Source organism: Anas acuta, chromosome 14 (assembly GCF_963932015.1).
Source record: "Anas acuta chromosome 14, bAnaAcu1.1, whole genome shotgun sequence".
NCBI classification, from domain to species: domain Eukaryota; kingdom Metazoa; phylum Chordata; class Aves; order Anseriformes; family Anatidae; genus Anas; species Anas acuta.
The window spans coordinates 20,137,473-20,195,067 of record NC_088992.1 but is presented as its reverse complement, the minus strand read 5'-3'; the positions used below and the strand labels follow the sequence as shown (position 1 = coordinate 20,195,067).

Sequence of the window (57,595 nt, the reverse complement as noted above, 5' to 3'; positions counted from 1 at the left end):
GCACTCCTTCATTAGCATTCCTCCACCTGGGGCCTGCACAGCCTGTTCCCAAGGCCGGGATGTTAACTGAATTACTTCCCCCAGCACTTCCGCAGCTCTGGGGACTCCAACACCTCCATGTGCCACCGGGCAGCCTCCGCAGAGCCTGCTCTCACCTTCGGGCAGGAGCCAGCTGCGGCCAAGAAAAATACATCCAGGCAAAGGGAAATCCAGGCTGGAGAGAGGGTGCAGCAGCGAGTCACTGCAGGGATTCAGGAATCAGAGCAAATCAAGCCAAAGTGGAAACCAGAAGCCCAATGGGGCTGAGGGAGCAGGGGGTGCCCCTGCCCGAAGGGGGTGATCTGTGGGGTTTGTGCCCCGTGGGCTGCTCCTGACCATGGGTACAGGCTGCAGACACAAATCCCTTCTGTGTGCTCAGCTGGCATCCTGGCCAGCATTTACCTAAAACACACCCTGGGGAGGAAAGGATGGGCGGGGGATGGGGAGGGGGAGGAAGGCTGCCTGCTGATTGTTTTTACTAATGAAGCCCCATAATCAAATCATTTCAATATTAATTGTAAAGCCAGCAGGCAGATTTCTGTCTCCAGATGGGACGTGACAGGAATAGTTCAAGGTTGGCCATGTTATGCCACTCCACTCAGTGAGTGCCCGGAGCAGCCCCAGGCAGGGATTCCCACCTGGCCTCTGGTCCCGGGGGTGCAGAGACCATACAAGCCCCCCGGGCATCATTCCCTGCAGTAAAAATAAAGCCTTAAGGAAAAAATAAAATTAAAAAAAAATAAATAAATAAAGAGAGAAGCCCCAGGTTGGAGCAGTGGAGGCAGGAGCCGTTTCCCCTGCTTCTATCTCCCAGCTTGTTCAGGGTACATGGGATTTATTTGTGGCTTGCACCTAGCACATTGTATGCTTGGATTTGGGGAAAGGAGAAAAAAAAAAAAAGGAGGGGGGGGTGCTTTTTTTTTTTTTTTTTAACTAGCTGCAATGTTAGTCCTCCAGCTGCAGAGAGCTCCGCTCAGGAACTTGGAAGCAAATGACTGAGGAGAGGAAAAAGCTGCCCCATACCTAATAAAACATGTGTCTTGCCCAGCCTCTTGTTTGGGCTCCCTAGGGCTGCTGTGCTGCCCATGTGGCTCACATGGAGCACAAACACCCTGTGCCCTTCCCAGGGTGATGGCACAGACATACCAGGGCTGAGCCGAGCACTTACCAGCGCCTGCTGCTTCTGATTGTGCCTCCCTGAGCTGCTGCCCTCTCCTTGCTCATGCAGCTGGCAGCATTTCTGAAATCCCCTGGGAGGGCTCTGGGCCCGGGGGGTTCCTGGTGCTGAGCAGCCACCAGCATCCCTCCAGCCAGGCCTCTGCGCTCTTATCTGCTTGCAGTTCTCATGCCTGAGTCATCAGGGGCAGGAGCATCAGATCAGAAATCAAGCCATTAACTCACTGAGCAGCACTGGCAAAGGACCTCAAATACAGGCAATGGAGCCCCTGCGTCTGGGGCTCCGGGATGGGGGCAGGATGTGTCCCTCTGGGCCCCCTGCAGCACCTTGTGTGCCACCACCTTAGCACAGTGCCCCTGGGCTGGGCACATTCCACTCCTGCTTCCCACATGGCCTGTGCATGCCCATCCCGGCTGGGCTGTGAGGGTATGTGCTTCTGTGCCTTCACTCCTCCTCCTCTTTTCCTCCTCTTTTTTTTTTTTTCTTTTCTCTTTTTTTTTTTTTTTTTATTTTTTAAACATGCACAAGTGGGAATTAAATCGAGGCCACTAAACTCGTTCGCAGCAGCAGCCCTGCTGGGCTCACAGGCAACGTGTCCCCACCAGTCCCGTGCCACAGCTACCTGTCCCTGGCTGGGACAGCACCGCCTGCTGGCACCCTGTTGTGGATGGGGACCTTGGTGCGACCAAAGGGACAAACCCACCCAAACCACGCCACCTGCGAGCCATTCCTCTTCCACGTTGGGATCTGAAAATGCAGCACTTAGCGGCTGCTCAGGTCCCCTGGCTGCTGGTGGCCCAAAGCCCCATGGCATCAGGCTTGGGGCTGGGGCTGTGCTGTCAGAGCAGGAGGTGCAGTGCTGGGGGCTGGCTTGCGGCCACCCCCGCAGCACGGCTCAGCCCTGGGGGATGAGGCCAGATGATGAGGAAGGAATAAGTCTGGGAATGCACCAGCAGCCCCTGACCCGATCTCATGTTCACAGCAGGGAGCAGGAGGGATGCTGCTCGCAGGTGAGCTTCCCTGAAGATGCGTCTTGTCTGCTGCCCAGGGACAAACCCAGAGCAGCGAGGGGATGGGATGGCTGCTGGGAATTTCAATGCCCGCCTGTGAATGCTGGTGTTGTTCTGTCCCAGACATGGCCATGCTCTGCCCAGGAGAAGCAGCATTCAAATGCAGCCGATCATAGGATTCTCGCCTGCAAATAAAGCTGGTCCAGAAAATCCAGGGAGAAATGGAGCTTGAAAGGAGCCCTGGAGTGGCACCCTGTCCCTGCAGGGCCCTGCCAAGAGTGGCAGCCCTGCTGCAGGGAGCAGCGAGTAGGCCTCATGGGGGCGGGGGGGGGGCATGCTCAGCGCCACAGGGACATTATGGGGACGTGGGGATGTGGGGAGGGGGGGATGTGGGGATGTGGGAGCCAGACTGGGCTCTCCAAAGAGCCTCCCACTCCTCTGCACCCCCCGGTGTGCTGTCATCATGGGGCTGGGCCTGGGGAGCTGGTGCTGTGCACATGGCCAGCAGGGGTGAGCCAGAGAGAGGAGACATCCAGGGACAACCTTGAGTTAAAGATCTCAGCTTGGTCATCAGCCTGGGATAGGAAACTCTGTCCTGTGACCGACCACGGCTCTAGGCAAATGGAGATGCCACCAATTGCCACAATTTGTGTATTGACTCCACGCACGCTGTCAAAGCCATGCCTCAAAGAGCTAGATTTGTATGGATAACAACATTTCTTATCACTGTTGCTAATGTGATACCAGTCCATTCCAATCTAGGTATTTCCATAATTTATTTTAATGAAGTTTAACAAACTAGTTTACTTTTCAACATTTGTATGTCCTGTTTGCTCATTTATGCGTGCAACAAATGACATTAAAGCTACTAAATATTTAGAAAATAACAAGTGTATGTAAGAAGTGCACTTGTCATAAAAAAAAAATAATAATAATAATAATAAATCAGGTTTTGTCTTCTCTGGCACGCGGAGCCTTGCCCAACACTGGATATTCCCCCCCTTCCCATGCCACCATCGGGCTGGAGTGGGAGCCCAACCTGGCCGCTGCCAGGCCCCATTCCCAGGGAATGCTGAGGGTTGTGACCCCTGCTGCTTTTTTATTTTTATCACCCTGACAACACTGCTGCTTAGCTTGGATTTTATTAAAAGTAAGTTGTGCTGTTAAAGGACAGCCCCACGCTGGTCAGGCCCTGTGGGAGGTGCCCCCAGCCTCCCTGCCCTGCACTCCCTGCCCCTGCTCCCATGCCTGCAGCCCCATCCCCCCAAGCCCAGCGGGCGGGACACTGTTTGTCTTCGGGGGATTTGCAGGCTCCAAGTGAAGCTGAGTGAACCTCCAGCACCCTGGGAAAGCTGCTGAAGGCTGTGCGAGGCAGCAACCCAGGTGGGCTTCTTAGGTGGGTACGGTGCGTACATCCTGGCACAGACAAGTTTTGGGGAACGAAGCGGTGGTGCAATGACAGAGCTGCACCTGCTCATGGCCAAGGGGACTGTGCTGCCCTGCTGCCCTGCTGTGACAGCCCCAGTTGCTGAAAGCCCTGCAGGGAGTGCTGTTTGCAGCTGGAGGGATGCAGCCCTTTGCCTGGAGCCCAGCCAAGAACCGCTCAACGTCTGAGCCTTCCGCCGCTTCCTGCTTGCAGAGAAGAGAAGGAAGAGTAATGAGTGAAGTCTTGGGCAAACATTTTGGAAATCAAAAGATCTCACTCTCCAAGCGCCGCTGAGCTTAGTGGCTTTACGGGGGGCAGCGTGCAGTCAGCATGAGGGTCGTGAGAGAGACGTGGCCCCTCAGAGCTCCCAGTTCCCTGCTTTGGCAAGGAGGAGAAATTGCACTGCTGCACTCTGCCTTGCTCCATTTATTCCGTTGCCCCCCCCCCCCCCCCCCCCCCGCTTTGCCAGCTAGGCCATTCCCAAACACAGCTTCACCCCAGCTCTGATGCTTCCTTCTTATATGTATCAGCACAGCTAATAATAACAGCCCCAAATTCTCCCCGCCTGTCGCTTAGTTCACAGAAATGGTGCTGTGCAGTCACGATGCCTCCATTCGGTTTGTGTGCATGCCTTTCACTACATAAAACGTGTGGGAATGCCGCTCTCCCCTACCCCAGTTGTGCAACTGGGGGATTTGGATGCAATACCCAAACTCCCAGCTCTTTGCTCCTGGGAATATTGTGCCTGTCCCCATGGCAGGCAAATTAGCTACGTGGCTGTATTCCTTACCTTCCTAATGAGCCGAGAGCACGCAGGAGAGATCAAAATAGCCCCAGCTGACACAGATACCTGTGCAAAGCAGTAGGGGCCTGCACTCACCTTTGTAATCGCATGCTGCATGGCGATGAGTCACCCACAGCCCTGCTCGGGCGGGCAGCACACCGGCTGCCTGCCTCCCGCTGCAGGATGCGGGCAGCCTTTGCCACGCTGAATTTGTCACCGTCTGAGAAAGAGCTGTTCCCCTCCGGAAAGGGGGGTCCAAAGCACAGACAACGAGTGGTGAAAGCAGCAGGGAAAAGGATGGGAACGAGAGCATCTTGCGGCTTTTGAAGCTCTCCAGGCACTTCCAAGCGTCAGGGAGATGGCGCGAGCTGTGATTTTGCTGCATTATTTCTGTTGCTAGCGGGCTTTGCGCAGTGAGCTGCTGTGTGCATGGGAACTGCTTGAAACGAGCAGCTCGCAGCCCGGTTGGGGGGCTGAGCATCACCTGCATGGGAGCAGGCAGTGCCCTGGGACCAGCCCGCACCCTGGCCGGGGTGGGGATGCGGAGCCCCAGGACTGGCCCCTTATCCTGGCATGGCCGCAGGTGAAGCAGCCGGAGAAGGGAGCCATGTGTCAGCTCACACCGAGCTCCCTCGGCCACAGAAAGCCCCAAGCTCCCCACCCTCCTCCCTGCGGCGCAGGGCTTGGGGCTCCCTCACTGCCAATGATGGCACTGGCAGGAGGAGATGAATAAATCATTAGCCGGCAAACTTCCACCAGGGAGCTGTGCTGCTGCTTCTCCAGCAGCATGAGCGAAAACCAGGGGAGAGCAGCTATCTCCGGGAGGGGGGTGGCATATTCCCCGCCAGCCTGACTACTCACAGCTCCTCTGCAGCTGACTCCATGTATCAAAGAGACCAGGGGAGGGAGGAGGAGGAGGAATCGGTAAAATCAATGAAAGCTTATTTGGTGGGATAAAAGAGCCTGATTTTATTTATAGAGCTGGCTGGAGCTAGTGCTGAGGTGCTGGGAGGGCCAGTCATGCAGGCCCCCAGGCCCACATCAGTACCTGCTGCCTCCACACCTGGCTCTTGAGCCCCTGACCACCACCCTCCAAGGGCCCCTGGGGAGGAAGGCAGGGGGGAGGAAGGCAGAGGGCTAGAAGGTGGGGCGAGGAAGGCAGGGGTGCAGGTGCTCAGCAGGGCTGGTGGCACGGCGATGGGGACCTGCCAGGCAGCAGCCGGGCAAAGAGCACCACTGGGGCCATTGGCAGCCCGGCAGGCAGAGCTGAGGCAGGGACAGGGGGTGACATTGATGGGACATGACAGACACTGAACGCAGTGCGAGAGCTGGAGTTTGGCAGGATTGAGACAATAAGCACGAGGGACACGCACCATACAGCATGGCTCCTGTTGGCACTGGTAAGCAAATATTCCCAGTGTCACTGCTCCACGAGCTGCTGCAGGGGACACACATGGCAAGCTGCAGCCCAAAAGGCAAGGGGAAGGCCTGGCTCCTTGCATTGGGATGCAATGAGGGCAACCTCCCTGGGGCAGCGGGGTGAGTGGCATGCCCTGAGCCCTATTTAGCTGCCGTCCCATCCCCAGTGCACGGTGCTGAGGGCTCTGGAGCAGGACTCAGCCCCAGCTGCACGTGCTGCTTCCCGCAGCACTGTGAGTCACCGGCACCGCCACGAGGAGGCCATGAGCATTGTGGTGTCCTCGCGCAGCCCACGCAGCTGGCGGGCAGCATGAGCCACCACACAGGAGCCTTCCCTGCCCTGCTCGGCTCTGCATCTCGCCCCAGGAAATTCCCATCTGTTTCAGCAGCTAATCCTCAAGCCCTTCTTGTTCCTCTGCCACAACGTTTCTCTCTCTGCAGGTTTCCTCTGCAGTAACAGCCTGACTTCAGCTCCATGTGCAAGGATGAAGGTTTGGAGAAGAGCAGGATGCAAAAGTAGGCTGACTGGAGCCAGGCTCTGACAAACGCAGAGCAGCTCCATTCCTTTCTCTGCTGCAGGGAAAGAGCTGCAGCACGCAGAGACATGGGGCAGGAGGGACATCAGCCCCTTGTGTGCCTGCGTGAGGACTTTGACGGTGCTCCATGCTGCTGCTGCTGGGGGCTTGCAGGCAGTAAGGGGCCCCATCGCAGCCATGCAGACCATCCCCTGCATTTCTGCAGCAGTGAATCCTTGCTGGCCGTGAAGCTGTGCAAATGCAAGGTGAACACAGCTGCTCAGGAGCCACTGGACACAGAAAGCTCTGAGGAAAAGTGATGCTGGGTCCCTGAGCTTGGTGCCTCCTGCTGAAGTGCAGCACTAAGCCGAGAGCCCGGCAGGGCTTAGGAGGAAAAGCAGCAGAGCTCGTGGAAAGGATCCCAGTGAAGAAACCCAGTTCAAAGTGGGGGCACGGCATCGTCAGCCGCTGCCCGCCCCAGGGGGACCAGTGCTGGCCGCTCACAGCCCGTGTGGATGGAGCTGGCTGCGTGGCAGGGCAGCAGGAGAACCCGGGGAACACTCTCCCACTTGCTGCCCCCAGCTTACCCTACTGCCCTACTGTAGAGCCCCTTCCCCAATGCCCACCAGGACGGCCACCCAGCCCTGCCCCCCAGCTGGGAGCCCTTAGGCTAGTCCTCTTGGGGCCACGTTGAATTTTGGTGACAAGGAGAGCGTGTCACCAGGCGGGGGGCTGGTGAGGTCCCCCGGGGCCACGTGCCCTCACCTGGAGGAGCCCCATTTGCTACTGCCCCTCACCCCGCACAGCACAGGTCCCACAACATTTCCAGATCCACAAACAGAGGCGGCTGAAACCCGAGCCCGCAGGCGGGCGCTGGCGCAGCACGGGGTGTCTCCGTGCCAGGCTCTGCTCATTGGCTCTGCTCCGGGTCCCACACTTGGCCTTTGGCAGGTGCAGGGCACGCTCAGCCCTTGTCCCCTCCTGACCGCAGGCCCCATGACATGGCTCCCTCTGTGCTGCTCTGGAAGGGCATTTGCAGATTTTTGCCTTGTTATATTTTACCTAAGGAATATTGTCCCCAGGCTCAGTGCAGGGGACAACCCCGGGCTGACGCCGGCACAAGGGGACAACTGGGGGGGGGGGGGTGCAGCGGCAGGGTCAGCATGCCCAGCACTGCCAGAAGGCTGTGAGGCTCGTCCTCTTGCAAATGGGATTGTGCCCCTTTCTTTGGGGTAAATCAGGAAATCTCTGCTGCCTTTGATTATCAGAGGTGCGAGGACCAAAAATGCCTTTCCCAGCTAAGAGCACCCTTGGATCTCCCTTCCTGGGTGCTGCTGGTGCTCCTCTGACCATGTCACGGGGTGGAAAATCTCATTTCTCAGGGTTGCTCAGCTCTGTCAGGGGAACTGGCTTGGGCTGCAGGATGCAGCAGTCAGTGGAAGGCCAATCTGCTCTGGCAGAGGGCTGATTTCTGCACATCTTTTTGCTCATAAGACACAGCAGGACCCTGAGCTCTGTCAGCTCTTCTGCTTGCAAAACTCAGGTTTTGATTGAGAAGGAAACTCATGAGCAATTAATAGTGAAACTGCACAGGTGCTCTGTGTGCAGCAAGAGAAGTGTGCCCGTGTATGGCAAACATAACATCCCACTCACCCCACTGCACTGAAGTACTGTGGACAGGACATGCTCAACACCACCACGGCATTTCTGCACCCACCACATGACTGACCTAAGGAGGTGGGAACAATACTAGCAGTAACATCTTGTCCTCCTTTGCCTCTCTCCTGCAGCTTTTGAAGCCCTTTATGAACTTTATTCAGCCACCCCCCCAGCGGCCCTGGGACATGGGGAAGTGCTGTGATCTCTGTTCTGTAGGTGAAAAATACCAACTGGCACAGGAAAGCGCTTGGACTCTGCAAAAGTCCAGAGCAGTCAAGAGCAGAAGCAGGAGCGTGTGAACACTGCCTTGTAGCCACGTGAGCTACTGTACTTCATCCTCCAGGATCCCATCAAAAGCCCGGGACAGATCCAGCAGCAGGTCCACCTCCCCAAGGTGCCCCCATCTCACCCCCTCTGGGCTGTCCTCTGGTCCCCCCTTGGCACAAGGGCAGCCTGTCCCTATCCAGTTTCATCAGCCTGCCTGAAAGAAGCCCAGGCCAGAGGAGAAATCGCCGAGCACAGGCTGGGCTTTGCTTTGCTAATGCTCCCTGGTGCTGTGGGAAGAACTGTGCTTGCCTGCACAACCAGGATAGAAAAGGTGTTTCTAAAACACAAGGCTATGGTGGCCTGATTTCAAACAACCTTTTACAAGCAATTCCCACAAATAGTTACTTCCCATTTGAGTACAGCTCGTTTAAAAGAAATCACAACATACTTGAACAAGAACCTCACTTTTTGTTCACCAAATTCCTCCTGAAAGACTACTTTTATTGCAAAGCCTTCCTGTCCTCCTCCCCCCCCCCCCCCCGGATGGGGCAAATTCCCCCATTTTCAGCTCCCTGCAGCATTCAGCACATGTATCATTTGCAGCAGGGGCTGGGGGGAACAAACCCCAGGTCACCACCAGCAGCATCAATGGGGAATCCGAGTCCTGGTCTGCAAGGCACTGCACGTGCCCACAGCAGCTTCTTGCCCCAGGCCCTTTGGCTGCTCCATGCCACGCCAGGTGCCTGGAGCAGTGCTGGAAGCAGCATTATGGGGCCCCGAGCTCCCCAGGGAAAGTCAAGTTTCACCCCTGCTGAGCAGCTTGAAGAGCCCCTTGGGGCACTGTTGCACTGCTTGGTGGCAGTAATTAGGGATGAGGCAGGGCAGCCTGAGGAAGAGCTGTGGGCAGCTTCTCCTTGCTTTCTCACCCCCCAGCAGCCAAGCCGCCCCTGCCTCATCTCTCCCCAGCAACACGCATGGTCTGCTGACATCTTTTGGCACAGGGCTCGGAGTCATTGGGAATACCCAGTGTTTATGCATCACACAGTGCTGACGGCAAGTCCTGAAGCAGAGGGAGACTGCAGGGTTTGGAAACGGCCTCTGAAACAAGAACAAGGCGAGAAAGCTGATGGGCAGCAAGGCTTTTGTGCTGGAGGAAAACCCCCTTCTGTTCAGCCATCAGAGCCCAACGCATCCCTCTCCATCTAGGGCGCTCCTCATGGCTTTGTTTCCTCAGCTGTTTGGGCATATCAGGATCCTGCAGGCCTGCCTGAGCCGCCTGGAGGGCTGTGAGGGGGTGGGCTGTGAGGGTACGGGCCCATCAGGCTGCAGGTGTACACTCGGCTGGCCGCACACCAGCTAAGCTAGGCAGTGCTGCCAAGCCCTGCTCTCTCCCTGTAATTGCTTCGGTTAAGCACACAGAGCATCCACAAGATTTGGGGCCCACCATCAATATTTCTGAGAGGGCTTTTAGCATCTGCACGCCTCCAAACCTGAGACAGCAAACGCTGCACGTGACATGAGCTGCTGGCTGGAGCGGGCTGGGGGGGGAGGGGGGCTGAGACAACAGAGGGGACCCGAAGCCCCCCCCGTGCTACTCCTCACTCCCTGCTTACCCCCAGCCCACCCCGACCACCTCGGGGCACCTCTCAGAGCCGGCCCCCTGCGGTCCCCCTCCCCGCACTCCTCTCCCCCCCCCGGCCCGATGCCTGCCGTCGGGCCCCCCTCGTCGCAGGCAGCGGCGCTGCGGCTGCTCCCCCCTCACCCCTGCCGTTCGGGGGCCGCTCGGCGACCTGGCCCCCTCTTCCCCCGTCCCCCCCGCGAGCCCCCGGACTCCCCCGGTTCCCTCCCCGGCTCCTGCGGGCGGGGGCTGCGAACGGCTCCGCCCCGGCGGCCGCCCGGCTCCTGCCGCACGCTCGGAGCCGCCTCAGCCCCTGCCGGCTGTGGAAGATGGCGGAGCCGGGGCCGGACTGCGGCGCCCTGCTCGACGAGGCGCTCTCCTCCTTCGTCTTCAACTACCTCGCCGACAGCCAGGTGGGAGGGAGGGGGCACGGGGGGGGGGGGGGGGGGGGCAGAGCGGGCCGGGGGTCCCGCCGGGGCGCTGCGGGGATGGGGAGGGGAAGGGGGATAAGTGGGAAGGGCGCCGAGGTGGTCCCGCAGCGGGACGCCGTCGGGTTTGCTGGGGAGGGGGCTCGCGGAGCGACCCCCCTGCGCCCCGCTCCCAGCCCCGGCCCCTCGCGAGCCCCTGCGGCGCGGGGCCGGCCCCGAGCCGGGGATGGGGGACCCCGGAGCGGCTCCCCCCGGCCCTGCTGCAGCCCCCGGTGCGGGGGGGGGGGGTGCGGGGGAGGCGGGAGCCGGGCCGGGGGCTGAGTCATGGGCAGCGGCACCCGCACGCCCACGGGCTGCGGGCTGGGGGGGCCGGGGGTGCTTCGTGCCGCACCGCGGCCACGCCGGGCTCCGGCTGCCTTTTGGACGGAGCCGGGCGTGCAAATCGGCTTAAGGCGCCTTGGCAGCTCCCGCACCATCACGAGAGCGAGCCGGGCCGGCTATAGGGCTCGCATGCTTTTCCATTTTGGGGGGTGAAGGCACCGCACAACGAGCCGGGCGGCAGCCGGAGCCGCGGCTGGTGCCGAGCTCCCCAACGGGTGTTTCGCAGGCAGATTGCCGGGGCTGGTGCAAGCGGGAAGAGTTTTGTGTAGTTATATATCATCCCTCCAGCCCTTCACTTTCATAACCCCCGATTACCAAATAGCTCTGATTGTGCAGCTAGCACGTTCATCCCAACCCTTGCTCTCTCACCAGTCCGACTTGGGGATTGCACACAGCGGGGGTATGCGTGTGTGCGAGGAGGGACAGCCGGCTCTAATCCTGCTGTTTGAGTGCAAAACAACATCTCCAGGCTTAGTCAATCAGATTTGCCCCTGGTGCATGTGCCAGCCAGAACCAGGAAGGTCTTGCCACCAGCTGGACTGGTGGAGTCCCGGCGCCGCTCCTGGTGTGCGCCAGCGCTCCAGCCTGGCACAGGACGCAGGCAGTTGGTGGGGGCAGAGCGGTGGGGAGGGCCGCGGGCAGCTAATGAAGAACCGATGACAGGCTGATTACAGAAGAAGGGTCAGGAAGGGTGAGAAGTGGGCCAAGAAGGTTTTGTAAGTGGTTTGTGCCTTCTGATTCGGAGGGATTTATTATTGCTGGGGGGAATGCCAGCTGGAGAAAGGAGGCTGGTTTCGCGAGGTGTCATCCCCGCAAAGTGTTTCAGAAAGGCTGAGCTCCCCCCATCCCAATTACTCTCTAGGCAGGTGAAAGTTCCTGGCTCTGCTTCCCAGCAATAACCTGCCAGTTGTCTGCATCTGTAACGTGAAGTGGAAAGCTCGTGTGACTGCAGCACCTATCTGAAGGGTGGCATTGCTTTGCTTTTTTGTCAGCATTTGACGTTTCAGTCTAGGAATCTTATTCCAAAAGGGGACTGGTAAGGCTGGAAAAGCAATCTTGAGAAGTATCATCCTTCTCTGGTGCAAAACCACCATGTTGTGAATACCCTGCAGAATTTGGGACTGTGAAATGGCTTGCGATGAAATAAGACCATTTTTATGGTACCTCGTGAATAAGACTGGCTGTGTTTGTCGCCTCGGTTCCTCTCCCTCTCCTGTACCTGCACTATGTTGGAGGAGGCACTGTCCATATGCGCATAGGGTCAATGCTGCTCTGATGCCTGCTGGTGTGTAATCTTAGGAGCAGCAAACAGAGCTGGGAAGGCTGCTGCGGGTTCCCTCAGAAGTGCCATGCAGCCTGGGGTTGTTGTACAGTTGTTGTACGGCGCAGTGGCCACTTTAGATAATTGCATTTCCTCCCTGTCCCCCCTGTGCCCACAAGGGTTAAAGGCTGGTGTGAAAAGGGAGGAAAAGAGAGGGGAAAAAAAACAAACCAAACAAACAAACAAAAAGTGTGATTTGCATGCATTTGCTTTAGAAAGGGCTGAAGTTGTAAGTGTGCATGGTGCTTGTACCTTAACCTCTGATGAAACTGCAGTGGTGGCTCCAGCCCTGGCGCTGTCACATGCTTTCTTCAGAACTATAAACGAGAGGGAGGCGGGTCCCACGCTCCCTCTGACGTCTCTCCCGATTACTACTGCACTAGCCTCTTCTTACAACTGCCTTGCTAACTTCTCAATGAAGCCCCAAAGCTGCTCCCGCACGGTCCCCACTGTTCCAGCACGGGATCAGATTATCCTAAGAGGCTGCAGTGTCAGGAGGCCACAAGATTGTGAATATTACCCGGTTCCCCTGTGGAAATGTTGAGGCAGTCTGCTTCTTCCCCCAGTGCCTCTCCTGCTGGCTCTCCGCGCTCCTCCCCGCTGCCTCCTTTTGCAGCAGGGTTAATGCAAGGCACAGCACGACGCGTGCGGGTGCCTGGTGGTCCCTTCCCCTTGGGAGGGCTCTCATGGAGACGCATGGAGGTTTAACGTGGGCATTTGCATCAGGCCCTTAATTATCTGGGCTTGTGCTGAGGATGCCTGCTAACCTCTATTTACATATCGAGGGCAGCGATGATTCACGTGGTGCATTGCTACAGAGGGAAAATCAGGGTTCTGCACTCAATGCCTGCCTTTTTCCTGCCACCCTCTTTTCCATTTTAACAGCAACTGGAAGGGATTTTAGTTTGCAGCAGCTTGAAACGTGTCATTTCTGGGTCCGTAAATCCATTTTGTGCAATACCACAGCCCAGAGGCACACAGCTGCCTGGGGCTGCTTTGCCCGGTGGCACCGGGCGCTGGAAGGGGCTGCAGCCGCTCCACGGAGGGGCCACCAGCCCCGTGTCCTGCAAGAGGCATCAGCATTAGACTCATGGCTTCAATTTGTTTTAAACCCCTAAACAAAGTGCAGCAGGGAAAAAAACAAAACAAAACAAAAAAAAACAACCAACAAATAACAATAGGCTGCTTCTCAGAGAGATGCTTGAAGATCACATGAACTGAAATACTACATTCCCTCTCTAAGTTCCGAGACTCCTGCTAACAGCTTGATCCGTCGATGAGTGCAGAAAGCATGCCAAAGCCTTCGGTTGCGCAGAGGTGCATCAGGCGTCATGGTATTGTTAGTAATGATGTGGGTACATGTCCCTAATTTCCAATAGTCCTCACTGAGCAGACTGATATTCTGCTTTTTTTGCATGTGGTGGGATCTGGACGATGGAGGCAGCCCAAGGGCCTGGGCAAAGGCTGCAGTGTGGGTCACAGGGCCCCATGCCACAGAGGCTGGTGCTGCTGTCTCCTCTCTGGGGGCAGCAGGTGGGCTGCAGCATGGTGGTGGGCACAGAGAGGGGCTGCTGGTGCTGTTTTGTTTGCAAAGCAGGACCCCCGCAGCCGTGCACTCTGCAGCTTTGGGTACAGGAGACGGAGAGTGTGGTGTGCTGCTGAGAGCCATGGGAACTGGAGAAGCAGAGGAAGGAGGGCTGGCCTCAGACCCAGCCCCTTGGCAGAGCCTGGGTGCAGACCTGCTGCTTCCAGCCTTGGATCTGAGCGGGTCCTTCTCACCCTGGCAGGACCCCACGCTGTCCCTTGCCTCCGCCCTGCCTGCACATCCCCTCCCTGGTCCCATGCCGTAATGGAAAGGCACCTCTCCAACAGGTGAATAATTAAGGTCTTAACCTCGTGCCTTAAGCAAAGGGAGCTTTGTGAAAGGCACAGATTTCTCTCCCACATTAACCTTTCCAATGTCAAAAGCCTATTTGTAGTTAGAAACTCTTCTTGCTCCGTCACTTAAGTGCTGTCGGTTGAAAATGAAAAATGTCCCTAGGGCTGCAGGACCTTCTTCGCTTTGAGGAGCAGGGCTCTGTGGCCCCTGGAGCAGGGCTGGGGACACGGACACCTGTGGGGCTCTGACAGCACGACAGCACATGCTGTGTTGGTGGGGTTGGGACCGGGCTCATGGGAGAGCCCATGGTGACTGTGCCAGCAGGCAGCATGCTGGCAAAAGCGTGCTGACAAGGATGTGCTTGCCCTAGGGCAGCACCCCTGGGAGCCTGGGAACATCACCCACCGGGGCAGGTCAGAGGTGATGTGAGGGGACTTCCTGTGCTTCTGGGACAACTCCACTGCAGCCACCACTCCTCCTGCCTGTCTGTGAATCTGGGGACACAGCTTCACTGAGACAAGGGGCATTTCCTGGGCCTGCACGCCCTAGGAGAGCACTGCTGGGCTCTCCATCACCCCAGGGAAGGGCTGTCCCCAAAGATAAGGCCCTGCTGAGCAAGGGGCAAGAGGAGCCTGCATTTCTCAGAGGAACCCCCTCAGGCCCCTGCTCCGTGGCTGAGCCGTGCTCCATGGCAACCCCGCACAGGCTTATATTTCTCATGACGCTTTGGCAGAGCGAAAGCAGTTGAGCAGAGGGGGAACTCTGCATGCTGCCTGCATGGGGAGGGCCTTGGGGGCATCCCCAAGAGCAGATCTGGTGGGCACCTGCTGTATGGGTGCAGGTGAGCAGGCGCCCTGCTGCCTGCGCCACGTGCTGGGGATGCAAGTGCCCATCATCGCCGACCAGAGCTGTAACGAGCTAAAGACTAAAGGTTAAAGTTAATGGCGCGGACAGGGAGGTGAGGTACAGGTACGCTGACCTACTTCCAGAATCAGCCACGCTGCTGTGCCGTTGGCACCCAGGTAAAGGCTCAGCCAATGCACTCCCTTCCACTTATCGCTCACCTCTTTTGCTTTTCAGCACTTTTCCCGAGCTCCAGCCATGGGACCGTGCAAATTATTATTTATTTATCACTTTTTTTTTTTTTTTTAATTAATTGGAGCTTCCAAGAAATGCCAAGGACTTTGCACGGATCTGGCAGTGCTCGTGGTCTCGGCAGTGCTGTCCTCACCTGTCTCTGTTTTGCTGTGCCTCCCCAGGCAGAAGGCAGTGACCAGCTCTGAGCTGCTGCTGCGAGTTGTTGCTTTAAGCTGGTTCACCTCAGAATTAAGGCAAGGGAAAATAAAAGCTTGAAATCTCTTTTGGTTCTGTAAGAGCTGGAACATCCCTGGGGGGGGGGGGTCCCGATGTGGTGTCAGCATCCTGAGTGTCTGCTGTTGGGGGTGCAGAGACGGGCACAGCCTCAGGGGCTGTGTGATGGCCCCATCCAGTAGCCAGACTAACCTTTGATCACTCTTGGTTCCTGGGCAGATGTGTGGGGCTTAGGGAAAATGCTTTGCTTATCTGGCCTCCCGCTGTCCTGAGACAAAGTGCTGGGTGCTGGGCACCTCCCTGGCCTGTACCCGGAGAGACAGTGCTCTGTGGGGAGGATGTCCCTCGGCACCACGGTCTGCAGGAGCCCAGTGAAGACATCCTCCCATGCGCACCACCCTTTCCTCGTGCATCCTTTCCTTCTGGTGAGGGGCCACGCATGTGTTTCCCCTCCAGCAGGGAGCAGAGGGGAAGACCCTGGGCTGTGGGCTGGGGTGGGAGAGACCCCGGTAGCCGCGAGGACTGATGTGACACTTCTCTCCTCCCCTGGGATGCAGTGTTACATGCTTTATATGGATGTTTTTGTGCTGAGGTGGCTGAGGATGAAGTGACTGCCTCTAGCTCTTGCAGCGAATGTGATTGCAGGGCAGCAGATCTTCACTGCGATGCATTTTCTGAATTCTTCCTCTGCGCCGCTTCTGCACTGAGCATGGGCTGCCTGCAGCGACAGGGAGCACGCTGCCTGAAGCAGCCCCTTCTGCTGAGCCAGCGCTGCTGGTCAGACACCTCAGTTCCTGTTTCAGTTTGCAGAAAGTTCATCACTGCTGTTGCTTTGCTTCCCTGGCTGTTGTTCAGGGAGGCTACGGGACCCCGTTCAACCCAGGCAGATGGGGCGGTGGGAGTGGGGGCTGGGATGTTTCATCCTTTCCCCCCTGCCAAAAGCTGCTCTCTCCACCTAGTCCCCGAGGAACCCTCATTTCCTAATTTTCACGCACATCAGGAGCAAGGAAATCCTGTGAGGGGGGGGGGAGATGGAGGGGAGAAGGCAGGCGGGGGATCCGGGTTGGGGCTGCAGCATGGCAGGAGCAGCATGCTGGGCGGTTGACCGTGTGCTGCATCCAGCAGGGAGCCCAGCTGCCTCCCGTCACCTTTATTCTCCGCCCTCCCACCCGGATGGTGGGGGAGCTGTGAGTTTCACTGCCTGCAAGTGACAGGTGTGGAGCTGGTGAGGGGACCCGGGGCTGGGGCAGCCCTGGGCAGATAGAGGTGGGGTGCAGGGGAGCAGCACTGGGAGCAGGCAGTATGCTCCATGTCCCCCAGCTGCAGCAGCCTGCTTGCTGAGCTCATCCTCGCTTTGCTTTTTGCCAAAGTGCCTAGGTGGGAGCAGGTTATGTTGTTTTTTTTATGACAAAAGTGCCCATGTAGCTGTGGGGTGTTGCAGGAAGCACCACAGCGACCCTTTGTGCGCACAGGATTCCACTGGGGCTGGACGCGTGGCTGGCTAACAGCAGGCAGCCGGAGGTGTAAAGCGTCGCGCTCACACGGCTCCTGGGGAAGGCCATGCAGGGCAGGAGCTGGCTTTCCTTCCTGTTCTGTGAGCACCGGTGCCGTTGCCCATCTGCACCATCCAGGCTGTTGCTGGAAGGAAAGCAGCCGCGGTGCGGCCAGTCCTCGGGGGCTCTCCAGGCTGGCAGCCTGGGTGCAGCCCACCTGCGGGGCGATTTTCTGCCCAACCTCAGCACGAGGGGCCAGAGAGCAAAGTGGGACACGGGGAGCGTGGCAGGGATTTGTACAGGCACAACCAGCACTGCCCTGTCCTGCCACGCACAGGTTGCACACCTGGCACCCAGCGCCGCAGGGCTGGACTTTGTTCCAGCCCCGGTCTCCTGATTTCTTGGGACTTGCATAGCCTCGGTGCAAATGTTTGCAACTTCCACAGCCCTTTGCTTTCGGCTAGTTAAACTTTGCAGCGCCGCTGGCTCCTTTGAAACCACAGCCACTTAGCTGCTTGCCTTTCCCGGCCCTGCCCATGGGATGTGTGTGCAGCTCAGAGGCATGCTCCAGCACTGCGGTGCCAGTGGGGTTTTTAAACCTGCCCCGGAGCTCCGCATAGCAGGAGCTGAGGACTTTACCCAGCCAGCATCGTGTCTCCTTGTGAGCAGGCTTGCACACAGGTAGTCACGACCTAACCGTGCTAATAATGAAAAGAAAAAAATGTAACTGCCTTTCTTAAAAAGGAAGTTTCTGTGTATGTGTGGGCCCCACCAGGTGAATGGCACATGGCTTTTTTTGGGTGCTAAAACCAATTACTCAGATAAGAGAACTCGGGTCTTATGAAAACTGTGTGGTTTTCTCAGTCTGAGAGGTTTGATGGTGCTAGAGCTGTTTTTTTTTTCTTTTTTTTTTTTTTTTCTTGCTGTTGTGTCCTTTTAGGAAGGAATATGAACGCCTATTTCTATGTATACTGAAAATGAAAGCACTCGATGCGTGTCCCCAGAAACTCCCGCTGTGCCCGCTACCAAACCCACTGGCAAGGAGGCTGCTTTTTGGGTGACTGCAGCAAACAAAACCCCGGGAGCTGGCGCCGGCACCGGGTTCAGCTCAGAGTGGAGCAGGGACAGCTGCAGCCCTGCGGCTTTGGGATGAGAGGCAGTGGGTGCATGGGACATGCTCCTGCATGCGGCTTCTCTCCTCGCCAGGCCAGAGGCTTCGGGATGTGGAAGGCGGTGCAGGAGGAAGGAAGCCAGCAGCCGAGTGGGTGGGAGGTCGCGGAGAGCTATTAGGACATGCGCGGGAAAGGAGGGCTGGAGCTGCTTGGTTTGTTTGCTGCTGGAGGTGCAGTGCTTGGGGTGCCTCCTTGCCCCTGTTTGCTCCTCCCTGTGCTTTCGGTCATGCTGCCCATGGGGATGGGTTCCTGTCCTGGTGACCTACTGCTCGCTGCAGGGCCAGGCAGCCGTGCTGGAGCCACAAGGTGCCACTTGGGCACGTGGTGAGCAGAGTGGGTCCCAGGCAGGGCACTGGGGCAGGGTGGGTGCCCTCAGCTGCAGCCCCTGCTTTCCTGCCTCTGCAGCAGCCCGCACTGCCTGCCACGTGCCTGCCTGTCCCTGTCCCGGGGACCCAGCCCAGCTCTGGCAGCACATCCCCGAGTCCACCAGAAATGAAACACGGGGACTGTCCCCGGCTGTGCTGCTCACTTACAGCACTTTGAGGACCCTTGAAGTTTCTCTTTGTCTTTACGTAACCCAAACTAATTCTTTTTGGAAACAGCCACTCTAGCTCATTTAGATACCTAAACATAACAGCCTCTCCCATGGGAGGATAGCCTGAGAGGGCAGTGGAGGGGCTGGGAGCTCCGTGGGGCTGTGCTGGGCAGTGCAGACTTCTCCCCATGGCTGCCATAGCTCGCAGCATCGCGGGGCAGTGCAGGGCGGTGGGGAGCAGGCAGCCCACTGGCACCCCAACTGCAGGCTTTCCTCTAAATGCCTCCTCCGTGCCTTTAGAGGCGGGAGCCCATCTATGCCCCAACACGCTGCTTGTTAGCTTTCTTTGGAGGAAGGAGCTGGATTGCAAAACACGTGGAGTGGAGCTCGGCTGCAGGAAAAACCTCTGGTCCTGTGCCACGACGGGGGCTGAGGCACCTTGGGGTGGCAATTCAGGGCCGCTGGAGCAGGGCCCTGGAGCGTGACAGGGGCTGGGCAGGTGGGAAGGGAAGGCAAGAGGAGCAAAGGTCCTTCTGTCCTCAGGTGTACGGGGCACTGCACGCATCAAAGTCCTCTGAGCTCACTTAATGAAGGACGTGGGATCTGCCCCTTTGAAACGCCAAGCCCAGCACACCTCCCAAGAACCATTTCCCCTTGTCAGGGCTGTCCTCACAAGGCCCTGCTGGTGGCCTTCCCTGCACCTGCGATGAGGGTGCCTAGGGTCCCTCCGCAGGGAGCAGGGAGCTGCCCTTTTTGTCAGTGTCCCGGGAACCTGGAGCATGAGGCACACATATGCTGCTCCGGGTTCTTCACATTGATCAGCACTCAGAGGGACAAGCAGCTGCCTTCTGCCTCCTGCAGGACAGCAGCGGGTCCCTCAGGTTTTGAGCCTTCATCTCTGTGCCCACCACCAGGGCACGAGCTGCCTGGTAGGAGGAGATGGCGTGGGTTTGGAGAAGGCCTCTCGCTGTTTTGGGGATGCCCTGCTCTGCAGGGTGCTGTTTGCTCCACGGACATGGCCCTGCAGGGTGAAACGGGGCAGGTTGCAGCTGCATGTCCCCGGCGGGAGGTGGTGGCACGGCGCAGAGGGCTTGGAGTGGCCCCAGGATGTCGGTGCTGCTCCGGCAGATGGCTGAAACCATCGCGCCCTGCTCTGAGGAATACAAATGTGCGGCAGATACAGTTACCCATCCCTGAGAGCGGTGTTAGCTTTCATCTAGATCGATATCCCTGCCTGCCTGTGTCTGCCGGAGCACTCAGTTGGCAACCCAACCCCAGCCACGAGGAGACACCCGCCAAGGCTCTGCTGCCTGCCCCAGCTCCCCCTGTCCGCCTGTCCATCTGCCTCGGTGTGCAGGCAGCCAGCACCGACCGCAGCGCCGTGGCTGCGCTGCTGGACCCCTTCATGCGTAAAATGTAATAAATAGGGCCATAAGCCTTTTACAAAGTCTATTTGCACCCTTGGATCTGGGATTTAATGCATGGCTGCTTAGTGAGGCTGAGGATTTCAGGGGTCAGTGGGGCTAATTGCACTGCTGCAGGAACAGGGTGCGCGGCAGGGTCCCGCACATGGGCAGAAGGCGGTGGCAGGGACCTGGGAGGGGGGACCTGGGTCCCACCCTGCCCCGTCCCTGCACCAGGACCCGGAAAGCAGCCGCCACACATGGTGGCTCAGCAGGTGACCCTGGAGAAGAGCTTCTCGGCAGGCACCAGAGACTTTTTGGGTTTGGGGGAGCTTGCTGCCACCCTTCTGGTCCTGGTTCTGGGTCACACAAGTCGGGCTGTGGTGGCACACGTGTGCTCCGAGGTGGTGCCACTGGGAGCTGTCCCCAGGGCCACCAGGAGCGGCCGAGCAGCTCTGGGGCACAGAACCAGCCTGGTGCCGTGGTGTGGGCTATGTGCCTGGCCAGGATGGGGCTGGCAGTCGGGGAAGGCCATGCAGCATGGGGACAACCCACAGGCAGCACGAAGGGACCCAGATGCCCCCAGGTGGGCTGCTCAGCGGGGCCCTGCCAGTGGCCGTGGCAGCTGGAGGTGCCAGCTCCGCTCCATCCCTTCCCGGCTGATCCCCGGCTGTTCCCGCCATTTCCATCTCACCAAGTGCTGGAGTCGCCATGGAAACCGGCATGGTGGCGGCACCATCACCCGCACAAACCGTGCGGGATTCTCTGGCCTGCGCCGGGCTGGCTCAGGGCTGCCAGCCCCCTGCTGCTTGTGCCAGATCTCTGTGGGCTGCAGGATGCTGCTGGGCGCCTGCAGTGCCCTGCCTGTGCTGTCGTGTTCCTGGAGTTGCAGCAGGGTCCGATCCATCAGGGCCTGCCAAGCCCAGAGAGAGCTTTGAAGGATGCACAAAAAAAAACCCACACAACAACAACAACAACAACAAAAAGAAACAAAGTGGAAAGCCCTATAGTATTGCTATTAATAGTTCCTTTTGTCAAAGTTATCTTTAGCAGCTTCTTTCCCACCTTCATTCACAACAGTGGTTGCACGGGCCTGATGCTTCTTGTGGGTGCCCAGGTGGCTTGGAGGTAGCCCTCCCTGCCATAGCTGATGGAGAGGGATATCTTTCAGGGCTCATTTTTCCCTGGTGACCGCAGCTGTGAACTCTGCTTTGCCTCTCCTCCCACTTCACCCCTGCCTGAGCTCCCAGGCAGCACGGCTGGGCCGTGCCAAAGGCTTTCTTCCTGGAGTATCCCTGCTGGGAGCCGCAGCAGTGCTGGGGTTGAGCTTGGCAGTAGAGGAGGCAGAGCCCGAGCTTGACTGCCTGGGATGGAGCACATGTTTTCTGCTTGTATCTCAGGGGGTGTTTTCATCGCTTTCAAGCCCTGGTCCTGCCTTCCCTCCACCATCCATCCTCAGAGCTCCTGCAGGTCCTGGGAGGGCTTTGAAGGTGCTTTGAGGCTTGATGCTGTTCGGCCTCTGCGGTGTGGCAGGATCTTGCAGCACCTGAGAGGGCAGGGCGGCTTTGTCCTGCTCTTGAACTCTGCAGTCACAGAGCGCCTTGGTTCCTGGCCTAATCCGTTCCTGCGTTTAATGAGCTGCCTCATTAGAGTGCCTTTCCCTAATAACCACCCCTCCAGGTTGGGCGAGAGGCTGCTGATGTTCGCTTGTGGATAACTGGAGGCTGCCGAGGGCCTGTCCAGGTGCTGCTGGGGTGCAGGGTGCTCACCACCCCCTCCACTGGTGCCTGCTCCCTGCCAGGCACGGCGCTGTTTTTTTTTTTGGCATTGCAGTGAGGCTGTGAAGAGGGGCAGCATCCCCAAGCACCCTAAACTTTGCCCCCCTTGCATTCCAGCCCAGGAGCTGCTCCCAGCTGGTGGCAAAAGCACCCAGCTTTACCAGCCCCAAGCCACCAAGGTGCAGGTAGGGAGGAAGGAGAGGGGGTGGCACACAGGTTGCACTGGGAAAGCCATCTGCCCTGCAGGTGGCCAGACTGGGTATACTGGGTCCAAACTGCCCAGCCACCCAGACAGGCTGGTCTGCAGTCTCCCAGGCAAATATACTTACCTGCTGATATCCCGTACTCGGGCTCCTGGCATGAGCCTGCCAGCCAAAGCCACGCGTGCACCATGGGCCAGGCATGCTCAGCGCTGCAGGCCTGGGCGGGTGCGCTGCCAAACCTCAGTGATAGGGTGCGAGCTCGCTGCCACTGTGCTGGGGAGCTTAGGCGGCTGCTTTCGGTAAATGGAAATGGAAATCTCCCTCCCAAGGGCCTGCTCTGTGCAGAGTGCCTGTGGTTTGTGGCAATGGGCTCCTCAGGGAGGCCATCTGGGGGATGTCAGTGCCATCTGGTTCCCAGCTCCATGGTGGCCGCCCCAGCCAGCCTGGGAGCCTGGGGCAAGGGGAGGGTTGCTACAAAGGAAAGGGTTCAGCGGTGCCTCTGGCAGTGTGACAGCGTTTCACATCTGCCGCAGCACGTGCTGAGCAGCCCCTGTGTTGGGGCCATGGTTTATAGGGTGGCGATGATGCAAGGAGGAAGGCGCCTGGTGCTGGCACTGCTTATATTTAGCTGACCCACTTGCTAAGAGGGGGCTGCGCCCTGCGGGACAGGGAAGGTCAGGCATGGCTGGCACTTCTCCAGCAGGATTGGTCCCCAGAGGGGGCAGCCCCACCAGGAAATCAGAAGCAGCACTTCGGTGGGAGATGGGGCACATGGGGTGCTTTCCCGAAAAGTGCCACTGCTCGCGCTTGTCCTTGCCAAGCTGGAGGGGACATCATGTTCCCATCTGATGGCCTCCCTGAGGTCCCCTTGGCTTGCTCCAAGCTGGCGGGGCTGTCGTACCTGGAGAAAGGCAAGTCCCCGGGGTGGGTCAAAGCAAAACACGTGCTGCGGAAAAGGAAATTAATTAGAGGAGCTTTGCTTCACTCCAAGCAACTGGAAAGGCTGATGTTTTTTCTGATGGACGATAAACTGATTGTAATGACAAAACCTCAACAAAAGCAATGCTCTTAAATGCCTTCTTAATTAATAATTCTCAATAATTACTTGACGTCAATGACCAATAAACATTTCAGAGAAAGGAAGTTGCAGTTAAGTGCTGATACCTTTGTTCCTCCAATCACCGCACCTGGCTCCTCAAAGTCTTGATGAATCCAACAATAAAACCTGGGGAGGGCCAAAGCTGATGTTTTTAAGGGAAAAAAATAAGCAGGAAAAAACAGTCAGTAAGGTGTGTGCATAGGCAGAGGGGGGGACAGCTGAGCAGCCACCCCCTCTGCCCATCCACGGGGTGGCAGCGCCGAGTGGATGGCCCCAGGGGATCCCCTCTCCTGCCCCTCCGGTGCTGCTGAGCTCCCCAAAGCCCCAGTGCCCCCAGCTGTGCCCCTGGGGTGGGCTCTGGGGGCAGCTTTCCCAGGGGAGCCGGCGTTCGAGGGTGAGCGTCATGTGCCCAATGGGGCCACCTCCATGGCTTCATCTTGCAGGTGCCTGCCATGTGCCTCCTCCTCCTCTTCCTCCTCCCAGCGGTCCATCTTTAGGGCAGCATCTCCCAGGCCCTGCCAGCATGGCCAGCTGCATTTTGTCAGGTGGGGGTCAGGGGGACCCCTCTGCATCTGATGTTGAGCAGAGCCTAAGGAAAATGTTGAGCAGAGCCTGCTGCTCATCCCTGTCGCAGTGCCCCTGGCACGAGCACGGTGCTGGGAGGGTTAATATCCTCCTCCTCCTTCTCCTCCTCCTCCTCCCGGCCTCACAGCCATCTTAAATCCACTGAGCTGGAGACCTGCAGTCCCGTTCCCTTTTACAGTATGTGTCAGCCGGGAGCCCTGCCGGCTCCTCCGTCCCGTCCCGCTCCTTTCCTTCTTTGGCTGTCCCCGTGCTGCCTGCCCGGTGCCGCTCCCCCCGCGGGGCTGCGGACAGGGCAAGGGACGAGGCGCCAGGGGGTGATGGGGCAGGGCCAGGCTGGGGCAGCAGGCACGGGAGGTGAGGTTTGCAGAGGTTTCTCCTGGATGGTCCCTGCCAGGAGCCAAGAGGGATGCCAGCCGGCATGGCAGTGAGCTGCAAATCCATTGGCAGGCAGCGGTGACGTCCTCCTGTGGGGGCTGAGTCCCTGTCCCAAGGGCCAGCAGGGGAAACTGAGGCACGGCCGTGGTCAGGAGCTGCTGGAAGTGCATGAGGAGATAACAGAGCAGGGGAGCAGGCAGCTTTGGGAGCCTTTCACAGCAGACCTGCCCTGGGGGGTCATGGTGGTGGGGCCAGGTGGGGAAACCTGTGCACCGATGGAGAATTGGGGTGAGAACACAAGGGTGGGAGCCCCTCGCAGCAGGGCCAGGGTGCTGCTTGCTGCCTGTCCTGCTCTCCTCTAAGGGAGCCGCCGGATGCGTCCCCATCACTGCCTCGAGCGAGTCCCCTGGCTGCCAAGCTGTGTCTGCCTCCTGCCAACTCTTATTTTAGGGCTGTGTTTCTCAGCTGCTCCTGGCTCCATGTCCCCGGCGCTCGGTGGCCTGCTACCCAAATACCAGCAGCAGCACGAGGATCTGTGGCCCTGCAAGCCCAGGGGAAGTGGGGGAAAGGCCCCGGGGCTGGGGAAGGACGGGAGCTCCAGCCTGTCCCTCCCTCTCTCTGCAGACCCTGCCGCAGAGAGGGGTGAGCACCCCAGGGAGCACGTTTCTTGCTTGCTTGGGTTGTTGCAGGCCTGTGCTTGGGACGGGCCCTGGGCAGGGGAAGCAGGGGGAGCAGCCTGTGAAGGCACAGGGATGTTTCCTGATGTGCTTCTGGCCCTGCGAGCTGTTCCTTCTGGCTTCCCAGCATCCACTCTCCCCCAGAAGATGGACTCCTGACATCTGCAAGGTCTGTCTGAGAAATGGAGCATTTAAACTCCCCCCTCACCCTGAGGGGGGATGCGGGGAGAACCCAATCGCTTCAAGTTTCCCTGCAGGCTCAAAAAAATGAACTGGGTTGTATGTTGGTTGGAAGATGGTAAAACCAGGGGAAAAAGGGCCAAAGCATATCCCCTGTCTCTGGTTCCCAAGGGGACCCTTACTGGGTGGCTTTTCAGCTGCAATGCATGAGCTGCATGTGTGGCTTGTCTTGCCACATTGCATGTGTGGCTTGTCTTGCCTGTCCCTATGGGGGGACAGCCTGGGGTGTGACGTCCTTGTGTCTGGGACCCCGAGCCTGTGGGGTTTTGGTGGGGGGTCGTGGCGAGCTGGGGATCCAGAGGTGTCCTTTGGCCGTACACTGTGGTCACGGGGCAGGAGATGTGGCTGTGACATGCTGGCAGTGGTGTGCCTGGGGGCACAGGTGTCCCCGCGTGCCCCAGCAGCGGCGCGGGATGCCCGGAGTTCCCGTCCTCCTTGGCCCTGTCTCAATGGGACTTGGTGCCAGGAGTGGAGGAGGAGGCTGCTGCAGGCAGCCAGCAGCGCCTCGTCCCAGCAGGGCAGGGACGGGCTGGCTTGCAGATCACCCTGTCTCTTCCCCATTCTGCCCCATTTTTCCCAGGTGTTGGGACATGGCAGCAAGTGGGCAGCCCTCGGTGTGGCATTTGGTGGAGCTGGCCAGAGCGCAGCCCCCTGCTCTTGTGCAGCAGCTGGGGACATGAAAGTGTCCCCGTGGCAGGCTGGGGGTGCTGCCAGGGGAGCAGGGCCCACAGCGTGGTGACAGCCAGTGTTTGGTGGCCTCCAGGTCTTCACCCCTTGTGCTCTCTGCCAGGGAGTCAAGTCAAGGAGGGTGCAGGTCTCTAGCAAATGCTGGGGGGCATCTCCTTCGCTCAGGGCTTCCTGAAGTGTTTTCCATAAATGTCCGCTCGCCCGGAGCCCCAGGAGGATGGTGAGTGCAGCCAGACTGAGCGCTGGCATCCTTGGCCGTGCTGGCTGGCAGAGCACACCTGCGTTGCATCAGCAGGAGAGCTGCTGAAACCCTGCTCCTGGGGGCTGGATCAGCATCCTGTGCCGGGTGCCCTGCGTCCCACCACTGCTCGCAGCAGAAGCCTTTCCCACTGAGGCCATGCCCTCTAAAAGAGGTGCTTGTGTGCCTCCAAACCTCCAGGATTCAGAGTGGGGGATTTGGACCCGCAGCATTTTGCCAGCAAACCAATCCCAGGAGACAGCAGGGAGAAGCCTCGTGGTATGTGTGGTGCTTTGCACCCTGTTTGTCTAACCATGCTGCTCCTCCTGCACCTGCTGCAGGCTTTGTCCTGCACAGCTGGGAGGGATTGTGGGCATATGACCAAGCTGTGCTGCAGAGGGCATCCCTCCCAGGAAGGAAGAGCATTTCCATCCTGCTGTCTGCATGACCTGGGATGCAAATTTCCCAGTTTTCTCCAGTCCTTTGTGGCTCTGCTGCAGAAGCCTGAGCTTGATGGGGCTGCTGGGGTGCCCAGTGGTGGGGCGGTGCCACATTGTCGCCTTCTTCCCTCTGCAGCCCTGGCTGGGCTCTGACAGTGGCCTTGGCGGACCATTGGCGCAGCACCCTGGCTCCTTGCACCAAATCCAGCAGCAGGCACGCTAACAAATGAGGAGTCTATATTTAGATGCAGTCTGGAGAAGTGTCACGGTATTGCCAGCAGATTTTACTATTCAGCGCAGGCAGGGTTCCCCACTCTTCCCGTTTGATGCCACCTTTGCAGAAAAGCTTATAAAGGACACCCAGCACGGGCTGGAAAAGCACCCCAAACAAAGCACCCTCCCATCTCTGGAGCTTGGCATCCGGGGGGGAGGTGTGGAGCTGAGCTTCCCAGGGAGCCTGGCACAGGAGCTGCCTCAGGGCCTGTTTGGTTTTGGCACAAGCCTTATTTTTTTTTTTTCATGGAAGTTGGTGGTAAAGAAACATGTTGCAGGGATAGAGCCCATCTTTGGTGCCACCCCAGCCCGGTATCAGCTCCTCCCCCTGTACCGCCGCTGCTGCAGCCATGTCTCCTTTTCATCGGCTGGTCTGCAGAGCCCGCTCTGTTTTGCAAGGAGCGCTGCAGAGGCTGGCTTTGCAGCATTTCTCCCTCCCCACATCCCCCTGGGGCTCCCCAAATTGGACACCCTCAGCAGGAGTAGCCCGGGGTCCAGGTGCAGCCATGCACCTTGGCGTGCCAGCACCGTGCCACTGACACCATGCGGTGCTGGGCCACGTGTGCTTGCAGCACCAGCACCAGCAGCCTCTGCCCTGGGGCTGGTGCGAGCAGCCAGGGGATTAGGGAAAATTTCCCTGCTGCTGCCAGGGCTGCCAGGCCCCCACTGACTCAAACAGCAGCACGTGAAGTTTCCGCAATCCTGAAACATAAGGAAAGGCAGCGGTGTTGTGCAAAGCAGGAAGATCTTTGCATGGAGCCAGGCTGCTCCAGGTTTCCTGCCCTCCCGAGGGAGCGTGAGATCGGTGCTGGGATGGGTGGGACGAGATTTGCGCAGTGGTGCTCGGATCCTGGGTGTTGCCCCCGTTTTGCAATGCGGCAGGGGTTGTTTGGAGCAGACGTGGGGTCCTCTCTGCTCCCAGGCTGGGGAGGTAGCAGGGGCAGAGCCAAATGCCAAAGCATTGCCTTGGGGCATGAGTGTGGCTGAGAAACCTTGTGACAGATGCAGCGATGCCTCCTTTGTGGCTTGTGATGTCTCTTTTTCCCTGCACCCCTCCACCCCTCCAGACTGCGACTGCAGCAGGTCACAGGGAAGTTTGCTCAGGTTCCTGTACCCCACTGAGGATGCAGACAGGGTGGGAGACCTGAGCACGGCTGTAATGATGGGCAGCACTCACCAGCAATGGGGCAAGCAGCCCCTTTCCACCTGTGCTGCGCCCTGGGGTGTGTGTAGCCAGAGATCCTTGCTGCCGGTGCTGTGCCGGTGCCAGCTGCGCATGGACAACCTTTCCTCCACTCCCCCATGGTGCACTCTGCATCGGCAGCACGGGGACGTCTGAGGACACCTCAAGGACTGTGAAACCTGCTGACGGGGCTGCTTCACAGCTGCCTTTTGGTGCCTCCATGCAGCATGCGGAGAGATAAGAACATGCCGTGCTGGGGGCTGGCAACCCCCCGGGTCTGCCCTGGGCACCCAAGGGAGGGGGACACCTCAGTGGCAGGGCACAGCGTGCGGAGCTGGGGGGGACAGAGGCACCAGCAGCCGTTTGGGGAGGAGGAAGGAGGCACCTGACTGCGAGGCAGCCGTCCAACTAGTTGAAACGGCTCCTGCTGCTGTTTGCACAAGCAGGCATGGCATGGCCGGGGCTGGGGACGAGCGGCTCCACCCGGGTGCCCATGGCTGGGAGCCCTGTTTGTGCCAGAGCAATGGATGCTGGGACCGAGGGGGCTGCTTGCTGCGGGGGTGGCGTGTTTGCCCCCAGAATTGTTGGGGTTTTGAGGCTGGTTTTACCCATGGCACAGGCAGGGTCCACGCAGGGTGCCCAGCCTGCTGGTTAGAGCTGCAGCACTGCTCCCCAGGGTGACATTGGAGGCGAAGACAGCTCTGCCCAAGGACACCCAGCCCTGCTCCTGTCCCATAGCCCTGACACAGAGCGGAGGCAGCAGGGAGAGGCGGCTGGCCTCCTCTGAGCGGGAGGTGGATTGGATAAAAGGGGCTGGGTAACTGGAGCTGCTCACATGGCTGAGGAGCTCTGCCGGGCACAGGGACCATTCTGCCTTTATGAAGGTGGCACCTGGAGCAGTCACCTTAAGCCCTGCAAGCCCTACCATGGGGACAAGCGGCTGTGGGCAGGGCAAGCTGCCTGCACGAGGGGCCCCTCGGCTCTCATGCTCCCGGTGTTATTCATAGGCAGCTTAGGACTACCCCAGCCTGGTGGTGGCTCTGGGCTGACACTGGTCCCTGGGCACTGAGCTGCTGGACCCGGATTTCCGGGCTGGGTCACAGGGCCAGCCTGCCCCAGGGGCCCGGCTTTAGGCTGATCCCCAAATTCACTAGATGTGGGGAATGTCAAAAATGGAGGGGACACGGCTTGAGAGCGGACACAGCAGTGAGGGCGGTGGCACAGGAAATGGAGCAGAAGGGGCAGGGGCAGGTCTGGTTGGGCACCAGCGGTGATGCTTCTGGGCTGTGTCTGCACCAGGCAGGGAGGAGGGGACGGGAGCAGCCCCCAGCAGCCCCCAGCAGCTGCAGTGGGGAGCGGCCGGGCCTCACCTGGCGTTTACAGCTCCCTGTGTGCCCACTGGTGCCTCTTGGGCTGGGGTTTTGGGGAGTGGAGAGGTGTGGTCCCTCGCAGGGGGTAATTTTGAGGAGCGCGGAGCTTTGTGTTCGTGTGTGATCGGCCTCGTTAGTATGCACTCCCAAACAAGCATTTTGCCCTCGGAGGGGTTTTCCTATCTGCAGATCTCGGAGTGCTTTCTTGCTGGGGTGAGTCACTTTTCTGGGGGGCAGAGCGGGGAGCACCCGCCCCCCACGGGAGCTCTCCAGGAGCAGCCAGGCTGGCGGCACTGGCCCCAGTGCCCTGCGCCCTCTGCAGCTGCCAGCATCGCTCCCTGCAGAGCCCAAACATGGGGCAGACACTTGCCCAGGTGGGATTCTGCCTGCTCCCGGGGTACCAGCACGGTGCAGACACAGAAGAGGCCGCACGTGTTTGGTGGTGTAGCTCTGGGAAATCCCCGGGCCAAACAGGTTACGCCAGTGAAAGTGTGGCTGGGTGGTGCTGGCGGACACCCGCAGCCAGCCCCGCAGTGCTGGTCAGGGATCACACCTTCGCCATCGCCTCGCAGAGCTGTGCTCCAGTCACGGGACATGAGTCCTGTTACAACCTGCTCCATTTCACCTTCCCAGGCCTTGCTTTCCCCTGGTACCAGCTGGCACAGTATCGATGCTGTCCATCAGTTAACAGAGCTGATTGCCCAGCAGGGTTTATGCTCACCTGGAGAGCACCAGCCCCTCTCCAGTGCCTTTCCCACCACTGTTGTTGTTGGTTTGAGCCACACGCGGTGGTGCCAGCTCTCTGCAGTTTGGGGTGCAGCAGAGCCCAGAGGTGTTGATGCCCACACTGTGCCCAGGCTCCCCCCACGACTTCCCTGGAGCACCAGCAGGGTCGTACCACAGCAGGACCAAGCGGTGACCCCATCAGGTGGTGACACATCTGCTCTGGCTGGGCACTTTGCAGAAAATGGACAGAAACTGAAAAGGGAGAGTGCAGGGCTGAGGGGATGAGCAAGAGTAAGGAGAGAACCCCTGATTCAGGAGATAGGGCAAATGGGGACCCTGCTCCTTGTCTCGTGGGGGGCCTGGCAGTGCAGGAAGGACAACAGGCATCCCGCAGAGCAGGGGCAGGAGCCAGCATGGGCAGCGCTGCCTGCTCCCTGCAGCTGGGGGATGCAATGAGGGGTGCAGGGGGCTGGGTAAGGAGGGCTGGGCAATGCGAGCGCTGCCACCCCCGCTGGGATATAGGCCTGGGCACGAATGAACAGGTCTGGTGGGAGGGTGCACAGAGATCAGAGTGGTTTTGCTCTCTCCACAGTGGTTTTCATCCTTAGATGCTTTGCAAGAGCTTCATTTTCCATGTGGGAGCTGAGTACAGTGAGGCTCGGAGGCACAGTGTGCTCCCAGGGGCATGCCAGCCCCTGCTCAGCCCCCAAAACCTGCTCTTAAAGGCTGGGATGTGCCGTGCCGTGCCATGCCATGGGAAGCCAGCGCCTTCCATCCCTGAAGGTGGCTGGGCATGGGTAGAGGGGAAGGGGGTGTCCTGGCCACAGGTATAAAGGCTTGGAGTGCGTCCTGGCAAGCATGCTGGGAGGATGCTGGGGTGTTGGAGCCTGCAGGCAGTGGGAGCAGGGCAAGAAATAATGTTGTCCCCTCCTTAGAGGGGGCTTTGGTGACCAGCAGGAGAAAGGGTCCATGGAGGCCCGGTTTCGGTGCTGGGTGTCCTGACCATGGCACTGAGCGTGCCCATGGCAGCGATGTGTTGGGGCCAGAGCTGCTCAGGCTAATGCGGGAAGATTTTCCCTGCGCCTTCTTAACCTGGGCTTGAACCTTCCCCATCTCCCGCCTCATGGTGATTAGTGCTCAGTCAGTGCTTTGCTTCCTTGTGGTGCCAACGGCAACAAACAGTGGCCATTCTCCTGTGCCAAACCCTCTGGCAGGTGGGAGGGATGTGTCCCTCTGTCCCCTGTCTGCCACCCCCATGGCAGGATGGGCTGGGGACAGGCTGCCCCAGCATTCCAGCTCTGCATGGGGTGAGACAAGGAGCATCCCGCACCTAACAACGTGATTGTGCAGGGCCAGGCTGTGCAGCAGCCACCAGATTATCTCTGCCCATTCCTCAGCTCTGTGTGTGAAGGGCCAGGATTTGGGCTGGCATTAGCCTCAGCTTCCATTTCACGGCTGCGGATCTGCTGGCACGGAGATCAGAATGTGCCAAAAATCTGAGCCCTCCACCCACGGTACAGCAGGACTGCACACGGAGGAAGGGCCCCCCGCTCGCTTCCACCCCTCAGGAGCTGTGAGTTGTGTCCTAGGCCAGGAGAGAAGGATATTTCAATAATTGTAGCTCATCCCCTGCTGTCCTCACTTCTCCTGCCAATTCCCAGCCTCTAGACAGCAGGCACTGCGGCGTGCCAGTGGATGGAGAGATGGACAGCTGGGTCCCAGAGAACCCCAAAAACCTCCCGGCTTTTCCACACCGCCTTTACGAGTCCCTGAGTTCATGGGTTCCCAGGACCACAGGAGCTGGCATGGCCAGGGAAGCTTCACGAGACTTACAACACAGGCACATGGCTCTTCTTGTGCCTGTAGTGTGGGCAGCTCCGGAGGCAGCTCGGGAACCCAGCGTGGCATGGGACGGGGATTTGTACCACTTTCCCTGTGGGAAGCATCTCTGTTTTCCTCCCCATGCTATTACTGGTTCAACCTCTCTGGCATTTGCGATGCGGGGAGCCGCAGGACAGTTGCTCGCTGCCTCCTGGCAGGGTTTTTCTCTTCCCTGACTGGAGCATCTGTGAGGGGCTCAGGTGAGCGTGTGGTTCCCATAAAGAGCAGTGCCTGTGGAGCCGAGCTGGTGATGGCCAGAGGGGGATACACGAGGGGAGGACATCTGCAGTTCCTAGGGGACAGAGCAGGCTGGAGGAGCGAAGCGGTGGCTGGTGGCCAAGGGGCAGGCAGGGTCGCTCCTCCTCCCGGCCCCGCTGCCAAGCCCAGCCGACCCAGCAGGGCCCTCCGTCTGCCCACAGCCGTCATGTGGCCCCTGGCAGCCAGAACATCTCAAGAGGAAGGGCTGAAAATAATTGCCCGCTCATATTATCCTTTCAAAAGGCAGGAGTTGCCGTGGTGGGGAATTTTGGTGACAAACAGCCTGGCTCAGGGGCAGCTCCCCGCTGAGTCAGGCGCGCGCCCAGTCCCGTGGCACAGCCTGACCCCCGTGGGCCCCACTGCCCCCTGCCCCCGTGGCCATCCTCAGGGGCAGTACCCACACCACCTGGGCCACCCGGTTGGGCACGCGCCATCTGCTGCTCCTAGTTTTGGTTTTGGGGCAGATAGCGTGGAGTTCATTAAAACACTGCTGGGGTTCAGGACTGGCTCTACTCTCTGCCGGTTTGCTCCGTGGGTGTGGGATAAAGTCGTGATGGGGGCCAAAGCTGCCTGCTAGTGCACTGCCCTGGACAGGACTTCTGTGTCCCAGCTGGGTGCTGAGCACCACTGACACCCTGCTGTGTGTGCCTGCGCCGGCACAGCCGGCAGCCTCTGCCCAGCAAAGCGCATCCTGCACGCTTGGCAGCAGCGCGTCTTCATTAACTGGTGCTGAGAGATGAGAGGCCCTCTTGGGGATCGTCCTGTCCTCCACTGCATCTGCCTGCTGCCCCTTTTCATCGCATGGGACAAAATAACCTCCCGGCCTGGTTTGCTGCCTGTGCCTGGTGGTGTGGTGGTGGCACAGGGGGTGATGGCAGTTGTGTGGGGCTTTGGGCTCTGCAGTGCCCGCAGCGCATCCAGGCATGGCAGGGGCTTGAGGTCTGTGCGTATCCCACACAGAAATGAAGTGGGATCTGCACCTTGAGCCCAAATAAACAGCCGTGGGTGCGGAATTAGCATGCAGCTCTGCAAGCTGCGATGTAAGAACTCTGCTGCTGCCCTTCTTCCTAAACTCGACACACCTTTGTTTGAAATGTTCCAGTACACCTTTGTTTACTCAGGGCATTATCACCAGTATCTCAGACTCCTTTCTTCTGGATCCATGTTGTGACTCAAGGATAGTTTACTGCAATTTCTTCCATCTTTGCTCCATATCAAAGACACCTTGGCAAGTTCGTGTTTATTGTTTGTAGTTAAAGTTTAATATTTCCTACTACTCGCATCTCGTGGTTGATCTTAATTATACCCCTCTAATGTAAGACAAAAGTCAGTGAATGAGAACACTTTCGTTGTGCTTTTGGCTACGGCCGTGCCCCAGGCCCTGGGCTGAGCGGCCCAGCGGGTGCCTTGTGCTGCCCACACAGCTTCTGGGCACCTTGCCTGGGGAGAGGGGTGCTGTGCGGGGTGCTGGTGCACTGTGCAGTGCAAGGTGTTGGTGCAGGTTGCTGTGCAGGGCACCAGGGCTCCCCCATGCAGCAGCATGTTTTTTTTTCCGACTGGGCTGGATCAATAAAACAGATCGATATCGATTAAAAAAAAAAAAAAAAAAAAAAAAGGGAGTGCAGAGGGCAAAATCCCCTGACCCTAGCAGGGCAGTGAGGTGTTGCAAGCCCTGTGCAGAACCGGGAAGCTGGGTTCTGCACTCCTTGCCCCCCCAAAGGTGCTGTTGTGCAAAGTCCCCGATCTTGCCTCCCTGCAGCTCTCCTTTCGTCCCTGTCCCAGGGCCAGGGCTCTGCAGGGAGAGGTCCCATGGGGACCCCAGCATGCTGCCTATAAATATCTCGGGGTGCCGAGGGGTGGCTGGGCCGCAGGCACATCCTGACACTGTGCCTCCTCCTTCAGAGTGACATTTTGTGAAATGCCATGGGGAGGGGGGCTGCTATCTGCAGGCACACGCTCCGGTGACCTTCACAGCTCTGGCCAGGTGCCGCCTTGCTGTATTTGCTCTTATTTATAGCTCTCTCCTCCATCCATCCCCACCTCTGCCCCCTTCCTGGCACCGATGGGGAGCTGCCCACCCCATGCTGGCACCTCTTATCGGGGGACAGCAAGGGAGCCGGCACATCCCCGCGGGTGACAAGGAGCTGGTGGCAGCTTGGGGACAGGGAGAAGCTGGGTTCGGCGCGGGCTGCAGGGTGCACGCCGGGGCATGGCCAGAGCCCCCCTCGCCTCCCTGCCTCCATGCTGGGACCCAGGGCTGCACACCGGAGCATCAGACATCTGTCCTACAAGGGCCATGGCACAAGGGACAGGTAGCCCTGGGACAGGGGGCAGCCCCTTGCTGCCTGCCCAGTTCACCCCAGTGAAACAATCGCACAGTGTCTGCCTCCCCACTTGTCTGCAATCCCCATTTCAAGCAGTCTGTAATTACAGATTTCCCTGATAAGCCCAGATGGCTGCCTCCAATACCCCTGCCCGAGGATTTTCATTCTTTTTCAGAGACAGGCTCGGGATGAGGGCATGGAGCAGGAGACTCCACACCTGCACCTGGCAGGCAGCGGGGCCAGCACTCCCTGAGAGTCCTCTGCATTTTCTCACCAGTTTGAGCTGCAGCCAGGATGCCATGGGCTAATTTGGGGCTCTGCCTCCTGTGCGTGGATGTACATTTATCCCTTAATGCCTTGAGCAGGCACTTAGTGGTGCGGAGGAAGGAGGCTGCTCGTGGGGTGAGTCACGGCCTTGCTCCTCCACGAGGACACGGCCTCTGCCCCTGGCCTCCCCTTGTTCTCCCCAGGCAGCCCCTGTTTTCCTTCCCTTTTTGTTCGCTGGGTGCAGGGAGCAACAAAGTGGCAGGTGAGCGGCAGGCCGATCGCACAGCATCCCAGGGACACGGATACAAGCGGCGGCGCAAATCTGGCCTTACAGGCTTACCTGAGATTAAGTTATTGAGAGGCTGCTGTGTCCCGTCCAGCTGTGTCTCTGTGCTGGCAGCCTTCAGAGGCCACCCCTTGTGCAGCCTCGCTGAGCACAGGAACGGGCTGTCCGCCTGTCCCCTGTGCCTGGAGCTGGGCTGCAGAGCTCTTGGCTGCCTCTTCAAGGGGCTGGAGGCAGGAGCCTTGTAGAGAAGGGCAGTTCCTACCCGCTCCATCCCGGGGATGAAGAAAATCTCTGCCACAACCCAGCTGCAGGCACGGTTCACTGGTGCCATGCACAGCAGGCGGGGGACCTGCAGGGCTCACCGCTGTGCATCGAGGGGAGCTGAACTGAAGAGCAGGGTGAGATGAACTCTTCCTCATGCTCATCACCCGCCAGCACCTACGCTGAGCACCGCAGGCACCATCAGACCAAGCCACCTCGCTGGGCGGCTGCTGGGTAGGACTGTCCTGGGGGCACCCTGGCCCGGCCCCAGCCATGCTCACCAGCAGCTGGTTTAGCCCACGGAGCCCAAGTTCACGTTGAAAAAGAGGAAAACATTTTCTGTCTCATGAATCCAATATTTGAATTAGAGCTGGGCTCACTTCTATGCAGAGATAAGACCTACACATGCCCATGCTGGGGTTAGCGTGGCTCCAGCGCAGAGGGAGCTTTCCAGGGTGATATCCCACCCGCTGGCCCCACGGCAGCAGGAATTCGTGGCTGAGCTCAACCGGGTCCCCTTGGAGGTGCAATAGAGGTGCTCCTGGGTATGGCCAGCACCACAAGGACACGAAACGAGCACAAATCCACAAAACAAGCAAAAAGCCTCGGTGTGAGTGAGGGTGCTTGCCTGCTTCCTGGGGCAACCCTCAACAGAGGCTTCAGCTCCCGTGTCCCCAGAGGGTGCAGGTGAGGGGCATGGGATCCCCTCGCAGCCCTCCTTGGCAGCAAGGTTGGTTGGAGAAGCTGCAGAGCCCCCGGCAGCTCTGGCCACAGCCGTGCTGCAGCGCGCACAGGCCAGGTGTCTGGGCTGGAGGATGCCTCCGAATTTTCGAGCGTGTCTCCATGGGTATTTGCTGGCTGCACACCAAGAACACAGGGCTGATCTTCCTACAAACTCCCGAATAAAATTAGAACAAAAGTTCACTCCTCTCCCAAGGCAGCAGGAAGTGGAAAGGGTGGGAAAACGGAGAACTGGAGCAGATGAGTTCTCGTGCCCACAGCAGCCCCACACCGGTACCGCACTGGCAGTGTCAGCATGTGCTCCCCTCCCGTGCTGCTGGCCTGAAATGAATCCTCCCAGCCGAACACGTGGTGTGGGGATGCCCTGCCAGGAAGGTGGATTTTGGGGGTGCTCCTGACCTATGTGAGCCAGGAATCCAGGAGCATCCACGGCCGGGCACTGCCTGGGGACGCCGTGAGCAGCAGGGCACCGTGGGGACACTGACCCCAGTGCCTGCCTCCAGGGTGCCCAGCCAGGGCAGCCCATCAGCATTGGATTGCAGGAGTTTATTTTTACCCAGCCCTGTTGCCAACGGGGACGTGTCACATCTGTGGAGTTGATCAAAAGATGTCCCAAGCACTGCTGTCAGCTGCTCCTTGTGATCTCAGTATCAAGATCTTTTCCCTTGTGGCATATCAAAAGGAGCAGGAGGATTTGACTGCTTTGCTATTTTTAATTGAACACACACACACAGGTTTATATATGTGTATGGCTTTTCTAAAAATAGAACCCTTTGCCTGTGTTCCCATGGGAAGATTTGGGGAGAAGGGGGAGCCAAAGTTGTTGCAGGATGTTTTCTGGGGCGGGTGCAGGAGCTGGGGAAGGAAGGGAGAGAGGAGGCACAGCAGGTAACACACGTGCCTGGGAGAGCAGAGGGCACCGAATGTGTAGTAGCAGGGCTGGCTGAGCTGGGCTGAAGGGAGATCTGCATCCCCAGACTTGGCAGCAATGAGAACTGGGACCTTTCATCCCACTGCACATGCTCTGAGCACCCGGTGAGCAAAAATTTTGCTGGGAGGGGTTGAAGACCCCAGCCTTGGTGTGCACAGGACCATCCTTTGGGGGGACACCAAGTTCATCATCTATGATCCTCAATTATCCCAAGGGAAAAAAAAAAAAAAAAGACAATAAAGAGAGAAACCCCATCTTTGGCCTTCCTGGAGCTCGGTTTGAGACCCCTTTCCCCCTGCTGTGTGTCAGAGGAGAGCCTGTCAGCACGGCAGAAGTGGAGGCCACCGTGTTTTTCTGCCTCCGCAGCCTCTCACGTGCTCAGATGTTTGCCTGCTCCAAAATCCCTTTGCTGTGTAAATAAACTTGTTTCCCTCATCACCAGAAAACTCCCCCTGGGCAGCCAATACCAGGTGGATCTGCACCAGACCTTTCACCTCTGGGTCTGAGCCCTGTTTTTTTGCTGGGGATGCATCCAGGAGGGAGCTATGTGCTGGGCATGGGGCAGGCAGGGGCTGGCCATGCAGAGAGCTGGGGAGGCAATGAAGTAGCGAGGTGGAAGCAGGGCAGGTCTCAGCTGCTTTTGGTGATTAAATGGGTATTTTTAGCTTGGTTCGTAGAGCTCAGGTCACCCCATGTGCTCCTGGACGTTGATGTTTTTCCATGCCATTTTCTCTTCTATGTGCAAGAAGTGTGGGGGGCTGCAGTGCCTCCGCGGTTCCGTGGGATGTGCGCCTTCCCAAGGATTGTCACCGAGCATTTCACTGCCATGTAGCAGGGACAGGGATGGGGATGGGAACAGCCAGGCTGAACGGCATGAAGCCACCCCTCAGAGCCTTGCCCCATGCACTGCATCCTGTGTGTGCCCCAAGCCTTTCGCCCCCCTCCATTGCTGCTGATTGCCGGGGCAGCTGCTCGACGAGCCTGGAGGTCAGCCTTGCACCACCGAAGGCAGGAAGGGCTGCTGAGGTTCGTCTGAGGGCACTGGCAGCTGTTTGCTTGCTGGAGCAATGAGGCCTTTCCCATGCAGGCTGCACACGTGCCTAGTGCTGCCGCGAGGGCTCGCTGGTGGCAGCAGGGCAGCTTGCAGTGCCCACCGATGGCAGTGCCGGGCTGCGCAAACCGGTTTGCAAAAAGCATAGTGAGGAGGTGCTCCGTGCTCTCTCAGCTGCTGTGTAATTGCTCTCCCTTTATCCATTTGCCAGTTTTATTCCAAAAAGCTTCGTCTGGGCTCTGAGTAATGTGCTTGAGCAGAGGCAATGGCATGTGGGGACACGGCTCCCCCGGGTCCCAGCCATCCTGCTGTTGTTGCTGCTGGTTGCAGTCTGTCGCTGCCAGCCTGGGTGTCCCCTGCAAAGCCCCACGTGCTGTGGTGTGGCTGTGAGCTCACCTCCTTTTTCCTCTCTCCGCAGTATGAGGTGTCTGGCGAGGAGCACCTCTACTCTGACTTCCCCGAGATCGATTTGTCCCAGCTGGATGCCAGCGACTTGGACTCCGCCAGCTGCTTCAGTGAGTTGCAGTGGTGCGCGGAGCACTCAGAGACCGAGTCCAGCCAGTACAGCACCGATGACTCCGAGCTCTTCCAGGTACCCTGGGGACACAGGGATGTGGGGAGACGTCCCTCTGGCTGCTGGTCCCACTTGCACCTTCCCATGGGCGACTGCCGAGGGCAGAGGCGTGGGGAGTGCAGGGGAGGGGAGGGGAGGGAGGGGAGGTGTGGGGGGACTGCTATTAATATCTCCTCCCCAGCTGATTAGTGCTCCCATTAATTTGCACTGGGTCTAAATGGAGCTAGCGGAGCAAGGCTAATGAAGAGGTGCCGAGCAGAGCAGGGCTGCTGCGCCAGCCCGCCTGTGCTGTGCTCTCCAGCTTCAGCGTCACCTCTGTGCACGCCCGGGGAGCGCCCGTGGGTGGGAGTGTCCCCAGCACCCACCTCTGCCTCCCTGGAGTGGATGCACCCTGCGGCAGGGCATGCACTGCAGCAGCTGCAGGCAGGCAGGGGCTGCTGGAGCCCCAGTGGGGCAGGGGTGACCGAACTGCTGAGCACTGGTGCAAAAAAGCAAGCTGCATGATGTCTGATCTCCAACGCTGACATTGACAGCTGTGCCTAAGGAGAGCAAACACTCCCTGCTCTCCAGGGCACAGGGCAGCCCTTGGGTGCGGGAGGAAGAGGAGGAGAGCCAGGAGCAGCAGGGCTGCCTTTCCAAAATCCTCCCTCCTCTTGTGCCATGGCCTCAATGTGCCCCATCCTCCTGGGATGGGGCTGCTGTGCACTGCTGTGCATTGCCAGGTGGTTCCTGCTGGAACAAGGAGGCCAGCTTGGTTGTGGCACGCTGGGGCTCGCTGGTCACCAAGCAGTGGGTTGCTTGTTGGGAAGGAAGAGGATTTGTTCTTAAAGAAAGGAGGAAAAAAAAAAAAAAAAAAGCCCCGATATTTTCTAAACTGGCCGTAATAACAGCCCTCTGGCTTTTGTGCTGTGCTGCTGCTGTGCTTGAAAATGGTCCAGTCCAGCTGACAGACCTTCATCACGAGATGCATATTTTCCGCTGAACTTCCTGGGGAAAAGATAAACAGAAAAGAAATGCAAAAGGCAGGCCCGTTAGGAGCAGCAGCGTATAATGATATGTATCCCACTGAACTTGTGTGCACAGCAGTCTCGTGCCAATAACAGGAGAAAAAGAAATGGAGCCAAAAATGGAGTATCCTACTGCCTTTCCTTGGAGCCTGCTCTAGTAACTGCAAGCAAGGTTAGGGCATGGAACTCAAGATATTTAATTTTTAAACAAAAAGAGAGAAATAAGGGAGGCTGTGTGCAGCCCGCAGTCCTCACCGAGAGCCTGAACTTGTCCTGTGCTAATTTTATAACTGAGAGTAGCCTGCTTCTTGTTGGGTATGGTTTACATTGAGCCTATTGAGGAGGAGGACCAAAATGAGCCAAATCCTGTCTCACTTGGGCCATTCCTCTGCTTCTGCACCCTGTCTGGGGTGTTTGCACCGTATCGCCAGCAGGAAGGGGCCTCGTGCATGGAGCCTGCCTAGGGTCATGCTCCCCATGCCATGGGGGCTGTCGCCCTTGCAGGGGGCTGTGCTCTCTTTTCTTCTCTTTTCCCCTGGGCAGCCCTGGGCTGGGCTCTCCACCTTTCCTTCCCCCCAGCATCTCCTCCAGCTGGCACCGGGGGGCTCACAGCCCAAAGCTGGGATCATTTGGTCAAGGAGCCTTTTAATCACCGCCCCCGTTCCTGCTACGCTTTGCTTCTAGGGACAGAAGATGCTCTCTATTATTTTTCCCGTGGGGTTTGCTGGGGTTGTGGGTGGGCAAATAACATCCCTACCCCAGTCATTCTCTCCTGCTCCCATCTCCGTGCCCCAGAGGGGGGTAAATCCCCCCATGGTCCCCTGCCAGCCTGACGTGCCCCCCCAGAGGGAGCGACCACGGGTGCCTCGCTCGGCCTGATTCCCTCTCTCTGCTCCTTTCAGATAATAGACAGCGAGAATGAAGCGCTGCTGGCGGCCCTCACCGAGACTTTGGATGATATTCAGGGAGCTGACGTGGGCCTGGCTGCCTTCCGAGCTCTGGAAGAGGGGGACATGCTCAACCATGCCTACACCTCGCCTGCCCCTTCCCCCAAACCCGCCGCCCCGGTCTTGGGGGGGCCACCCCTGGCCCCCGAGGTTGATGAGCTGTCTCTAGTAAGAACCCACTTCCTACTGTTTAAGGTGGATTTGGATGAGCCCCTGATAAGCCGGCTGCATGGGTATGATAGGAAGCAAAGGTCTGAATTTTTTCATTCTAGGCTTAAAACTCTCTTTAACCGTCAATACCAAAGCATATACTTGTATTGTATACGTATACATGTTCTGCATCATTGCTGTCACCTCCATCGCCATCCTCACGGGAACAAGCTGCTTGCTGCTGTGTGTATATAAATATCTCTATATATACCCAGGGGGCGGGCGCCGCCCGCAGGGGGTGTCACAGTGCAGGGGGTGGCTTTGGCAGGACCCACACACCTCCTTTTCTTGCAAGGCCAGGCTGTGGGGCTGCCCAGGGCTCTCTGTAGTGCATCCCAGCCCCAGCCCCAAACCCCAGGGAAGGTGCCTGCTCCTGCCTGGCTCTGCCTCGGGTCCCCAGGACTGAGCTCCCCGCTGCCCTCGCAGGAGGGTTGACCACCCCCATGCCCCCACATGTGGCCTCCGGCCCCTATAGCCTTGGTGACCAGAGCATCCCTCTTGGTCCCCTGAGGTGCCGGGGCTCCAGCCCCACTCCTGGTCCTGGCCCGTGCTAAGGGGCAGCATTCATTGCAGCCCTCCGCTGCTCCTGGGAGGTCCCCTGTGGTGGGGGCACCCAGCCCGCCCCCTCCGGGGGCTCATGGTTCCCCCCAGGGCCCCCTTAGCCTTGCCCGGGGTGTTCCCCAAACCGCGATGTGTCAGGGAGGAGTGACATCCAGTGGTGAGAGCGTGCATTTCCACCGCCCCCAGTCCTGCGCACAGGTGGGTGTATATATCACACGCAGTACAGATGTGTATATACAGGATGTATACGTTGCAGGGAGGGGAAAGGTACTGGTTGCTTCCACTGACAGGAGCTGCATGCCCAAAGCTGCAGGCATCCCAGCCGATGTCTCCTGGCAGCCTCTGACCCAGGAACCGCCCATTCCTATCACCCCTTAAAAACCCCTCAGCCCAACCTGGGGGTCTCCAAACTCACAGGCCAGCACAGGGGGGCCGAGCCCCCAGTCTGTGTCCTCCATGCAGCCCCTCCGCAGTCACCTTGCTGCTGAGCCACTGTCGCCTCTGGTTGATAGCGTGACGGGTGGGACACGAAATCTCATCCTTGCTGGCTGGGAGATATATTTCTTTTATATTTTCCTGACCAAAAAAATGTTTGAGTAGAAGGGAAGAGTTTTGCTAACCTTGCTGTCAGAACGGATTGCGCTGTGTGTAACCTGAGGATAACCCCGCTCCGACCACCCCGGGGGACTGCAGGGGAGTCTTTGAATGAAGCAGGCTGGGATGATCCTCAGCCAGCCCTCAGCATGTCCCGCCGGGATTTACATCTGCAAAATGCTTTGCAAGCTAATTAACGAAAGGAGGCCCCTTTCTGGATGTCGCAGCTGAACAAGCCTTGCAGGGCGACCCAAGTAAGCTGCCCAAATCAGTCACGCATAGAAACGTGAATCCTGGCACCTAGGGACAAAGCTGATGGACGTTTGGATGCCACGACAGCTCTCACATGTCTGGTCGGAGCCTGGGGATGGCCCTGGGCAGCACATTCCCCTGCTTCTGCCCCCGTCCCCACCACCCCTGCCCTCTGCGGGGTCCTGGGCAAGGAGGCTGAGCGCTGCTGAGCGCTGACAGGTGCCTGCTCGCAGCCCCAGCGTGAAGCCCCTCTGTGCCCTTTTATCAACCCCCCCGGTTTTTGAATTGGACGCTTAGCAGTGGGTGCAGCCTGCAGCCCCTGGGGTGCAGGCAGCCCCCGGCAGAGGTGTGGTGCTGTCGCTGTGGTGCCGACGCGCTTTCTCGCTGCTTCTCGTTGCAGCTGAAGAAGTTGCTCCTCTCTCCATCACATGCGCCTCCCAGCTGCGAGGCTCAGAGAGACGGGAGCGCCCGGCGCCCGGGGACCCCTAAGTCCCGACCCTCGAGGCCCTGCACAAAGGTATTTTCAGACCTTTCTGTCTCACCGGGTGCTAGTTCATGAAAGCCGCCCCTCACACCCCCTTACCCTGATGGTTTACACCCAAATGTGGGATCACTCGGCCTGGGGAGAGATGCCTGTCGCACCGCAGAGCCTGATCCTAAACTAATCTCCTGCATCCCAGCAGAAGTTGCCATCAAAGATTTTTCTACTTGGATAATGGTAATTGTGCAGTGCGTTAGGCCGGGCAAATTAGATTGCCTGGGAACAGATGCAAATCCTTCCTGGGGAGGAGGAGCTGCCTCCTGGCATGCCCGAGGGAAACCCGCTATCCCCAGCAGCCCCATTACCCTGGGCGGCTCTGTCCCCTCAGCACTGGGACTGTGTGTGAGGGCAAGGCGCGGGGCTCACCATCTCCCCTCTTCTCTCCCAAGGTGGAGGCTCCCCGGGACCGGAGGGCGAGCATCCCGCAGGTGCAGAGCCGCAGCTGCACTGAGCTGCACCGGCACCTCACCTCAGCGGCCCCCTGGACACAGACCTCAGCCCTCCGCGCACCAGAGGAGTGTCCCGGTGGCCGCCACCACTCTGCCGCGGGCAACTGCGCCCACCACGAGGACGACAGCGACTCCAGCGAGGACTCGCTGAGCTCTGGTGATGCCGTGACCTCCCCTTCCTCGGCAGAGGACGGCGCCGGCAGCTGGTTCTCCTGCGACGGGGAGATAAACACGGTGGTGGAGCTCATCCGCTACATGCACACCTACTGCCTGCCGCCACGGAAGCTGCCCGCCCACGATGCCACTGACGCCAAGCCCCAGCCCTGCAGCAGCCCCTTCAAGAGAGCCAAACCGGACTGTCCCCCGCAGCCGGGACACCCTGGTGGTGCTGAGAGCAAGCCGGGCTGCGCCTGGCAGGCAGCCGGGGGCTGCAAGAAGCCTGCAGCATCCTTCTCCATCCTGAAGGAGCTGCTGGCACGGGACCTGCTGTGTGATGTGAGCAAGCCCTACCGCCTGGGCAAGCCCGTGTATGCCTCCCTTGCCCAGCTGCCTGCTGCCAGCTGCCCCACCGTGCTAGTGCAGGATGGGGTGGACACTGGTGGGACCTGCAAATCCAGAGCCAAAGTGGTGCCAGAGAAAGCGGAGCCAAGGCAGAGCCTCGGGGCCGAGGCGAAGGCTCCACAGGAACCCGGCAGTTTGGAGGAGGAGGCCGGGAAGCACGTGGGCGCCCCAGCTGTGTCCACAGGGAAGGCAGCCCGGCTGCCAGAGAGAACCATTTATGCTGTCCGCCGGTCCAAGAGACTCAATCCCGAGCTGGGCCACTGGCTCTCCTTCCTCGATGAGCCACCGCTCGAGCCCTCTGTGCCCCGGGAAGCCCCAGCCTCCAGGGAGCCCATGCTGTGCCCGTCGCCGGAGGCCTTCTCCACTGAGGAGCCTGTGGCTGAAGTGGAGGTGGGTGGCACGGAGGAGGGAGACGTCGGGAGCATGGCACCGCCACCAGAGCCTCAGCCCCTCGTCCTGGAATCCCCAGGGGGCAGCGAGGAGGGTGAGGGTGCTGAGAGCCAGCGCTGTGCCCCCTGGCAGCAAGCAGGTGAGGGGGCGGGAGGTGACCCCTGGGTGCCACCTGGCTGAGGGGTCCCACGCATGGGGAACCAGCGGCTGTTCTGGTTTTGGGGTGCTGTTCCAATCCACTCCCCCCGTGCCTCCTGCCTCAGTTTCCCCATCCCTGTAGCATGAGGAGGCAGGCAGTGTAACCCAGCAGGACTGGGCTGCCCCCTCCCTCAGGGTTTGCCCTGTGCCTGCACACTGCAGTTCAGCTGTACTGGTGCCCCAGAAGCGCAGCTGCCATCATCCTGTCACTGGCCAGCACTTTGTGCATGTGAGCAGCTCCAAGCTGCCATCCCTCCACTCATGTGGCTGCTGCCACCTCACCGGCAGTGTCCCCAGCCCCGGCTCCTGCTGTCCCCTGCCTGCCTCGTGGGCGCTGGAGGGAGCCCAGCTCCGCTGTAACTCTGCTTCTTCCTGCCTTTCAGAAACACCCCGGTGTCTCATGCTGTCCTTGGCACAAACGTAAGTGCACGTGGGATTTGTGGGGGCTAAATTAATTGTGCTAGGGCTGGAAAGCCGCATCATGCACCTTGCTCACAGGTGCAAGGCGCTGGGAGAGCTCCAGGCCCTTGGTGAGGGTTGGTGCTGGGGTGGACGTGCCCGGCGACCTGACTGAGGCTCATCCCCGTTGTGGTGGTGGCGAGGGCATGCTGGTCGCCCCCATCTCTGTCAGGCACTAGGCATGCTGGGAGGGTTCATTTGTATGCAGTGTTTTTATCAGCTTCCTTTTTTTTAATTTTCTGTGTTCACCTACACACTTTCCATCCCCTTTCAGTGACCCGACCTTTGGGAAGAGAAACTTTGAGCCAATGCTGACCGTGGAGCTGTGTGGGACAGCAGGTAGGATGGGTTCTTAATGTTCTCATTTCTCCCTGGGATGGGAAATCTTGAAGCCACTGCTTCATCCCATGGTGCAGGAGCACTTTCTGTGTTCTGGTTTCGTGCTGGAGCACCATGAGCAGCTCGCGGGCTGCGTCATGGGCACTGGGGAAAGCGTTTGGGAGTGAGGAGGCTGTTTGGAGGGGCTGCTGCTTGGAGGGAGGCCAGGAGGAAAGGAAGAATTGATGGGTCCCCTTGGGGATGAGGCATCCTTCTTTTTCCCCAAAGTGCCAGTGGGTGGGTAGGGTGGTGGAGGCTGAGCAGCCTCCCTGCCTTGCAGTGTCGGTGCAGCTCAGGCATTGGGATTGGATGAATTGTGATGGAGGGCAGAGCTGACTCCTGTTGTTTGTTCACTTGGGTTTCAGGTCTCACGCCGCCCACCACTCCGCCGTACAAGCCCGCCGAGGAGGACCTGTACAAGCCAGATATCCCCCAGGAGGCAGGCAACGAGGACAGCATGGCCCCCAGCCCTGGGGCCGGGAGCACAGGGGACACAGGAGCCTCCCAGAAAGCCCTGAAGAAGCAGCCCGAGAGGACAGAGCTCTTGGCCCACCTGAGCCGTGCCGCCGAGCAGCCGGGCATGCTCAAGCGGCCCTTCTCGTGCTCCTTTGGGGACCATGATTACTGCCAGGTGCTGAAGCCGGAGGCCACCCTGCAGAGGAAGGTGCTCAAGTCATGGGAGCCCCCAGGCCAGACAGAGATGGAGCACAAGAGGAGGGTCCCGGACACACACTACCAGGGGCTGGACCTCAGCAGCAAGGAGGCGGGTGGCGAGATGGTGTGGAAGGATGGTGTCAAGCAGCTGCGAGACCAGGAGATCAGAGCCAGCTTAACGAAGCACTTTGGCTTCCTGGACAGTGCTCTCGATAGCAAGGATATGGCCTTCTGCAAGACCCCTGAGTATGACACCGTCTTTGATGACAGTTGCAGTGAGAGCGGCTCCCCGGTGGAGGAGGAGGAGGAGGAGGACGAGGAGGAGGAAGAGCACTGTGACAGCCCATTGGATACCAAGCTGTGCTTGCGGAGAAACCCCCTTTCCAGGACCAGTTTGCATTACTGTTCCCGGAGCAGGTCCAGCTCGGGGTCTTCGTGCTGCCGGTCCCGATCCCCCACCAGCAGACGCACCTTCAGGTATGGGTGGGCAGCAGAGGGGCTGGCAGCTTGCAGCAGCTCTGGGGGCACACACTCTTGTAGAAACCTGCTTTTGGCCACTGCTGGGGATGGTCCTGGGCTAGATGGGCCCTTGGCCAGGCACGGCATGGTGGCTGTCCCCTCCCTGCTGCAGGGAGGTGGTGTGGGAGCCCGGGTGGACCCCGCTCCCAGTTCTGTCCAAAGGCACTGCATGACAGCACTGGCTCTCTCTGGTCTGAGTATAAAGATGCTAATTAGTTAAAGAAAATCCATTGAAATAATTGGTACTACAGCAGCAGCTGCCAAAAACATCAGCCAAGGCCAGAGAAAGCAGCATCTGGGGAAGTAGCTGTGGGTTTCCATCATGCTGGGAGCAACTGACAGGGGCTGGAGCCATTCGTGGGAAGGGCACACATTGGCTAGGGACTGCTTCTGGCATTAAGGAATGGGCTTTCCAGTGTCATAGCAGGTCCAAGAGAGATGGTGTGGCCCAGAGAAGCTCGAAGCTCTTTGCATGACCCCATCTCCCAATATTTGCCAGGCACTTGCCTGCCTCTGCAGAAACCCTCTGCCTCACCTCCCTTTTGCTGGCTGAAGCGTTCCCTGCAGGTTCCCCTTTTGGGGCTGACCTCGTCTCTCGTGCTCCACAGGTGTGAGAATGGTGAACAGTGTCAAGGTGGCAGTGGGAGCCGGGGCCAGCTGGAGAAGAAACGGGAAAAGGCCATCGTAAGTGAGCAGGGAGCAGCGCTGGCCTCAGGGGCGGCAGCCACTCCCTCCCGCCAGCACCTGCATGCGTGCTGGGACAAAGCAACCCGCAGCCCTCAGTAGTGCCCTGCTCCAGAAAAGCAGCAGTGGAGCATTAGCCCTGGCTTCAGCATCCCTTGGTGTGAGGCCAGTGTTAAACAGGGACATGGCTGTGGGAGAGAGCAAAGCTAAAGCAAAGCGGAAGCAATCCGCAATTGGCAATACAGAGTCCTTGGCACAGAAATACCCGGCGCATCCCACGTCGGTCTCCACCGCGGAACTGGCAGCCGGGGCAGCAAGCTGGGGAATCCCTGGAGCTGCGCAGCCACCAGCACTGCTGCAGGGGCAGCACGGGTGCGGCATGTATGGTGGCATGGGGCTGCGTGTGCAGGGAAATAGCTCTTCTCTGCTGCCATGTCCACACATACATGCTCACATCTGCCCATCTGGCATTTTTCACCTGCAGCACAGTTGAATTTGTCCTCCATAAGTTCTCAGGAATGTTTCCTGGTGACTTCATTGGGATAAGGTACAAAGGCTGCAGGGACACAGGAGGCATTGACAGGGGAGGAAGGGGTGTGTGGCTGCTTTAACTTGGCCGTGACAGCAACGGGCTGGGGGCCGGGCAGTGCTGTGCAGCCAGGGCGGAGGGCTCCTGGGCACCCCACGTGTCCAGCACCCATGGGCAGTGCTGGAGGCGCGGGTCGGGAGCCTGAGACCTCTCGCTTGGTGCTGGCAGGGGGAAGGCCGGGTGGTGTACATCAGGAACCTCTCCAGCAACATGAGCTCCAGCGAGCTGAAGAAACGCTTTGAGGTGTTTGGTGAGATCGTGGAGTGCCAGGTCCTGTCCAGGACTAACAGGTGGGTGGCGAGATGCTGGGCTCGTGGGGCGCGTGGTCACCTCTGCCTCAGCTCTAGGAGTGACAGTGACAGGGCAGTGCCGGGGGAGTGAAGCCTGCGCTGCCCCAGCCCACCCCATGGGTGCAGGGGTGGGCGGCAGGATGGTGGCAGGGCACAGGACAGAGCTGTGTGAGCAGGGTTGTGGAGCCTGATGCATCTCTGCTTCTTTCTTTGGTTGCTCAGGGGGGATAAATATGGCTTCATCACCTACCGGTATTCAGAGCACGCTGCCTTATCTCTGAAGAACGGCACCTCACTAAGGAAGAGGAACGAGCCTTCCTTCCAGCTCAGCTCTGGTGGCGTCGGGCACTTCTTCTGGACCAGATACGCTGACTTGGGTAAGAAGGCTTCCTTGGAAGCATCCTGTTTATCAGCATGGCACAGTAACGGTACGTTACACGCGAGGATCTAAAAGCTCTTTTCAGCCTGCAGCAAAAGCCCACCTGCTCTGTATGGCTCACACAGCTGCTCCTAGCTTAGCCCAGCCTAGCTGGATGGCTTTGGGCACTGGGGGGAGAGAAGGAAAGCAACTTGCGTGAGGATCCAGAGCATGTTGGCTGCGAAGTGTAGCATCCTACCCCAGAGCCTTTGGGTTTCAGCGGAGGCACAGCCCATTGTTTCCCAGCTGCATTTCTGCACGGTGCTGGACGCTTTCCAGCTGAGAACTCCCTTCCCCATGGTTAGAGAAAGTGGTCAACAACAGCTCATTAGCCCAAGAGGTGATCTGGGTTGTTTGCTGCTCCACAGGACAGATTACCCAGCATTGCATGTGTACTTTTCATCCAAAATGAAGACATTGAGATATGCTGCAGTTACAGTAACTCTGGTGTCACGTGGATTTCTGCTAGCACACACTGCTCTCCACAGGTCTGCGTCGCTAACTCAGCCAGGGCTCACTCAACCTTGTCTCTCAGCCTTCGATAATGGACAGGAGTGAAATCCTATGCTGGTCTTGAAAGAGAAATGTGATCGGGGTGTCACTTGGCCCTCATCACTGTGATTGTCAGGTGTTTCATGAACACCACGCTTTCAGTTTTGCACCCTCTGCAGGCGGCAAAGTGGTTCTGTTTTCCCACTTCATGCATAAGATAAGGCAGCCCACTACATGCCCAGAAAATAAAGCCCTAAGTCTTCATTTACCTCTAGGTGCTAAGTCTGACACAAGTACTGCCTGGTCTCTTAGTACCTGACAATATTTCATGTGCACAGAGCAGCGTTCTCTCTGACTTTGGCTGTGGGTGCAAATGCTCATTATCCATGTAGTAAGCTAGGATCTGCCATTCTGGGCTCTGAGGAGGTAAGAACCAGCAAGCACCCTGTGACAAAAATGTCAGTTGTGCAGCACTGTGGGGAAGGCAGAGCTGCAGGGGAACCCCCAGCACTGCTCCCAGCTCCTCACCCCCTGGTTTCTGCGAGAAAACAGTTGCCCCTGACTACATGGCATGGTTCGTTCCTAAATCCTGCTTGCCCTGTGCACAGGTTGAGACAGAGAGCCTACAGGAAGAAGTGAAATACAGCCATGCCATTAACAGCTCTATCAAAAATATACACACAAAGGGGTTGAGCTGCTGTTCAGTTAGGCGGTCTTATTTCTGGCATTTGCTAGATTTCACAGGCTTTGTGATGGCACTCTTTGTTCAGCTTCTGATGCAAGAGATGGGGAGCTCTACAGGCAGACGCCCACACTTGCCGCGACCTGGCTGCTCATGTGGGAAGTGCCGTGTTTCAGCAGCTCAGAATTCACCTGGGTCTGGCAATTTTTTTGAATGTGGGAGTGGGCGTCTCTGCCCTCTGACCTGAGCGGTGAGAGCCTCTCTGCCAAACAGCAGTTTGCTCTTTTTCAATGGGGAGAAACAGCACGTTTTCCCATTTTATATTGTTCTTGGACATGGGACAACATTGGTGCCTTCCCAGGAGGAGGCCAGGGCAGGCACACAGCTCGGGGAATGCTCGGCAAAGCCATCACCTGCAAGCACTGCTGGGGCGGCCGGGGCTTTGTGACACCGTGCGCGGGCACGGGGAGCACACAGTGCGCGTCGTGCCCCTGCCCACCTCCTGCCATCCCTCACCCTGCTGTCCTGTGTCCCTGCTGTCCCCAGATTGCAGCGCGGAGGAGTCCTCCCTGGCACCGGTGAAAAGCAAGTACGAGACCATGGATTTTGACAGCTTGCTGCAGGAGGCCCAGCTCAGCCTGCATCGGTAACAGCCTTAACCCTGGAGGAATACCTCAATACCTCAGTCAAGGCACTTCCAATATGTTTACGTTTTCAAAGAAATTATTCAGTCTATGACAAGCGAGAGAGAGCGAGAGAGCGAGAGCACGCACGCGCGAGAGAGAGACTGCTGTCCCTTTCAATCGATGTTTACATTGAACAAAGCTGCTTCTGTCTGTGAGTCCCCATGGTGTTGATGTCTCACTGCCACACATTAGCCTCCCCGCTTCTGACTGGTTGTTTTAGGGTGAGCCTCGAAGCCCCTGCCCCCGCCCCGGCCCCGACCCTGCGCTCCCACCGTAGAGTTGCAGCTGTGTTCACCATAACATTTTTTGTCCGTAGTGTGTGATGATGAAATTGTTAATTGTGAATAGAATCAGGATTATAAACTAATTTTTAATAGAAAAGGAAGAAAAAAAGTATATACTTAAAAAAAATGTATTTATGGCTCAGATGTACTGTAATTCAGATTTATTGTACCGCTTCCTTGATTTTTAACTATGCACTGTAATGAGGCACTTGCCACTGAGCAAATGGGGGGTCAGAGCAGAGTCACAGAGCCAGCATTCGGCCACAGAAGCGCCGGCCTCCCCAGCAGTGTGCTGGGGCCCTCTGCACGCGGGGCTCCCCCACTGCTGCCAAAGCCATTTTCCTCACCGGGGGGCGAGCCCCTGGCACCCAGCTGCCGAGCAGGCCCGCTCAGAGGCCCGTGGGCCGCTCCTGCCATGGAGCTGACAGGCGCGAGTGAAAGGGGTGGTGGAAAGAGGCAGCGTTGAACCGCTGCCGGGTGGCCTGCAGCCCTGCTGCCTGCCGGCCATCATCGCTGCGGCCCTGCCCTGATAGGCCTGGGGCGCCTGTGGCGGGAGCGGGGCGTGAGGATCCTTCTTGTCTCTGCCTGTCCTCTGGCCGGTGTCTGATAAGCCATATGCTCACCCAGCACCTCGTTGGCAACGCGGACCCGCACCCCCCTGTCGGCACGGCACACTCTCTGCCGTCGCCTGTGCCCCCTTGGCCCGGCTCATGCCCAGCAGTGTGAAGGAAGCGTCATGGCTTTGCTGTGTGTTTGCGGCTCCCGGCTGGCCTTCCGCCACTCGTGCTGTCCCCCCTGCCTCTTGCCAGGGCCCTCAGGCCTCCTGGCAGTGCTGGATGTAAGGCATGCTCAAGCAGCATCCCCGCCAAATTTGCTTGCAAGCTTGCCCCCTGCCTCTGGGAGAGGTGGGAGGAGGAGAGCCCCCACCCCTGGGTGGAGGAGCCCAAACCAAGAGAAGGCCAGAGGCACCATTTCCCAGAGGGAAAGGAAATCTTGCTGGCTCCTCAAGCCATCTCCATCGTCTCCATTTACTCCCCAGACACAGAGATCACTAGGGATTCAGCCATTGTATGTAGATAGAATATTATAGCCTTAACTATGCCAATAGATAGATTAGAGTCTTCTGGGGTCTCCCCTGTATGTGACTTAGGGATTTTATTCTCATTTCCTCTGTGCGGACACCATTTTATCCTGCAGGGAGTATGACCAAAGCCTCCGAAATTGCATGAGGTTCAGTTCCAGGAATCCACACCCTGCCGACACGGCCCTTGGCTCCATGGGCATGTTTGCACCCCTGACAGCCCACGCTGATCTCTGGCAGGAGAAGGGGTGCCAGCAGCGACACCAGCATCATTACTCGGTTATTTCATGCTGCTCTTGTGGAACCTGTGGTTCCGACAGCAACCGGTGAGGCAGTGGGACAGCCCCGGTGGGTTGAACGGCAGCTCCCAAATTTGCTGCCGGTGCCAGTCGCTGTCCTTGTGCCACTTCGGTCTCAGCCCAGAGCAGTAGCAAGGGTCACTGTCTCTCCTGCTATAGGCTCTCCCCACCTCCACCCCAACTTAGCATATGTGAGTAACCCTGGCCGAGACTGAGCATCTGCTATTGGCAATTGCCTCATTGTAGCTTTGCCTTTTTCTGTCCTAGTATTTCCTCACAACAATGATGTTTACATGTGATTGCTATAGAGCTTACGTAGAATGTATATAGCGACACATTTAGGGTGGGTAGTACTGTCCTGTGCTGTGCTGATGTTTTCCAGAAAACGATCAATCAAAAAAAAAAAGGAAAAAAAAATGCCAAGTGGAATTCTTCCATCTCCTTGCTCAGCCGCGGTGGGACCGAGCCCCAAGCCGCTCCCAGCTGGAGGATGCATCAAGCGTGGTGGAGGGGAAGGGGCAAGCGCAGCGAGGGCTGCCCGAGCCACAAGGAACCCTCTCCCAGGGCAGCCCTCAGGCGCTTCGCCAGTGTTGGTTTCTGTGTACCCAATCTGCAATTGGATGTAGCTTTCCTGTGGCTTCCTGTGCTGGCCAGCAGCCCGCCACCATTGCGGAGCTCTTGTGCAGCGGGTACAGCACTCCCGAGCAGGGAGGTCTCGTAATGCACAGAGCCAATCAGTACTGCAGTCTTAGGATAGGAAGAGATGCAATAAGTGGTCTTCGTGTTGCCTGAAGCCTATAAATGGATTTTTGTTGTTGTTTGGGGTTTTCCTTCCCCCCTCCCCTTTAAATTTTGACAGCTCTTTTTCCCTCCTCCCTTGAGAAATGTCTCCTGCACTGATGCAATACGCACAGAGGTGCTCAGGATGTGCCACGCAGGGCCAAGGCACCCTCCCTGTGGCCGCCTGCCCCTCGCTGCAGCAGCAGCAGCAGAGCCTGGAGGGGCACGCTGCCCACCCCTGCCTTTAGGACCTGGTGAGTGCAGAGGGCATATCTCAGCTTAAAGAAGCACAGGTGTGACTGCCTGCTGGGTCCAGAATTGCTCACGCGGGGTTAATGGTGAAAAGTAAGTTCCCACTTGACTTTTATTTTTATTTTTTTAGTAGAAAGCTTTCATTAGCTCACAGTGCTCTAGGGGCAAGGGGGGCTGGGCAGGGGTGGGTGAGAGCCCCCCCTGCCCGGGGGGGCTGGATGCAGGGAAGGGAACCCGGCGCCCCTCACCACTGGGGCCCAGCCCTGCCCACAGGTAGGAGCCCCAATCCAAGAGGCACTGGGAGCAAAAGGGTATATTATGGTAGGCAATAAGTATGGAGGAGATCTATTTTTTTTAAAAAAGTATATAACTATAGAATGTCCCCAATAGTTGCCTGTAAGTACTGCGGGGAAACGCTAAATATGAAGGGTCTGGTGATAAAATCATAGAATCATAGAAATAGAATCATAGAATATCCTGAGTTGGAAGGGACCCTTAAGGATCATCAAGTCCAACTCTTGACACCGCACTTAAAAATATTGAAAAGTATTGAAATGCCTGTTCACTTTTTTTGCACAGAGTTCCCCATAAAATCTCATTGTTCATGGTGGGATACCAGGTTTCCTGGCTGGAATCCAGCAGAATCCTGGGGCTCCGTAGGAAAGGAGCAAATGTTTCTGAATGTCTGGGCTGAATGCAGAGGACAATCCCTGGTGTCAGTTTCAATGCTGCCCCAAAGGAAGGGTTTATCCCAACTCCTACCCAGCGCAGCTTGCTGGGCTGCATGTCTTCCCTATGGAAACAGCAGCTCAGCCACCACATTACAGTCCGAATGTCTGGTTTCAGCACTGGTCCATGCGAAGGAGCATTACAGACCAGCCCTTTTTTTTTCTTTCTTTTTTTCTTTTTTTTCTTGTATTTTTCTTTCTTTTTGGAGTTACGCTGAATATCGAGCTACGTCATTGTTCATAGAGAGCCCTGAAATCCTTTCTGTTCTATCTTCGCCCGTCCCTGACAATCTGAAGCAATAGAGAACCAAATGCAGCCTTTGGGCCACATTCCTCGTCCCTCCTCGAGCCGCAGCCAGGGATGGCACGGCCAGGGCATTACTGAGCAGAGCCAAACCCAGCGCACACTGACGGGGCAGGGAGTGTGTGTATGCATGTGTGAGAGAGAAAGGTTAAACTGATGCATTTCTTGAGAAAGGTGCAAGAATTTCACCTAAAAAGGGGCACATCTGCTTTGTTATTTATAATAAAAGCTAAACTCTCTTTTTCTTTTCTTTCCTTCTTTTTCTTTTTTTTTTTTTTTTGAATAAAAGGACACTGCTAATAATTACTAGGGGCCAATTCTGCCTCCTTCCTCACGCTGAGTAAGTACTACTAAACTCTGATTTTCTACTTGCAGGGTAAGCAAAAGTGGCAGAATTGATCCCTTTGCGATTAAGAATCTAGTTTTTAATATGTTTTCTTTTTTTTAATTGGTAGCGGTTTTTTATATTTCACTTAATTTTTTTCCCCCATTCCGTTCCATTGTGTCCTTATTTATGTAATATACTTTAATCTTAAAAGATGGCATGAATTCTTATGCCTTTCCTTTATTATTATTGTTATTATTTTTAAAAAGAGATTTATTTCTAGTGTGATTTAACTGTCTACCTTCTAAAACGAGAGAACGTTTTCTTGTATTTTTACATTGTCAGATTCTATAGTTTCATAGATAATTTAACCAAATCGCTCAATGTATTATCTATATCTATCCGGTGGGTATAAAAGTTCTATTTTAAATTGTGTAAATACTTCAGAACTGGCTTCTTTTTCCAGACTCCCCTGCTGTGGAGTTACTTGTTTACATCACAAAGACTGTAGAATCTCTACGCTCATGTACTGTAAATAGTGAAGTGATCTGCCTATAAATAAACAATAACATATATACTATAAACTGGGAGAAAAAAAAAAAAAAAAAAAAAGAGTAACAAGTCTGTGCTGCTGGTGCTTTGGATACCGGTGCAAAGCCGCTCTGGAGGAGGCGTTTTGCACTGCACAATGCGCTTGTGGCCGGCTGGCAGCGGGATGTCAAGGTGCAGCGCAGCGCACAGTGCACTGGCCACAGGGCCACGGTCCCTGCGTGAGCGTTCTGCTAAGGCTGGGCCAGTGCCGGGACAGATGAAAAGCCGAGGAGCTGATGGAAAGCTGTGGCTGGGTGGCCGGGTTTGGGCTGGAGGAGACTGGGTATGGCTGAGGAGGGGGCACAGGAAGGACACACCCATGGTCAGCGCTTGTCCTGACCCCAGCGCTCCCAGGGACCAAGGGCTGGTGCTGTTTGTTCTGTAGTATCTTGCAAGCAGACCTAAGGGTTGTGGGGAGCTGCTCGTGAATACATAGCTAAATCCACGACGCAGCTCTGTTAGACCAACAATTAGTTTCATCCATTTGAAAAAAAGATACCAAAAGCCACAATACCAGGGCAGTTCATCATTTGGGCATAACTTTCTGATAAAACAACAACTTTTCACAAGCCTGGGCGCTGCTCTGGTTGTAGATTGCATGCCTGCTCACCCTGGATAAACAGAAGCGGCCTTATCTCCTGGACCAGGCTCAGCATGCTTTACAGTAGGAGAAAAGAAGTCAAGAGCTGGCTTTTGGGTGTAGGGACAACTGCTGCTGCTGCCCTTGGCTGGCCAGCAGTGTGGGCAACAAGGGTAGCGTGGCCATGCCCCCAGCCGCAGGCAGAGCTGGGCTGGGTGAGATGACGGCTGCCCTTTGGTCCACGAGGGAGCATCTTCAGCATCTTCTAAATGCCTGACCTTCAACAGCATCCCCCTCACGGGTGTCTGTTGGCTCCGTGCCAGCACCTGGAGGATACCCATGTGATGGAGCAAATGTGTGGTTTGAAGCTGGCTGGTCTCAGAAGTGCCAAGGGCAAGGGACACGAGAACACAGGGACTGGGCGCCAGGTGCTCACACCCGAAGTGGAGGAGTGCAGGGATTGCCGTTAGTGGGAAAGCAGCAGCTCAGTGAGAAGAGCAGAGAGCAGCCCCTTCAGCCACCCAGGATGAAGGTGGGGAGGGAACAAACATCGCTGGAGGCTTCACAGTGCTGCCACGCTGCTGGGTAAGCAGGGCAGCTCCATTGTGCTGCCCGGTGCCAGCAGCCTCTGCCTCGGGTCAAGCTGTGCAAGTACAACTGCCCCCTGGTCTCAAAGCACTGGGCCTGGGGTGCTGGGAAGCACCACCGCTGCTGCCTGGGATTCATTTCACTGTCTGACCAGCTGTCCTGGGCTGCCCTTTTAGTTTCAGCATCTATCCGTGCCTCGGGCAGCAGTATCTGGTGCCTAACGTGCCCTGGGCTCTGCGGGGCTGGCTGTGCCGGGATGGGGCTGTCCCAGCTGCAGAGCCCAGTGCGGGGCTGCCACCAGCTCAGAGCTTCCCGCTCTCCAGTGTCAGCACTAGCACCGCCCAAGGTCCTGGGCAGGAGCTCTGGAAGCTTCATGTAATGTAATGTGCACTTGCTCACTCCCAGCATTTCTCCCTCCCAGCTCGCTGGCCAGGTCTGGCAGGTGCCTTTGCAGGGAGGAGTGGGGAAAGGTTTGGTGTCTGCCTCCTGCCAGCTCAGGGACGTCTCCCCACTCGCCCAGCGGTACCGACCTCTCTGCCTGCAGCAGCTGCCTGGCTCGCTTGCAGGCACTTCCTCCCAGCTTGCTGTTGCTCTCCCTGCCCAGCTTTGCTCTCTCCACACAGCTCCTGCTTTCTGTGCTCACTGTACATCTTTAGGAGCTGGTGCAGAGCTTACTCTAGATGCTGCCAGTTTTGGGTTCTACAATCTCTGTTCCCTCTTTCTCTTCTCGTCAGTCCTTGGCTGGATACATTTTATTTTTCCATACATGGTCGGTACCTCCAAGTACCTCTTCAGACTCAGACTTGGATCCCTTGTGTCTCTCAGCAGCCTCCAGCAGGTAAGACACCATTCCCCAACAGATCCCCCTCCTCAACTCCCCACCCCGCTGCCAAGACAGAGTGAGGGTGTCTTGCTCCCTTCATCTGCAGGCTCTGGCTGCCTGTGTTGCACAAGGGGCTGCACTTGGCATGGGCTGAGCAGCCCTTGGAGAGCTTTGTAGCAGGAGCAGACCTGCCCCAGGCAAGCCACAATGGCTGTGCAGCGGCTGCAGTGGGTGAGGTGCAGGTGGAACTCTCCTGCAGACCTTCTGGGGCTCTCTGCATGTCTGAGCATCTCTGCTTCCCTTTCAGTTTGGCAGCCACAAGGACCCCATGTGCACTGAGCACTGAAGAAATTGCAGCTGGGCAGAGAGCTCAGACATGCAGGAAGCTGCCCTTCGTTGGGCACCAGCCTGCAAGGCAGAGGGGAGAGACCTCCCCACCACCAACACCTAAAGGATTCTGTGATCTTATGATCCTATGATTTTAGAGGGAAATTGTGGCACTGTGGCAGGACCTGATCCTGCCAAAAAGGGAGTATACAATGCTCCAGGCTCTCGGTAGTACCCTGAAGCACTGAGGATTCGCTGCCCATGCAGAGCCTGCTGGAAAAGGGCACAGAGAGGGATTAGGTTTACCTGCAGCTTGGCACACTCCTTATCTGCTCATGTTGGTTTTCTATCAGAAGGAGTCTTCACGTCAGTGGGTTTGCAAGATACCAGCATCTGCCTGGAGAGAGGCAGGGAAAGGATTTAGCTCACTACTGCTAAATGGAAAAACTCTAGGGTTAAAGCCCTTTTGTCATCAGCACCATCTCCATTCATCACTGCGAGGCATTTGTTTCAGGTCCAGGCAGTAACTCAGCTGTCCAAAGAGAACAGCAAACTCGTGTGGTGCCCATGTGCTGGGGGCTCTCCATGGGATGCTATGGCAGTGGAGGAAGGGACGTGGCTCAGGAAGCATCCTCAGTCCTTCACACTCATGTCTGGGAAACACAAGTCCAGTTTTCTTCTGCTGGGTTTCTGCAATCAGTCAAATCCAACCATCTCTGAATTTTTATTTCAAAATTATGTGGAAAAATGAACCCAGCTGGCAACTAAGCTATTGCTCTCTTGTGAT

The 57,595-nt window shown here is 57.8% G+C and overlaps 1 protein-coding gene across 2 annotated transcripts; it reads left to right on the top strand.

Moving 5' to 3' along the window:
• The first annotated feature begins 10,159 nt into the window (after positions 1-10,159).
• PPARGC1B (PPARG coactivator 1 beta) lies at positions 10,160-54,300 on the top strand. Of its 2 annotated transcripts, XM_068698649.1 has the most exons (12): positions 10,166-10,327; positions 38,130-38,303; positions 40,195-40,407; positions 42,257-42,373; positions 42,787-43,936; positions 44,379-44,415; positions 44,729-44,793; positions 45,198-45,963; positions 46,614-46,689; positions 47,447-47,568; positions 47,791-47,945; positions 49,707-54,300. In XM_068698649.1, the coding sequence occupies exons 1-12, from the start codon at positions 10,244-10,246 to the stop codon at positions 49,808-49,810; spliced, it is 3,063 nt and encodes a 1,020-aa protein (XP_068554750.1). In that variant the 5' UTR covers positions 10,166-10,243; the 3' UTR covers positions 49,811-54,300. The 2 variants fall into 2 exon arrangements, with proteins under 2 accessions (XP_068554751.1, XP_068554750.1); XM_068698650.1 differs by lacking the exons at positions 47,447-47,568; positions 49,707-54,300 and having other exon boundaries at positions 10,160-10,327; positions 47,791-47,933.
• The last annotated feature ends 3,295 nt before the right edge of the window (positions 54,301-57,595 follow it).

What these genes read in the sequence shown, in the direction of transcription:
- PPARGC1B (XM_068698649.1), top strand. Translation starts at nt 10,244, where the DNA reads ATGGCGGAGCCGGGGCCGGACTGCGGCGCCCTGCTCGACGAGGCGCTC. An exon ending in ATGACTCCGAGCTCTTCCAG is followed by an intron (nt 38,304 to 40,194) that starts GTACCCTGGGGA and finishes TGCTCCTTTCAG; the next exon opens with ATAATAGACAGCGAGAATGA. An exon ending in ACCAGCAGACGCACCTTCAG is followed by an intron (nt 45,964 to 46,613) that starts GTATGGGTGGGC and finishes CGTGCTCCACAG; the next exon opens with GTGTGAGAATGGTGAACAGT.